Here is a 72089-nt window from a genome sequence, read left to right as displayed (position 1 = left end):
CAAAATAGCCAAGATAGAGATGGAATCAACCTAAGAGTCCATCAACTGATGAATGGATAAAGAAAATGTGTGTAAATGCCTGTTACCCCCTGCTCCCTGTGTGGATTCTTTTTTTTTTTAATTATACTTTAAGTTTTAGGGTACATGTGCACAACGTGCAGGTTTGTTACATATGTATACATGTGCCATGTTGGTGTGCTGCACCCATTAACTCTTCATTTAACATTAGGTATATCTCCTAATGCTATCCCTCCACCCTCCCCCCACCCCACAACAGGCCCTGGTGTATGATGTTCCCCTTCCCGTGTCCATGTGTTTTCATTGTTCAATTGCCACCTATGAGTGAGAACATGCAGTGTTTGGTTTTTTGTCCTTGCGATAGTTTGCTGAGAATGATGGTTTCCAGCTTCATCCATGTCCCTACAAAGGACATGAACTCACCATTTTTTATGGCTGCATAGGATTCTTTTGTGCAGCAAAGGCAGCTGTGCTGTTTCCTGGAACATTACCCTGGTGGTCAGGGAACTGCCCTTTAACCCCCAGTGTGGCTGCTGCTTGCACCTGCACATGGGGAGCCAGAGTGTGGACTTACCTGACCAAGCCCCCACCAGCTTTGTGCTTCAACCTGCACTGGTGGCATAACAGAATGGACAGAGACAGGATCATATGGGTGTTCCATGGCCCTGTCCAATGCCTGAGGCATAAGAATGCCTCCCTTGGGCAACTTAACGCAAGCACAAATTCCACTGCTACCACCACATTTCATGCTTTTTTACAAGCATCACCTTCTGGCTGGAGGCCAACTGGAAAAGCCTATTACAACATCTGCAGACACAATAACACAGCACTCAGGAAGGAAAAAAAAAAAAAAAAACTTTTGTGCAACCTCAGCTATCACCATTGCCCTAGCAACAGCCTGGAGTGTGGCAGACCCACTGGGCCACTAGACATGGAGGAGCAGCAGGATTCACAGTAGTCTGTCCTTCGGAGACTGCTACTCCTAGGGGAAGGCAGAGTATACCACATTAATGGGTAACCCTGTGGTGGTTGGTGGGGTGGGGAACAAAAAACAAAAACAGACTGCAGGTCTTGAGTCCCTGAAGTCTCTACCCGTGGGAAGTTTCATTCAGCAGAGGTGCAGGTGCAGTACTGGGCTCAGTGAGGAAAGTCACCAGCACTACCCCAACAGTCAGGCACCCCCGGTGCTCATGAAGGGTCTTGGAGAAGTAAACTTCTCCTCATCCACCACTGCAGACACAACTGGGCCTGCTCCCACAGGAACTTAGCATGGGTGCATTTGTAGACAGCCTTTCTTGAATACTTTCAGGTGGCACTCCGCAGGAGGAGTGCCCTCTAGGTTCAGGCTTGCAGAAGAGCTAGAGTCACAATCACTCTCCACGTGGAATGACAGCGTTCATCCAGATGGAAACAGGCTCCTGTCTGATCTGAATAGCCAGAATACTGGGTCAGGAGTGTGACTGGGAGGCAGATTGCTTTCCAGCTGGCCTGGAAGGAGAGCTGTGTTGGCTGCCTCTTTTCCCCCTGAAAAGACTTCACTCAGTACATTTCACTGAGAGCTTCCCCAGCTGTCTCTGTCAAGCCTGGGAGCTCTGCCTACTATTTGGGCGTTGCATTTGGCCACAGCAGGATTTTTACCTGTGGGCACCTCCTAATGGTCTGAATCCTGAAATGTTCCACCCAATGAAGAAAATAATGGAGAAATTTTTTAAGTGGGAATGAGATTAAAGTTCATGAGACTTCTGCCATTCCAGCCTCACAGGAGACAGGTAATCTGCTCAAACAGCCATCACATCACTACTACAACCAGCATCTGAGAAAACCATTGTTCAAAGATTCTCTATAAGCAAGGGACTTATACAAATTTTCACCACTAAAAGCATCCAGAGCCAAAACTAGGTGACAATAAACTATAAACATTAAAGTCACATCCTCAAGGTGAGAAAAAAATATGAACAAAAACAATTGAATCAAAAAATACAAAAGTAATTAGAAGAAACAGTCTACACAAATGAGGAGGAACTAGAAAAATAATTATGTCTATATGAAAAAACTAGGTCCTATTTTTTTGTTTTGTTTTGTTTTTGTTTTTTGAGATGGAGTTTGGTTCTTGTTGCCCAGGCTGGAGTGCAATGGTGCGGTCTTGGTTCACTGCAACCTCTGCCTCCTGGTTTCAAGTGATTCTCCTGCCTCAGCCTCCCAAGTAGCTGGGATTACAGGCATGCGCCACCATGCCCAGATAATTTTTTTTTATTATTTTTATTAGAGACAAGGTTTCACCATGTTGGCCAGGGTGGTCTCAAACTCCTGACCTCAGGTGATCCACCTGCCACGGCCTCCCAAAGTGCTGAGATTACAGGCATGAGCCACTGCGCCCAGCCAAAACTGGGTCCTATTATACCCCCAAAAGATCACAGTAACAAGCAGTGGATCCAAACCTAGATAAAATCAATGAAGTAACACATAAAGAATTCAAACGGTTGATTAGGAAGCTACTCAAGGAGATACAAGAGAAGGGTGAAAAATCAACATAAAGTACCCTAAAGCTTAAAGTGTAATAAAAAATAAAAATTCACCTTAAAAAAATAAAAAAAAGAAATAAAATCAGGATATAAATGAAAGGTTTTTTAACTTTTAGAAGATATACATATTTTAATAAAAGATATTTTAAATATTTTAATATTTTAAAAATAGATATTTTAAATAAAAACACAATGGAAATGAAAGACACACTTAGAGAACTAAAAACTCCAGTGGAATATTGTAATGATAGACTAGACCAAGTAGAAGAAAGAATTTCAGAGCTTGAAAACAAGGATTTCAAATTATCCCTATCAGACAAAAATTTTTAAAAAGACTTAAATAACAAAGTCTCCAAGAAATATGGGATTATGTAAAACGGCCAAACCTAAGAAAGATAGGTGTTCCTAAAGAAGTAGAAAAAAAAATTGAAAAACCTATTTGAGGGAATAATTGAAGAAAACTCTCCAGCCTTGCTAAAGATTTATGCATCCAAATACAAGAAGCTCAAAGAACTCCTGGAGACTCCATTGTAAAGAGAACATCACCAAGGCATATATTCATCAGGCTATATAAGGTCAACATGAAGGAAGGAATTCTAAGAGCACTGAGACAAAAGCACCAGGTAACCTATAAAGGAAAACCTATCAGATTAACGACAGACTTCTTAGTAGAAACCTTACAAGCCAGAAAGGATTAGGGTCCTATCTTTAGTCTCTTTAATCAGAATAACTTTCAGCCAAGAATTTTGTAACCAGCAAAACTAAGTTTCACAAATGAAAGAAAAATAAAGTCTTTCTTAGAAAAGCAAATGCTGAAAAAAGTTGTTAATATTTGACCAGGCATACAAGACATGCTAAAAGAAATACTAAACTTTGAAACAAAACATGCACCAGAATAGAAACTCCTGAAAGCATAAAATGTATAAGGGCTTATAAAAAAATAATGCGATGAAGAAAACAAAATCACTAGGTACAGTCAACATGAAGACTGGAAGATTGCCTCACATCTCAACACTAACATTGAGTGTAAATTGTCTAAATGCTCCACTTAAAAGCTACAGATTTGCAGAATCACACATATCTGCTGTCTTCAGGAGATACAATTATCTCATAAATATTCTTATAGACTCAAAATAAAGGGATGAAGAAAGATATTTAATGCACATGGAAACCAAAAATAAGCAGGATTAGCAATTCTCAGATCAAAAATATTTGAAAGCTACTACAGTAAATAAAAAGAAGACAAATAATTTCATTATGTAATGATAAAAGGATCAATTAAACAAGAAGATATAACAATCATAATGTATAAGCACCTAACACTGAAGCTCTCATATTCATAAAGCAATTACTGCTAGACCTAGGAAAAGAGCTAGCAACACAACGATAGTGGGAAACTTCAACATTCCGTTGACAGCATTAAACAGATCATTAAGGTAGAAACAAACAAACAAACAAACAAAAAACACTGGACTTAAACTGCACTCTAGAACAAATGGACCTAACAGAAATTTACAGAATATTCTACCCAAGAACTTCAGAATACACATTCTTCTCATCAGCACTTGGAACATTCTCCAAGATAGACCATATAGTATGCCAGCAAACAAGTCTCAATGAATTTTAAAAAATCAAAATCATATGAAATATCTTCTCAGATCAGAGCAAAATAATACTAGAAATCAATTCCAAAAGGAATTCCTAAAACTATATAAATTCATGGAAATTAAACGATCTGCTGCTGAATGATTTTTGGGTCAACAAGAAAGTTAAAATGAAGAAATAAAAATTTTCAAAATGAATGACAACAGTGACAAAAGTTATCAAATTTTCTGGGTTATAACAAAAGCAGTGCTAAGACGAATGTTTATAGTTCTAAATGCCTATATGAGAATGTCTGAAAGATCAAAAATTGACAACCTAATATCACACCCCAAGGAACTACAGACACAAGAACAAGCCAAACTGAAAGTTAGCAGAAGAAAGGAAATAACAAAGATCAGAGCAAAGGTAAAAGAAATTGAAACAAATAAAGCAATACAAAAGATCAATGAAATAAAAAGTAGGTTCTTTGAAAAGATGAACAGAATTGATAGGCCACTAGCTTAATTAAGCAAGAAAAGGAGATAAGATTCCAATAAACTCAAATAGAAATACCACAGTAGACATTATAACTGACACTACAGAAATACTAAAGATCATCTGAGACTACTGTGAACACCTTGTATGCACAAAAACTAGAAAATCTAGAGAAAATTAATGCTTTCCTGTAAATACTCAACCCTGCCAGAAAGAATCAGGAAGAAATATAAATTCTGAATAGACAAATAACAAGCAGTGGGATTTAATCAATCAGAATAATCATAATAAAAGTGCCAACAAACAAAGCTCAGGACCAGATGGAATCACAGCCACATTAGACCAGATATTCAAAGAATAAGTACCAATTCTGCTGAAACTATTCCAAAAGATTGAGAATAAGGACATCCTCCCTAACTCTATGAAGCTAATATTACCCTGATGCCAAAGCCAGGAAAGGACATAATAAAAAAAGGAAACTACAGATCAATATCCCTGACGAATATAGATGAAACAAATTCTCAACAAAATACTAGCAATTCAAATTCAACAACACATAAAAAAAAATCACCATGATCAAGTAGGTTTCATTCCAGGGATGCAGGGATGATTTGACATACACAAGTTAATAAATGTGATTCATCACATAAACAGAATTGAAAACAAAAACCGTATGATCATCTCATAGATGCAGAAAAATCATTCAGTAAAATCTTGCATACCATTATAATGAAAACCTTCAACAAAATAGGCATAGACAGGACACACCTCAAAATAATAAAAACCATATATGACAAACCCACAGCAAACATCATACTGAACAGGGAAAAATTGAAAGCATTTCCCCCAGTAACTGGAACAAGACAAGTATGCTCACTTTTGCCACTTCTTTTCATCATAGTACTGGAGATTCTAGCCAGAGAAATCAGGCCAAGGGAAAGAAATAAAGGATATCCAAATTGAAAAAATGACTTCAAACTATCTGTTTGCCAATGATATAAAATTCTACCTAGAAAAACCCCACAGTCTCCTCCAGAATACTCCTAGATCTGATAAAGGATTTTAGTAGTCTCAGGTTACAAAATCAATGTACATAAATCAGCACTGCTATACACCAACAACAACCAAGGTGATAATCAAATTAAAAACCCAATCCCTTTTACTATTGTTACAAAAAAGAAAACCTAGGAATATATTTAACCAATAAGGTGACAGATCTCTACAAGGAGAACTACAAAACTTTGTTGAAAGGAATCATGGATGACTCAAATGGAAATACATCCCATGTTCATGGATTGGAAGAATAAAATAAAAAAATACGACAGTGCCCAAAGCAGACTACAGATTCAGTGCAATTCCTATCAAAATATAAATGTCATTTTTCACAAAATTAGAAAAAACAATCCTAAAATTCTTATGGAACTAAAAATGAGCCCAAATAGCCAAAGCATTTCTAAGCAAAAGGAATAAATCTAGAGGCATTACATCACCTGACTTCAAATTATAGTACAAGGCTATTGTAACCAAAACAACATGGTACTGGTATAAAAGTAGATACATAGACCAATGAAACTGAATAGAGAAACAAGGAATAAAGCCAAATACTTAAAATTAATGAATCACTGACAAGACATACCTAAACATAAACTGGGGAAAAGACATCCTTTTCAATAAATGGTGCTGGGAAATTGAATAGCCACATGTGGAAGAATGAAACTGGATCCCTATCTCTCAACATGTACAAAAATTAATTCAAGATAAAGATTTAAATCAAACACCCAAAACCATAAAATTCTAGAGAAAAACACAGGGACAACTCTTCTGGACATGGATCTAGGCAAATAATTAATGACTAAGACCCCCAAAAGCAAATGCAGCAAAAATTTAAAAATGGGACCTAATTAAACTAAAAAGCTTCTGCACAGCAAAAGATATATCATCAGAGTAAACAGACAACTTAGAGAATTGGGGAAATATTTGCAAATTATGCATCTGACAAATGACTAACATCCATAATCCACAAGGATCTCAAGGAAATCAGTAAGAAGAAAACCAAAATACTTCTATTAAAAGTGGAAGAAGACATGAATAGACATTTCTCAAAAGGAGATACACAATTGGCCGACAAACATATTTTTAAGATGCTCAAAATCCATAATCATTAGGGAATTGCAAATTAAAACTACAATGAGATGCCACCTTACCCCAGCCAGAATGGCCATTATTAAAAAGTCAAGAAACAATAGATGTTGGCACGGATTCAGTGAAAAAGGAACACTTTTCCACTTCCAGTGAGAATGTAAATTAGTACAACCTCTATGGAAACCAATATGGAGATTTCTCAAAGAACTATAATTGGATCTACCATTCAATCCAGCAATCCCAGTACTGGGTATCCAATTAAAGGAACATAAGTTACTATAGCAAAAAGACATCTGCAAGTGTGTGTTTATCACAGCAAAATTCACAACTGCAGATTGCATTCAACCTAAGTGCCAATCAACCAATAAGTGGGTAAAGAAAATGTGATATATATACACTGTGGAACACTACTCAGCCATAAAAAAACGAATGGAATAATGTCTTTTCCAGCAACTTAGATGGAAATGAGGGGCATTATTCTAAGTGAAGAAACTCAGAAATTGAAAACCAAATACTGCGTATTCTCACTTGTAAGTGGGAGCTGAGCTATGAATATGAAAAGAAATACAGAGTAGTATTGACGATAAATTTGAGACTCAGAAGGGGGAAAGGTTGTAGGTTGAGGGAGGGTTGACAAACTACCTATTGGGTAGAATGTACAATTCTCAGGTGATAGGTTCACTAAAATCCTAGACTTCACCACTATACAATTCATTCATGTGACCAAAAACCACGTGTACCGCTAAATTTATTAAAATAAAATATTTTTAAAAGAATGGAAAAAATACAATGGTGTATATACAAAATGAATTACTATTCAGCCATTAAAATAGTAGGAAATCCTGTAATTTGCAACAACATAGATGAGCATGGAGAACATTATGTTCAGTAACATAAGACAAGCTCAGAAGGTCAAATACCACATGTTCTCACTCATATGTGGAATCTAAAATAGTTAATCTCATAGAAGTAGAGAGTAGAATGGTGGTTCCCAGAAGCTGAGGTGGTTAGAAGGAAGGAGGAGTTGAGAGGGTGTTCATCAAAGGATACATAATTCGTCAGATAGGAAAAATAAGTGCAAGGGCTCCATTGTATAGCACAATGACTATAGTTAATGATGATATCATGTATTATCGAAATATGCCAAAAGAGAGGATATTAAGTGTTCTCACCACAAAAATTACAAATATGTGAGATAATGCAGTTGTTAATTAGCTAGATTTCACCATTCCACAATGTATATATACTTCAAAACATGCTGTACATAATACATATATAGAATTTTATGTCAATTTGAAAAAATTAAATAAAATATGATGCCTGCAGATTTTTCCACTGGAAAATCGGACTCCTCACCTATTTTGTATAATGTATGGTTCACATAATCTCTAAATCAATCCACACAGAATGGATATTTTAGCCTGTTGTTATAGAAAAGAAAATTCTTCAAGATTAAGTGATTTATCAATTGTCATAAAACAAATTAAGTGGCATACAACTAGCAATTCAGGACTCCCTTCATTAGCCCACACAACTTACCCCTCCACTACAGTCCCAATATGTCAATTTTGTGCCATCTCTCAGCAGCACTTATATCAACATAGTGCACTTGGGGAACAAGTCAGTTAAACACTGGCTCCATCCTCAAAAACTTGAGCATGTGTGGGGGATAGATGAGATTAATATAGCAATGAGATGAAATGAATCAGTAAGTGGTTTCTCATGATGTAGGGAAGGCATTTGGGAGGAAATAAATTTAATTCTACTTTGGAATATACAAGGAGCTTCAATAAAGTGAATTTAAAGATGGAAGTATAAATTAAATATGAACAGAAGGAAGAAGAATGATGATAAATGAAGGCTTCGCAGTGTTTCCTAGAGCTTTGACCCAGAGTTCCATCTGTACAGAAGCAAATGCCAAAAGTACAAGAAAAAATAGTCATTTTTCAATAGCCACGTGGCTATTTTTTTCATGTAAAATAAATAAAAAACTACCAAAAATCTCTCTACTGTGTACCTTGTATCAGGCACTATCCTAGTTTATTTTTTTAATTAATATATAGTAGTTGTTCTAGTTGCATTTGTTTCATTAGCTCATTTGATTCTTGTGACAGTGATATGATATCAGTGACATAATCTCTTTTGAAAACACAGGAGTCTGAGGTATAAAGAACTTACATTTTTTTGTCCAAAGTTGCACAATAAATAAGTGGCAGAACGTATATTTTAATCTAGATCTATCTGCTTTAAAAGTTCATATTTTTTTCTACTAAGATATATTGCATTCCTATTTTGTTGTTATACTGTTAAGTAATATCCCCAGCAATATTATTAGTCACGTGGTAAAATCTCACTGGCGACTAGGTAAATGGAAATTATTTTTTGAAAACTTTGCATATATGTTTGAACATGTCAAGTTTACTCAACAAAGGTCTTTGTTTTGTCTCAACAATTTTTTGGCAAATCATTTCCTATCAATACAAATGTATATTGATCTGTTAAGACCGTTTTAAATAAGTTGCTCATTTGTCCAAACATAAATTTTGCTTGGAAAATGCAAGTGTAGAGACAGCTTCAGTATGAATTATGAAGTTTGGTGTGTTCAAATAAGATTAATAGTGGCGGGACTTGGAATTAATGCCATATTTCTTTCCAGAAAAGCTTTCGTAAGTTTAGTTATGATACCATTTGAAGTCAGTTTAGTCAGTTGGGAATTTTAATTAAATTCTGGGCACCATTCTGAGGCCATTTTTTTCCAAGTGGCCATAGAAAATTGGGAATGTGTACATGAGCACTATTCATGCACATAAATCATTGCCAATGGGAAGGTTCAGAAGGTAGAATATTGGCTCAAAGTGATGTTTGTAGAAACTTCAAGCCAACTTAACCATCACATTGGTTTCCATTTCTTCTAAAATAATATTTGAAATTCTCATTTTGTGTCTGGAAAGCTACCTTATTATTTTTAACCATACCTTTCCTGTAAATTCATTATTTGGAACATTGGAACATTAGTGAGTGCTCCCTATTCCCAAAGTTTGTCAAAATTATTAACTTTCTTTAATAGTCATAATTATGTATTTTAATCTTATTTTTAAAGTATATTTCTCCCTGCATAACATCTCTCCTCTTTAAACATATTTACCAATCTCTTGGTATGGTGGACTAAGATGTAATTGGTGATGAAGCCATATAAAAAATGATGAGCCTCTAATTCAGTGTTTATTTTTGGTAGTTCTCTTCAACCTTATGACACTGCTGATGAAACTGTTTGAAAACAACTTGTTTGAGAACAACTGCTTGTTGTTCTCAAGTCAAAACTTCAAAATTTTCTATTTTAAATAAACTCAAAACTGTCCTTATAAAAACGAACTTTAAGTTTGGGGAGATGGTTGTGAAAATTAAGAATGAATATCTCACCTAGGTTTATCTGTGTGTTCCTGTAAACCTGGCTACTGGGGAGGCTGAGATGGGAGAACCCATTGAGTTCAGGAGTTCAAGACCAGCCTGTGCAATATAGCAAAACCTCCCTGCTCTCCACCCCACTCCCACCCGCTGCTTCTGAAAAATAAAAATAAATGGACGAATGAATGGCTGAATAAATAAATGAAAGAATATATCTTTCATTTTTATTAATATTCCTCCTTTCTTTTCCTAGAATCTTTATTTTGGGTAATAACAATATCATTCTTGCAATCGCTCATACTTAAAGAATAAGTCATGATTTGATCCTGTCTTCCTCAAAACCTTATGTCCAATCAGTTGCCAGCTTTTATCGTTCTGCTTCTCAAATGTTTCTCAATGGCTCCTTTATTTCCTTTCCACTGTTACCCCTCTCTTTTCATCCAAAAGTTAGAGTGACATCCTAGACTCCATTCTTTCTCTCATCCGTAAAAGTGCTGGTAGCTTTGCTTAAACATCTCTCATCATTTCTTGCCTAACAATTAGAAGATTCTACTGGCTTTTCTGCTTGACTCTACTCTTGTTCCCATATTGTTGTAACAATATGCTTTTATATTTGACTCTTTTCTAGACCATTAGCTACTTGACCGTAAGAATACTATCTTATTCCAAGCTATCTCTTCAGTAACTATTACAGTGGCTGCCATACAATTTCAGAATATTTAACATTATTTAATAAGTGTTTACTGAATGCCTACTTTATGCAAGGCTCAGGGACTGTAGGAATAAAAGACATGGCACTGTTCTCATGCCACTTAAGACCTAGTAGGGAGCCACAGATGAAGAGCATCTGGTTTGGAAACAACCCAAAGTTAAGCTGTATTAGGTGGTATAGATTTAAACATGAAAGAGGATGACACAGAGAATAACAGAGAAGTTTCTACTTTGGGTAGGAGGTCACAGAAGCATGAAGAAAAAAAAGTAGCAAGCCAGGTGATAAATGGACAAAGAGGAGACAAAGGAAATAGTGCATGCTGAGGTTCTAAGGCGGGAAGTGCTTGGTCTATTTGAGAAACCAAAAGATCAGTGAAGCTGAAACCTAGTGACATGAAATGTGGTGGGAGAGCTAGGCCAGGGCCAGGCAGACAATGCCGGACCTCAAAGGTCATGTCATACATTTTCATGCAAGGGAAGAATGAAAACGAGGGGATTAGATAAGCATTTTAAAAATCTCTGTCTTGCTGCTGTATTGAGGATCAGTTAGGTGCACTTGTAGAAAACCAAGTAAGATTTATTATTGTATCAATCAATTGCTTTTTGTCTGGAATTCTGTAATTGCCATCTATCTCTATGTTATCCTAATTCACTTTCCGCTCCAGATTTATTTTCTTGATAAAGCTTTACTTACACTTCTCTATCCCACATTTTCTAACACATGAAACTTGCAGTGCAAACTTCTGGGCATGGAGTTTAATACTTCCTACGGTTATTCTCCTTTTTTTCCTACATACATTTTGTGCTCAAACCAAACTTCTTATTTATCACTCCTCGAAGGTGCCTCTCACGTTCCCACCTCTCGATATTTAATCAGGCAATTCTGCTTGAAATGCTTTCTTCCATATTTCTCTCCATTAAGAGCTTACGCATCCTTTTGGGACAGATTCAGATACTGACACACGACAGTTCTTCTGATATCAATAACTAGAAGTACTGCCTCCCTCATCTGAATTTTGACTTACATCACATTTTTCTCCCTTTTCTATTCTGCTCTGTGTTATGTTAGATTCCTCTGTGTCTTACTCCTTTTTGAATCTTCCATAGCACCTTGAACACTGCATAAACTCAGTTAAGTATTTATTGAAATCAGCACATTTCCATACATGTAGCATCTAAGAAAATTGTATTTGTGTGCATTTAGTCTTTCAAAGCTTATTATTGTATAATTATAGCATAATTTAAAAACATGCTTTCTTTAGAGCTTGTATTTTTGGACACATATTCAGTTTGAATCTTTAAATATCTGGTTCTTAGATATAACCATGTCATGTGCACATGTTTGCTTTAGAAAGTTCTCCTATTTCAAAAAAAATAGTAAGAGCTTGTCACTTACCACTATATTTGAATATTTAATTAAATATTATAATTTTAGAAGTTAATGTGTATGACAGAATAATAAGAAGATAGTAGCTATAACAAAGAAAGAGTGAAAGTGGGGTAATTATCTTGGTGCTGGCATTAGCTCAACCAGATGTGCCAGGGAAAGGCTGAGACGTGATTAGAATTCCAAACGCTTAAAAAAAATGAAGGCCATCAATAGTAGGGGATAAGTGATCCAAAAAGAGAAACACATGTTATTTTTGTTAGTTGGTTGAATGACTCAGGAGAAACATCCTCGCATGCTACATTTTAAGATCTAAAATGCGGCTTGACACAGACATAGGTTCTACCTTATTCCTCTATAGTAAGAACTAGTTTTAGGGAATTACGGAATTGTTTTCAGTGTGGATATAGTATGCTCATGTATATAGCCTCTGTGTCCTGACACAACTAGATTCAAATCATGGTGCTTCCTCGTATTAAGTTGATGACTTTGGATGAATTGGTCTATCTCTATGTGATACTCAGTTGGAAAGTGAAAGTAACAATACTCCTTACCACCCAGGATTTTTGTGAAGAAAAAAAAAATCATGGAAAACATTTAGTATATAGTCTGGCACATAGTAAATATTGTCCATTGTTCTCTCCCTCCCTTTGCCTTTTCAGGAAGACAAATGGGGATTGTGTCCATATATATCACCAGTTGTCTATATTGACAAGATACCAATCTTTTTAACATACCCATATGAAAAAATTAATAATTATCAACAATCACTGTGTTGAGATCTATAGTAGATTACAGGGGAAGTAAAGCAACGCTGCTACAGGATTTTTACATTTATTCTGTAGATAAGCAGAAGAGAAGGCAACTTACTTGCATCACAAAAGGGATCATTTTAGGCTTTGGGGTCTAGAATAGATATTGTGTGGCAATTTTGAATTTAGAAAGACCAGTTAACAGACTGCTGCCTATTTAACACATTTTACTTCAGAGAATGGAAATAAAAGAGACAAAGAAGGGGGCTGTTAATTTTCGTATTCACCTATGCATTGCTTAACGTGTAACAAGGGACAAGTATTTCTTTTATTATTAAATCTGATAAAATAATGAGTTAGGTGCAACAGTTGCTTTAATTCAGGCAAGAAGTGATGGTGTCCTATTCTAAGCTAGTGGCAATGGGGAAGGCAATGACTTGAAAATTACATAAGAAGTAGAATTGTCAGGATTCAATGATGGAAAACTGGGAAAGGTAAGCAGGAGAGGACAAAGTCTAGGATGAGGGGCAGGCTTCTGATTGCCATGAGGAGATATGGAAAATTCAACAAGTTGCAGGGGCAACGAGGGGCAGATTTTCCAGTTATTTTTTGACACAGTGAATTAAAGTTGCATGTGCCTAATTGCAAGGTCAATATCTAGCAGGAGGATTGGTATAAAACTCTAGAGATTAGGATATAGAAGTGGACCAGAGATACACAACTGATGTTTATCACCATAGAGACAGTTACAGCAATGGAAGTTAATCATTCGGGAAAATTATACCCAATTATAGTCCAATAAGTAAGACTTGACATGCTTCCATTAGCGGCTGGGGGCTCTAAAGGCTAGGTAGGGGTTTTACTTCTGATTGATACAAACTTTGAAGATGAACTGAATAAACTTTTTAGTGTTGTATTTTCAATGGTCAAGGCTGGAAATGACCTTTGCAAGAAACTGGAGAGTTACTAAAACAAAATATATGTAAAAGGCAGGTCAACAAGGGCAATATAGAACATTGTGGAAGTGAAGCATGGGGTACTGGAAACACCAGGGAGAGAGAAGGCTGCGAAACATCTACATTAATATCAGAAAATAGAGCAGAAAAATACCGTTAAGTCTTAACTTCTGTCTCTGGTGCCACCGTCCCTGTATTTTTAGGCAGTTTAGAACATATCCCCATCTCTGTAGCTTCAAACAGTTTAGCTGTTGAGGATAGAGAGTAAGAAAGATCAATGTCACTTGACAGTGAGTATTGTCCCAAATGTTACCTCTGTCACTCTCTACTAGCTTCACTCTACTTGCTTTACCTGCGTAGCACTTATCACCATCTGATACATTATGTTTATTGGTTTATCTTTTGTCTCTCCTCACTAGAATAAGCTCCAGTGGAAGAGGGATGTTTCCTGAAATTCAGTGCTGTATCACTGGCACCTAGAACAGTACCTAGTTTATAGTAGCCTCTCAGTAAATATTATTTGAGTAAATAAATGAATAAATGCTATTTGGCATTGAAAATGGCAGAGGTCAGTAACTAGTGGTAGGATGTGGCTATGGGATAGCAGCTTCCAAATACAGCTGCCTGTATTAGTCTATTTGCACACTGCCGATAAAGACGTACCTGAGACTGGGAAGAAAAAGGGATTTTAACTGACTCACAGTTCTACATGGCTGGGGAGGCCTCAATCATGGCAGAAGGCAAGAAGGAGCAAGTCACATCTTACTTGGATGGTGGTAGGCAAAAAGAGAGCTTGTGCAGGAAAACTCCCCCTTATAAAACCAGCAGATCTCATGAGACTTATTCACTACCATGATAACAGCACTGGAAAGACTTGCCCCAACGATTCAATTACCTCCCACCAGGTCCCTCCCACAACACGTGGGAATTCAAGATGAGATTTGGGTGAGGACACAGCTAAACCATATCATTCCAACCCAGCCCCTCCCAAATCTCATGTCCTCACATTTTAAAACCAATCATGCCTTCCCAACAGTCCCCCAAAGTCTTAACTCTTTTCAGCACTAAATCAAAAGTCCACAGTCCAGTCTCATCTGAGACAAGGCAAGTCCCTTTTGCCTATGAGCCTCTAAAATCAAAAGCAAGTTAGTTACTTCCTATATACAATGGGGGTACAGGCATTGGGTAAATACACCTCTTTTAAATGGGAGAAATTGGCCAAAACAAAGGGGCTACATGCCCCCATGCAATTCCAAAATCCAGCGGAGCAGTCAAATCTTAAAGCTCCAAAATGATTTCTTTTTACTCCATGTCTCACATCCAGGTAACAGCGATGCAAAAGGTGGGTTCCCATGGCCTTGGGCAGCTCAACCCTTGTGGTTTTGCAGGGTGTAGCCCATCTTCTGGCTGCTTTCCTGGGCTGGCATTGTCTGCAGCTTTTCCAGGCATACAGTGCAAGATGTCGCTGGATCTATCATTCTGGGGTCGGGATGATGGTGACCCTCTTCTCATAGCTTCACTAGGTGGTGCCCCAGTAGGGATTCTGTGTGGGGGCTCTGGCCCCACATTTCCCTTCCACACTGCCCTAGCAGAGTTTCTCAATGAGAGCCATGCCCCTGCAGCAAACTTTTTCCTGGGCATCCAGGCGTTTCCATACATCTTCCAAAATCTAGACAGAGGTTCCCAAACCTCAATCTTGACTTCTGTGCACCTGCAGGCTCAACACCACATGGAAGCTGTCAAGGCGTGGCACTTGCACCCTCTGAAGCAACAGTCCAAGCTGCAACTTGGCCCCTTTTAGTCACGGCTAGAGCATCTGGGATATAGGACACCAAGTCCCTGGACTGCATACAGCAGAGGGACCCTGGGCCCAGCCCATGAAACCATTTTTTTCCTCCTAAACTTTGGAGCCTGTGATGGGACGGGTTGCCATGAAGAACCCTGACATGCCCCAAAGACATTTTCCCCATTTTCTTGGGAGATAACATTCAGCTTCTCGTTACTTATGCAAATTTTTGCAGCCAGCTTGAATTTCTCCTCAGAAAATGAGATTTTCTTTTCTATCACATTGTCAGGCTGAAAATTTTCCAAACTTTTATGCTCTGCTTCCTTTATAAAACGGAATGCCATTAACAGTACCCAAGTAACCTCTTGAATGCTTTGCTGCTTAGAAATTTCCTCTGCCAGATACCCTAAGTCATCTCTCTGAAGTTCAAAGTTCCACACATTTCTAGGGCAGAGGCAAAATGCTGCTAGTCTCCTTGCTAAGACATAACAAGAGTCACCTTTGCTCCATTTCCCAAAGAGTTCCTCATTTCCATTTGAGACCACCTCAGCCTGGACTTTATTGTCCATATTGCTATCAGCATTTTGGGGAAAGCCATTCAACAAGTCTCTAGGAAGTTTCAAACTTTCCCACATCTTCCTGTCCTCTTCTGAGCCTCCAAACTGTTCCGACCCCTGCCTGTTACCCAGTGCCAAAGTTGCTTCCACATTTTCAGGTATCTTTTCAGCAATGCCCCACTCTACTGGTACCTATTTACTGTATTAGTCCATTTTCACACTGCTGATAAAGTCATACCCAAAACTGAGAAGAAGAAGGAGTGTTAATGAACTTAAAGTTCCACATGCCTGGGGAGGCCTCACAATCATGGCGGAAGGCAAGGAGGAGCAAGTAACATCTTACATGGATGGCGGTAGGCAAAAAAAAAGCTAGTGAAGGGAAACTCCCCCTTATAAAACCATCAGATCTCATGAGACTTTTCACTTTCATGAGAACTGCACTGGAAAATCCTGCTCCATGATTCAATTACCTCCCACCAGATCCTTCCCACAACATGTGGGAATTCAAGATGAGATTTGAGTGGGGACACAGCCAAACCATATCACTGACCATGGAAAAATTTGCTGGGAAAGGAGAGCGCTTTTCAAGAAGAAATTGAAAAGCAACTCAGAATAGCATATCTGAAAAAGATGGCCATATAAAAATGGCCACACTTAAATCAAAAACCTATCAAATAAAAATTAGCAAAATAGTATGTAAGTCAACTATTCCAGACTTTGCCAGATTGTGACTATATACTAAGAGCTGTTAGAAACGATGATGAGATTTCAGAGTGACTAAGTGGTAGCAGGTCAAGGATCCGGTAATGTTCCAAAACAAGATTAACTTAGAACTCCTTCTTGTGAAATTTTTGAGAAAGAAGGCACACAAAGGGAAATGACAAATAGAAAACCAGTTTCAGGTTATGATTGTATGAACTGGTGCTGGATAAATTTTCTAATTTATGTTCTCTCTGGTAAACTGGGATATGGCAAAAGGCTTATGTTCATGATCTGAGAGACAGCCTCTCCGGTATACCAATTAGAATTGGTTCTGGCCCCTCAAGGGTGGCCTGCAGGGTAGGAAATCACAGGGATTGTATCCTCAAGCTCACTTAACATGTAATATTGCCTCTCTGTGTGACTAATGAAGCATAGGTAAAGTTTTTACCATTGTAAAGGGAAAAACATTCTTGGTTTTTAAATTGTATTTGTTTTCTTACCATTTAGAATGTAAGTTTCATGGAGGTAGAGGTTCCCCTTTGTTGCTTTGTTCATAGCTCTGTCCTTGGTACCTGGAAGAGTGTCTTGCACATAGCAAGTGCTCAATGAGTAGACACCAAATGAATGAGCTAATTTGCATTTTCCATTATTTCCCAATGAGAGATGGGAATAGTTGGATTTTCTTGAGAAAGTATGTAAAGTACCAAAGAAGTATTCTCCACTTTCTACTCCCCACCCCAGCCACCACCAAGTGTTGTGTATGTTGAGGGATGAAACAAATCAGGAGCTAGTTGTGAAGAGTTGCAATAGGTTGGAGGAGAGAGGTGTCTGAAGGACAAAAAAGGCAACAGGATTTTTATAATAGATGTTATGAAATAAACACTTGAACTCTATCAAATATTTGAGAGAGGGACACATAGATAAATATTAAAATTTCTGTTTGAGATGTATCTCTATGAACTGAAACATTGCTCTAAAAAAGGACTACTGAGGTCCAGCTTCTTTTCACACATGTCAAAATGGGATTACATAAAATACTAAAATGGAATGATCTCGATTTTCTAAGCTACTGAAGCAGAGTTGCTAGGCTGATTGGCTGGAATGCTGAAATGGGGTAGCCAAGTTCACCCATGGAGAAACTGAGAAAGAATAGAAAATAAACTGTGGAAAACCCAGAACTTTGCAGCTAAGGAAGTCTCTGTTTCATCCCCAGCAGTGGGACACTGGTTTAGTTTTGTTTTGTTTTGACAAGCATCTCACATATCTCTGATGGATAGCTTGAGACTTAATCAGACAGATTTTGAGAAAGCCTTACTTCAGAAGAGAGGCCAGCAGCTTGGGAGTAACAGTATTTTACTGCTATTAGGCTTGAAATACTTTTCTGATTGCCAATACTGCAGCTATGTATTTTGGAATAAATTGTGAACTTTGTAATTAAGAATGACTAACCTGTATTTGTGTTACTTTAATAACCCTGTGGACAGAAATGGCTGTCTCATCCCTTTAAATATGGCTTTTATCACCAGTGAACTGCAGAGGGTCACACAGTGGATTCCTTACAGCTTATACATAAGAGGAAACAAATGATATCAAGATCTCCTGGCTTAATTCACTGACACTGCTTTCTAGCTCAGCTTACGCTATAAAGGGATGGAGTAAAGAGAAGAAAGAGAGGGTAAGGTGGCCATCCGTTGCCTTAGAATGCCAACCCAGTTCAATTTGTCAGTCTGATAGTATGGATTGGGGTGGGGGAGGAAAGAGGACTACATCCATGTGTATGACTTTGTCACACAACGACCCAAGACACTATTAAACATCACCTTATCAGTGTCCCAAACTTTGACCCAATTCAATTAACAACTCATCTTTATGTGGAGAAGCTAGGAGAAAGCAGAGAGAAGTTCTCTCTCTTGCTCTAGGTCAAGACTTGCCTAACAGTTTCTGGTGACAAATTTCAAGAGTGTCCAAGAGTTACATTATTTAAAATCCAAATTTGGACACCATGAATCGCCACAAGATTAATTGTCATGAATTATCTCTATTAAAGTTAATCCTCTTGTTATTTTGAGGAGTCCTCTACCGCATACTTCACTTTCATCACTGTCTATCGTAAGAACTCTAATCATTGTACCGAATGCCCTCTTCCTTGTTGCTCTAAATCTTCAAGTCTTTAGGGTCCCATGTCTTTGCTAGTGGAAAACCTCTGAGGGCTCCAATTGTGGGCCTCTTTTTGACACTTAGATGATAAAACAGCTCTGCTCTTGCACTGTATCATTGAGTCTCCCTGAAAAGTTCTATCAGGTTCTGTCCAGAATCTTGACCCTTGCCCAGAATCTGACCAATTAGCTCATGAAAATCCTATTAGTCTGGGCTCAGCACAACCAACCACAGAAGCACACAGATACAGAACTGAGTAGAGAATAACTCACCATACCATGCTTTTGTTCTTCAGGCAAGGGGAGTCACTGGGGCTTTTTGAGTAGTAGTGTGGCAATCACAGTGTATTTCAAGAGTATTTCTGCTCCTGGATGGGCACGTCAACAAAGATCTTAGTTGTGTGACATTCTCAGTAATCCGAGTAGGAGGTATTCATTTAGCCCCTGCTCTAGAGGTAGGTGAACTGGAGAGAAGATAAATTCAAGAAAAAAAAAATACAGAGGAGAAGTCAAAGGACCTCAACCAGATTATATGTGGTGAGCAAAACATGAAAAGAACCACAGAGGGCTTAGTTTTTTGTCAAGAATGATGGGGAGATGACGGCCCCAAGACTACCTAGTCCCTCTCTGCCAGCTCATTTCCAACCTTATACCTTTTTTGTATCACCACTTTTAACATATGCATTCCCTATTCCAGTAAAATTAAACTCTTTTTTGCCTCTTATGCACTCCTACATTTTCTCTTTGATACACCTTTACTAATACTAAAATCTCCACTTGGGATCTCCTTCTGCCAATATTAAAATTCAAATCATATCACTTAGATCAAACTCACGTATTGTGTGTTTACAGAGGCAGAACAATGGAGTGGAGTTCAAACTTTGAAGGAAGACTGCCTAGGTTCAAGTCCTGGCTCACAATACTTTAGAACTGTGTGAACTTGGGGAAGTTACTTAACTCCTCTGTGGTTCAGTTTCCTTATCTGTAAAATAGACATAAGAAGGATACTGACCTTATTTTGTTGTTGGGAGGATTAAATGTAAAGCATTTATGTAACCCACCTGGAAGAGCTCTCAATAGTACATATTTGCTATTATTATTTAATTCAACATATACTGAAGACAGTGAGCAGGATGGGGATCCAGCAGACACTAAGGTGTGGCCTCTGCTCTTATGGGGTACAGAAGTATTATATGAGAGGTACACATATCAAGATATAATTGGAATATGCATTAAAATATGAGAGGAATATATGCAAGGTAAAATGGTGAAATAATTGAGTGGTATCCAGAAGAGAGGAATGTATACTCTGAAAAGCAGACGAAGAAGAGCATATGCAAAAGGAAAATTCTCTGGTGCTTCTACCTCGACAAAATTTCCCTAACTCCTCTTAGCTCAGATAATTTTTTCTTTCTCCTAAACAATGCAAAGACTATAAGAAACCTTTACATTTTTACCTTGTATTAGAATTATTTATTTATCTAAATGTCTCACCTGCCCCAGTTAGACTGTAAACACTTGGAGAGCAAGTGCTGTGCATTATTATTTTGTAGGCTTTCCTAAGCAAAGTCAGTGACCCTGTCTAGAGTAGGCATGTTTATACTAAGGGAACGGAAGGGGAGTATGTGAGTGGGTGGCATGAAGGGACTGTGAAACTGAGGCATAATTGCAACGGACCACAGTCGACCACTAAGCAGAAGGCCTATGGGGAGGGCCTTTGCAGACTCTACCACATAAGATGGCGCCACCATGTGGCTGATCCTCTAGTCATCCCTGTGGCAAAGGGGTGATTTGATTCTAAGCTTCCAGACTGAGAAGATGTCAGTAGATTCGGTAGAAACAAATTTCTTCTCCACGGTTCAGAAATCCTCTGAGAAACCGCTGCCCTATTTTGAGCACAGTTTCTGGCTCTGAAGGTTTGAAGAATAGAGTATCCTGGCAGACTTTGCACCATTTTCTTTGCGTTGATCTGTCAAACCCATTGAGTAAACAGTGGCTGGTGTCTTTAAGAATTTCTCTCATTTAGAGGGGCACCAGAGTGTCTATTTGAAATCAACAAATAAAAGTGGCTTGTAGTAGAGAAGGTTAGTAGACAGCTTTTATTATACTTAGGTACAGTAAACAGACTGGTTAGAACATCTTTGCTTGTGCAAGTGTGATACAAACCAGCTGTAGATAACGTGTTCCTAGCAAGTACATACTTGGGGGTTGTGGTCCTCAAAGAGATGTTTTTTATACCAGGTTATTTTTGTAAGAGAAACACATTCTTTGTTTAAAGGATCAAAACAGACTTATGCATTAAGTAGGCAGGTTACCCTTTCTTTTCCATGTATTTTTGTATCCCCAAAATAATATTTTTTCTTAATAAAAAATATGGTTACGGTTTTACTAATTCTTCCTTTTTCTTATTCTGTGTATTAAAGATTTTCAGAGAAAAAATTAAGCCCTCAGTAAAACCTGATTTAAAAGGTCATTTAAAGATAAAAAATAAAGCCCTGCTTACTGCATTATTAAATCTTTTACTGCCTAATACTGAGAACCAACAGAAACAATGTTTTGTTTGCTCAGATTCACAGAGGAAAGAGGCAGAAATTCAAATATGTGCAGATTCTTTTATTCTGAAGCTTCAGGTATGTTATGTTTTCATTTGGGGGTACATATGCTTAAAATGAGGGGCTATATAATAAAAGAAAATAATTTATACTGAGATTTTATCATTTATCATGTTTTCATCACTGATTTCTGATTTGAAACTTTCAAGTTGCAATGTGAACAAATTCTTCTTCCTCCATCCAATTCTTCCCATATTTAAGAGTATTTGTAATATATTAAAAGGTGGTTCAGTGGCTATAGCATGGACTCCAAACACAGACTGCTTCGGTTTAGAGATGAGGCATGTTATTTAATCTCTTTATGCTTAGGTTATATCTTAATCTGTAAAATGGAAGAGTTAATAAATGCACTTAACTCATAGATTTTCTGAGAGAAACAAATGCTTATGCAAAGTACTTGGACAGTGCCCGGCACATACTGAGTGTTAGTTGCAACTAACTGTTTTTCTCTGAAAGTCCTAAGCTAACCTCATGAGTGGGATATATACATCTTCATGGTAGGGAGTCAAATCTTCCATGAGGAAGCTGAGAATGAAGATTCCCTGACTCTCACTACACTAAGGTAGGATCCAGGGAAGAGGATGGTGAGTAAAAAAGAGCAAATAGAGGGAAATCAGGGAGGAAGGAAGACTTCCTATGCCCAATGAAGGTGTTTCCATTTTGAGTGATGGGGAAACTAAAGAAAAATTTTGTGTTATCCTTTAGAAAATGAGTGTGGTTATAGTCTTCTAAGAGTTAGATTGTTCTTTTTCTAGTAATAGACCACATTTGAATATTCTTCCAGATGTCTTGGAACCTAACAGAGTGGTGACAAAAAAAAGCTCTAGGTTTCATATTTGAAACAAGATGCATGGTGGTAGAAGTAGTTTGAATACTGGAATATTGGAATCTTCAGGATATTCTGATACTTTATGGGAACAATGGGAAAAGATGTTTCAGATTGAGACCATACCACAAAATCTGGGCTGTGGTTTTGCCTTATCCTCGTAGGGAGAGTTCAGCAGATGCTTGGCTATATATCTTGTCCCACTGTTACAGGAAGCTTCCTATGGAAATGTTTAAAATTGCCTACTTTTTTGCTGAGCTACTTGATATATAGGCATAATGAAGTCATATACTCACTTGGCTCCATCATAAGATTAGGTCAAGCTTGATCACTCAGTGGACACCTATGTGGAAGGTTTATTTAAATTATATGAATTATTCTCTTTGGCCAAGGTGGAATGCTTGGGTGACTTATTAAAGAAGTGTGAGAAAGTTATTATACCTTGTCAACTAAAAAGATGGCAGGGTTTTAAATAGGATGAAATCTCAGAGAATTGTCTGGAAAACGGACTACTTGAAGAGTCTCCAGACTCCTTGATGTGTTGCTCATTAATGCATGCCTGTACCTTTCAATTCTCACACTGCTATGTGCTTTGGAATACTTTATAGAATAGTCAAACATAACATTAGGGAAAAGAGCTAATGCATATGGGCTTAATACCTAGATGATAGGTTGTTAGGTGCAGGAAACCACCTATGTAACAAACCTGCACATCCTGCACATGTACCTTGGAACTTAAAAAAATAATAAAATTAATTATTAAAAAGTATGTCAATTTTTGTAAATGATAAAATACTACATTGAACATTTTGATTAATTAAAAAGTCTGTATCTTCCAAATGAATATTAAAATCTATTTATAAATAGAAGGAGATAGTCTCTGAGAGCCACAGAAGTATATGCGACATATGGGGAACAAGAAACGGATTTCCTGATAACCACAAAATGTTAGACCAGCTGAAATATTGAAGATCATCCAGTTTAGCTTTCTCCTTTCATATATGAAGAAACTGAGGCCCAGACACTTTGTGTCTTGTTCACATTTAACACAACTAATTACTCTTACTAGTAAAGACTAGAACCCATACCTTCAGATTTTCAGCTGAAATATTCTAATTTATCACAGCAGTAGTTGAGGGTATAACTGAAAAGCAGTAAGAAGTTCACCTTCCCGGGTATCGTCAATCTCAGTTAAAATTGCCTCAAGAAATATCATGCATGATTGCAGGGATCGAGTTTGGACCTGATGGTTCTCTATAAGTACCTTTATGTTAGTGCTTCACACATGGAGCTTTGCTCTGTTTGGCGTATTTTTAATCTGCCAGCCATCATTATAGTGATGACGGGGGTATATAGTAACTATATTTTTGGTCATACTCAAGAGAGTTGTGGGGAGGTGGCAAAGTTGGGCAACTGTGGAAACAGAAACGGCTGCTCTAAAACGGACTTTAGGACTTTAGTCACTGGACAAATTTAAAGATTTTTCTCTTCCAGGAGTTTCCTTGGGAACTTGTCCCAAAGGAATTAAACTCTACCATATTCCACCTTATAGGTATGGTACCCTATGATTAATATGGGATTATTACAAACACGTCCAAGAGAGTCTGATATACAGTAAATGCACAGTAAATGTTGTCTAGTAGCTGTCTATAATTTTGGTATGTGATACTTCTCTGCTATAATTTCTTCCCAGGTTATTAAACACTTTGTTCTCAAACTAATAGGAAAACCTAAATGCTTAAATGAAGTCGAGAATGTCCGCACTAAATGGTCCCTCTCAGACTCTGCAGCCTAAAACTCTCCTTTACGGAAGTGGAAATGGGGCTTGAGATAAAGAGTGACTGATTTCATGTCACCGTGTGAATTAGTTGTGTTGTCCCCTGAGCCATCTGTAATTGTGGTCATATTTCTCAACTCCATCAAAGAATGGCCAGAGGTAAAATTCAGACTTCATCTTGAAAAGAATCCATTTTGTGAAAAGATAATTAATTTTGTTTTTGAACTGTGGCTGATGGATTCTGGGAGGAGAAACATTGTCTAAAGGCCTTGAAATGAGCTCTATGAATTCAACGTCAGCTATTGGGACTCCTGGGTCAAAGACGGCAGAGGCAAATGCAAAAATGAGATAAGCTTTCAAGATAAACTTTCTCCATTGTCTATAGTTTGGTTGTGTGGCCTTTGGGAATCTTTTAGAAAATTTATATATGGTTACAATAATAAAAAACATGGGCTCTTTAAGGTGATAAAATCCAATAAAATTTGCAACCTTGAGTCAAGCTAAATAGTGAAGGGTTTTTTCCTTACTGCTGAATGAAAAATGCAGAACCAGCAAACTGTTTTCCCTGTTGGACTATTATTATTTTAGAAAATGTATTAGTGGACAGTTTTGAGAATTGCAATTAAAGAATGTAGACTGAATTAATGGCTGCTGGTAGGCAGCTGTCTCATCAGCTTTTTGCCTTGGAATTAAAGTCATCCTGAAAAAGATTTACTCAGGGATAACAATATAATCTGAAAGATGATCACACTCTATTCCTGAGGCATTAAAAATATAGATGAGATAATATGTCATCTTTCCATCCCACTCCATATTTAAGCTCCTTCTATTATTCTGCTTTTCCTATAGGCTGGAGTTCAAGATCCTTTGACCGTGATTTTTAAGGCCCGTATCAGTCTAATTGTAGCTTGTTTTTCAAGCGCTCTTTTCATTCTGACCCCAAACCTCTAAAATTCTCAAGAGTCGTACGAAATTATTTTCCTTTCCTTTAGCAAAGATGCCTTTTTCTTCCTCCGTGCAATATCTCATGCTATTTTCCTTAACTGAAATATTGTCCCATTATCTTTTCATGTACCTTCTTCAAGGGCTACATCAACTGATTTCTTCTCCATAAGAATTTCCCTAATATTAACCGTAGCTGCTATGTATTTAAAACCTACTCTACGCCAGACATTTGCTAGGTGAATTTTCTTATTTAAACCTCATTACTAATCCCATTTCACAGATAAAAGACTTGAGAATCAGAGAAGTTAAATTTCTTCTTTAAGGTCACATAGCTTGAAAATTGAGGCACCAAAATTCAAACCAAATTGTGTCTGACTCCAAAGCTCATGGTCATATACACTGCTTTATCTTCTCTCAGCAGAGTGAATGATTCTCTTCTCCGTGCATGTACAGCCATGTAATTATTACATTTTTATGTCACTTACCTGTTTGGGCTATATACATGTGTGTCTCCCTGCAAATCTATGAGCTCTTCAAAAACGAAACTTTATTTTATTCATTTCTGCAACCTCAGGATCTAAAGCTATGTCTGGCATTGACTAGATGCTCAATAAACATTCACTACTCTGAGGGCTACAGATTATTCAATATACATTATCTCTGCCAAAAGTCACTTATTATTTATGCAGGGAGACTAGATATAAACACGTGGGAAAAAATAAAGAGAGAAATCCCAGCTCTGTCATTAAATTCATGAAAAGACCTAAAGAGGATGTCAGTGTTTCTGTTTTTGCCATAACTGCATGTATTTGTGCTGGTTCTTCTGCCTTGGGATGAGACAGACCGAAGCTCATTGAAATGGCTCAGTGTTCAAGGGAGAATTGGTGAGTAGAGTCAGTTCTGAAAGCCATGGTGTTGCTGCTCCTAAGCACAGGTGCTATGGTTTGAATGTCCCCTCCAAAACTCATGTTGACATTTAATTGCCATTGTGACAGTACTAAGAAGCAGGACCATTAAGTGGTGATTAGGCTGTGAGGGCTCTGCTCTCATGAGTGGATTAATGTCATCATCTTGACACTGGGTTGTTATAAAAGAAAGTTTAGCCTTCACTTGCTCTTGCTCTTTCTTGCCCCTCTGCCTTGCCTCATGGGATAAAGCAGCATGAAGACCTTTGCCAGATAACAACACCATTGTCTTAGACTTTTCAGCCTCCAGAACCATGAGCCAAATAAAGTTATTATAAATACCCAGTCTGTGGTATTCTGTTATAACAACAGAAAAAAGACTACACCAGCAGGCAAGGCTATACAGCTAATGTGACCTCTTGGGGTTCTGCCCTGAAAAAGTAGAGCATCATCATTGAGCTCCTTCAAAGACATGTGTGAGTATCTTAAAGAAGCACGTATAAGCTGGACTGTTTAGAGGTAACAGAATGTGGTAAATATGAGCATGGACTCGGGATTCTGCTTGTCTTGGTTTGAACCCCAGTTTTGACTGTTACCAGTTTCATGATGTTACCATTTTTCCCTTTTCCCTCGGCTTCCTTAGGAGTAAAATAAGTGTAATACTAAAACCTAGTTTACAGAATTGTTCAGAAGGTTAAATAGCTTAATAGATGTAAAACACACAAAAGAGTGCCTAGCACAGGGTTATCGCTTAGTGCATATTTGCTTTTATTTCCAATTTAGTTTTTTTTTCTCCTACCTCTACTTACATGAATTGTGAATATTAAAAGAATATAATGTCAGTTTTAGCAAGGTCACTAATACTGTTTTATTACTTTTTAAATGTTAGTTTCCCTCAAATTGGCACTGGCTATCTAAAATATGAGCAAATGATACTCACTGTTATGAAATCCCCACGTGAAAAATTGACATGGATATGATAAAATTTAGAGCTAGAAAGGGCATAAGAACTCATTTAATAATTTTTTTTTTCTTTACCGATGAGGGAAAAAAGGTCCACAGGAGACAAGTGGCTTGCCCAAGGTCACAGCCCAAGGTCACACAGGAAGTTAATTGTGGAATTACCATCTCAATACTATTTTAAAGATAGCCTGCGTGGAAATGATTAGAGTTGTCAGGGCAGTAATATATGGTCATGAGAATAAAGCAGATGTTTCATTATTCCAGAGCCATCTTTTTAAAGATAAGTGTTTACATTTCACTTCAATTAAGCAATTTTCTTGGGTTACCATTTTAAAATAAACTATTATAACAATAGGGAAAGAATCTGTATAAATCAACGTAATTACTTTTGTGGGTTCTAAATATTATGACTTTATTTATGCTGTTGCTACAGAGGGTCTCAAGATTATTAAGAAAACTAGATTGGAATTGGTGATATACTTAAAGTGATATATACATAAAATTTTGGAAGATTATAGATGGAAGAATGAGAACATGTTCATGCCATTTGAAAAGTCACTTACTTGTAAAATAGTCAAGTGCTACCAAAAGTATGGGCTTGGATTTTAAATTACCCCTGAAGATACTGTTCAGAAGCTAATCATAATATTGCTAAATTCAATATTGAGACAGCTTGCAGCTTCAGTCGTTAGGGAGATGATGGGACTCCAACAGAGGCTAAATGGTGTTATTGATATGGGAAATGCAGACATGTACATAATATTACATGATGCAATTTTTTTATAGTTTGGAAATTATATACACAGATGGTTTAAAATTTAGTAAATGCAAATATTTTCTACCATTTTGTAGGTTGTCTTTCTACTTTGTTGATTGTTTCCTTTGCTGTGCAGAACCTTCTTACTTTGATATAACTTCATTTATCTATTTTTGCTTTTGTTGCCTGGGCTTTTAAGGTCTTATTTGTAAAATATTTTGCCAGATTAATTTTGAACAGTTTTTCTTATGTTTTCTTCTAATAGCTTTACAGATTAGGGTGTCACATTTATTTAGTCCATTTTGAGGTGTATATGCTGGGATAGGGGTCTAGTTTCAAGGGGCTGCATGTAGATCTTCAGTTTTCCCAGCACCATCTATTGAATAAACTGTCCTTTCCCAAATGATTATTCTTTGTACAATGGTGAAAAATCAATTGACTATAAATATCTGGATTTATTTCTTGGCTCTCTATTCGGCTCTATTGGTCTATGTGTCTGTTTTTCATGCCAGTACCATGCTGTTTTGGTTACTATAACTTTGTGGTATATTTTGATATCTGGTAGTATGACACCTACAGCTTTATTTATTATTATTATTGTTTTGCTCAGGATTCCTCTGGCTAGCCAAAATATTTTGTGGTTACATATGTACTGTACATATATATATATGTATGTATATATATATATATATATATATATATATATATATATATTTCTGTGAAGGCTGTCATGAGTATTTTGATAGAGATTGCATTCAATCTGTATATTGTTTTAGTAGCATAGTCATTCTTTTGACAGGAGATTAATAACCAGAATAAACAAGAAACTAAAACAACTGAACAGTACAAAAACAAATAATCTGATTGACAAATAATTGGAATTGACATTTCTCAAAAGCGGACATATGAATGACCAAAAAAATTGAAAAAAAGAGATTTGCATTTCTCTGATGATGAGTGATGCTGAGCTTTATTTCACATGTTTGTTGGCGGCATGTATGTCATCTTTTGAAAAGTGTCTGTTCATGTCCTCTGCTTATTTTTAATGTTTTTTTTCTTATAGAATTGTTTAAATTTCTCATAGATGCAGGATATTAGACTTTTGTCAGATGCATAGTTAGCAAAAATTTTCTCCCGTTATGTAGATTGTCTGTTTACTCTGTTAATAGTTTATTTTGCTGTACAGAAGCTCTTTAGTTTAAATACATCCTGTTTGTCAATTTGTGCTTTTGTTGCAATTGCTTTTGGCATCTACATCATGAAATCTTTGTCCACTCCTATGTCCAGGATAGCATTGCTTAGGTTGTCTTCCTTGTTTCTCATAGTACTGGGCTTTACATTAAAGTCCTTTATCCAGCCTGAGTTGATTTTTGTGTGTGGTTTAAGGAAGTTTTCCAGTTTCAATATTCTGCTTATGGTTAGCCAATTACCCCAGCACCGTTTATTGAATAGGAAGTCTTTTCAACCACAATGAGATTCTATCTCACAACAGTCAGAATGATTATTTAAAAGTCAAAAAATAACAGATGTTGGCCAGGTTGCAGAGAACATGCAATGCTTGTATACTCTTGGTGTGCTCTTAGTTCAACCATTGTGGAAAGCAGTGTGGTGATTCCTCAAAGACCTAACTACAGAACTACCATTCAACCCAGCAATCCAATTACTGGTTATTTACCCAAAGAAATAGAAATCTAGTTGTCATAAACACACATGCACACATATGTTCATTGCAGCACTACCGCAATAGCAAAGACACAGAATCAACCTAAATGCCCATTAATGGTAGATTGAATAAAGAAAATATGGTACATATACACCATGGAATAATATAAAGCCAAAAAAAGAAAGAACAAGGTTATATCCTTTGCAGGAATATGGATGAAGCTAGGAGCCATTATCTTTATCAGATTAATGCAGGAACAGAAAACCAAATTCCACATGTTCTCACTTATAAGTAGGAGCTAAATGATGAGAACACATGGACACATAGAGAGGAATGACATACACTGGGGCTTACCGGAGGGTAGAGGGTGGTAGAAGGAAGAGAACCAGAAAAAATAACTAATAGGTACTAGGCTTAATACCTGGATGATGAAATAATCTATACAACAACCCCCCATGAGAGAAGTTTACCTATATGACAAACCTGCAAATGTACCCCTAAATATAAAATAAAAGTTACAAAAAGAAATCTAATTCCCAAAAGGTTAGTATTAGGAGGTGGGGCCTTTAGGGGGTGGTGAATAGGTCATGAGGGTGGAGCCCTCATGAATGGGATTAGTGCCCAATTAAAAGGGACCCCTGAGAGCTCTCTCACCCACTTTCCACTAAATGAAGATACAACAAGAAGTCAACAGTATGCAACTCGGAAGAGAGCCTTCCCCATAACTTGATCATACTGACACCCTGACCTCAGGCTTCCAGCCTCCAGAATTGTGAGAAATAAATATCTATTGTTTATAAGTCAATAAAAGAAAATAAAATGCTCAACATTACTCTTCTTCAGGGAAATGCAAATCAAAACCACAATGAGATATCACCTCACTCCTGTTAGAATGACTCTTACCAAAAAATGAAAGATCACAAATGTTGGCAAGGATGTAGAGAAAAGAAAACTCTTATACACTGTTGGAGTGAATGTAAATTAAGATATCCATTATGGAAAACAGTATGGAGTTGGAGGGATTTTTTAAATTTGTTTTCAGATATGTGTTTTCACTCACATTCACAAGCTAGAAAAAATTTATCTTATAGTAGTAGAGAGTAGAATAGTTGTTACTAGAGACTGGAAAGGGCAGTGGGAGTGGAATATGGAGAGGTTGGTTAGATGATACAAAATTACAGATAAATAGCAGGAATAAGTTTCAGTGTCCTATAGCACTATATAATAGCTATAGTTAAAAGTAATTTAATTTATATTTTCAAATAGCTAGAAGAGAGGATTTTTCATTTGTCCAGTACAAGAAACGATAAATGTTTGAGGTGACCGATATGTTTATTACCCTAAATTGATCACCATAAATTATATGTTTTAAGACCTCACTGTTTTCAACAATATGTACAATTATTACATGCCAATTTAAAATCATTTTAAAAATTAAAAATATGCTAACAAATTGTGAAGAAAATGAAATATATGAAGAATCTCCTCATGCAGTGGCAAACATCAGTAATATGTTTGGTGTACGTTTCAACAAATACATTTTAGTACCGCTCATGAATTAGGCAGGTAGTGTTCTAGGAACTGGGCATACAGCAATGAACAAAAAAAAAAAATCCTTACATTCAGGTGGTAGGAGACAGACAAAACAGATAGATAAGAGAAAATCAGATTATTTCAAGAGTTCTGAATAAAATAAAACAGCAACAGAGTAGAGCAGTAACACCTTAAAATCACTTGGAAGGCATGTTAAAAAATATTACTGTCAACTAACCTAATAAAATTCTTTATTATACTTGTTTTTTTAATTCTTTTTTTTATTTTTAATTTTTATAGGTATACAACAGGGATATATATTTGAGGGGTACATCAGATGGTTTGATACAGGCATCCAATGTGAAATAATGGCATCATAGAATACGGTGTAACCATCCTCTCAAGCATTTATCCTTTGTGTTACAAACAATTCAATTACATACTTTTAGTTATTTTAAAATATATAATAAAGTTATTATTGACTATAGTCACCGTATTTTGTGATCAAATGGTAGGTCTTATTCATTCTTTCTATTATTTAACCTCTTAACCATTAACCATTCCCACATCCCTTCCAGCCCTGCACTACCCTTGCCAACCTCTGGTAGCCATCCCTCCTCTAATATCTATCTCCATAAGTTCAATTGTTTTGATTTTTAGATGCCACAAATAAGTGAGAAAATCTGATGTTTGTCTTTCTATTCCTGGCTTATTTCACTTAACATAATGATCTCCAGTTCTATTCATGTTGTTGCAAATGACAGAATTTCTTTTTTTCTTTTTTTTTTTTTTTTTTTTTTTGAGACGGAGTCTCGCTCTGTCACCCAGGCTGGAGTACAGTGGCGCAGCCTCGGCTCACTGCAAGCTCCGCCTCCCGGGTTCAAGCAGTTCTCCTGCCTCAGCCTCCCAAGTAGCTGGGATTACAGGCATGTGCCACCACACCCCAGCTGATTTTTGTATTTTTAGTAGAGGTGGGGTTGCACCATGTTGGCTAGGCTGGTCTTGAACTCCTGACCTCAAGTAATCCACCTGCCTCGGCCTCCCAAAGTGCTGGGATGATGTGTGTGAGCCACTTCACCCAGCCAGAATTTCATTTTTTTATGGCTTAATAGTACTCCATGGTGTATATGTACCACACTTTCTTTATTCATGCATCTGTTTATGAACACAGGTTGCTTTCAAACCTTAGCTATTGTGAACAGTGCTGCAATAAACATAGGGATGGAGATATCTCTTCAATATATTGATTTCGTTTCTTTTGGGTATATACCCAGGAGTGGGAATGCTGAGTCGTGTGATAGCTCTATTTTTAGTTCTTTGAAGAACTTCCAAATTGATCTCCATAGTTGTACAAATTTACATTCCTACCAACATTGTACAAGGGTTCCCTATTAACCACATCCTTGCCAGCATTTGTTATTGCCTGCATATTGGCTTATTTTTAGAAATAAGCCAATTTAACTGAGATGAGATGATATCTCATTGTATTTTTTATTTTCATTTCTCTGATGATCAAGGATGTTGAGCGTCTTTTCATATGCCTGTTCATCATTTGTATGTCTTCTTTTGAAAAATGTCTCTATAAGTCATTTGCTCATTTTAAAAATCAGATTATTATATTGTTTTCCTATAGAGTAGTTTCAGCTCCTGATATATACTTGTTACTAATTCCTTGTCAAACTGGTAGTTTGCAAATGTTTTCACCCATTCTGTGGGATGTCTTTTCACTTTGTTGACTGTTTCCTTTGCTCTCCATAAGCTTTTATGCTTGATGTGATTCCATTTGTCTATGTTTGCTTTGTATTTTGATAGAGATTGCATTGAATCTGTAGATTGCTTTCGGTCGTATGCACATTTTAACAATATTGATTCTGCCACTCGATGAATTGGAGTAATTTTCCATTTTTTTGTGTCCTCTTCAATTTCTTTCCTCAGTGTTTTATGGTTTTCATTATAGAGATCATTCACTTATTTGATTAAGTTTATTCTTTTGTGAGTAAATTTAATTTTTTATGTGGCTATTTAAATGGGATCACTTTTTATTTCTTTTTCAGATTATTCACTGTTAGCATATAGAAATGCTACTGATTTTTGTATGTTGATTTTGTATTCTGAAAACTTTACTTAAGTTGTTTATCAGTTCTAACAGTTTTCTTGTGGATTCTTTAGGTTTATCTAAATATAAGATTCTATCATCTGCAAACAAGGATAATTTGATTTCTTCCTTTCCAGTTTGGATGCCCTTTATTTCTTTATCTTGTCTGATTGCTCTAACTAGGACTTCCGGTACTATGTTGAATAACAGTGTTGAAAGTGGGCATTCGTGTCATGTTCCAGATCCTAGAGGAAAGACTTTCAGTTTTTCCTCATTCTGTATGATACTAGCTGTGTGTTTGTGTGATATAAATAGAGCTATTCCTGCTCATTTGGGTTTCCACTGGTATGAAATATCTTTTCCCATTCCTTTATTTTAGTCTATGTGTGTCTTTAGAGGTGAAGTGTATTTCTTGTAGGCAGTAGTTCAATGGGTCTTGTTTCATTCATTCAGGCAGTCTTTATCTTTTAATTGAAAAGTTTAGTGGATTTACATTCAATGCTATTTTTGATAAGTAAGGACTTCCTCCTGCCATTTTGTTATTTGTTTTAGGCTTGTTTTGTGGTGGTCTCTTCTTTCCTTCCTTTCTTCCATTAGTGAAGGTGATTTTCTCTGTTGACATAATTTATTTTCTTGATTTTCATTTTTTGTGTATCCATGTATGATTTTGGTTTGAGGTTCCTATGAGGCTTGCAAATACCATCTTCTACCCTTATAAGAATTTAGGGCTGGCTGCAGTGGCTCACGCCTGCAATCCCAGCACTTTGGGAGGCTGAGGCAGGTGGATCATGAGCATGAGGGTTCGAGACCAGCCTGGCCAACATGATGAAACCCCGTCTCTAGTAAGCATACAAAAATTAGCCGGGTGTGGTGGTGCATGCCTGTAATCCCAGCTACTCAGGAGGCTGAGGCAGGAGAATTGCTTGAACCCGGGAGGCGGAGGTTGCAGTGAGCCGATATCACGCCACTGCATACTCCAGCCTGGATGACAGAGCAAGACTCCGTCTCAAAAAAAAAAAAAAAAAGAATTTAACACTATTTTCATAAAGTCTTATTTATGAAAATATTATTTTACCCTTATAAAAATTTAACACTATTTTCATAAACAGCCAAGGAAAAACCAAACTAACAAAAATTCTGTACCTTAACTTTGTGCTTCTGCTTTTTAACATTTTGGTTTTTTTCTATTTATATCTAATTGTACTGTCTATGTCTTAAAAAGTTGTTGGTAGTTATTTTTTTTGGTTTATTGTTTAGTCTTTCTAATTAGGATAAACATAGTTTACACACCACAGTTACAGTCTTATAATAATCTCTGTTTCTCTGTGTACTAACTAGTACCAGTGAGTTTTGTACCTTCAGGTCCTTACTTACTGCTCATTAACATCCTTTTTCCTGATTGAAGTACTCCCTTTAGCATTTCTTGTAAGGCAGATCTAGTGTTCATGAAAGCTCTCAGCTTTTGCTTGTTTGGAAAAGTGTTTATTTCTTCTTCATGTTTGAAGGATATTTTTTCCAGATATACTATTCTAGCGTAACTTTTTTTTTTTTTCCTTCAGCGTTTTAAATATGTCATGCAACTCTCTTCTGGCCTATCAGGTTTCCAACGAAAAGCCTGCTGCCAGACGTGTTGGAGCTCCATTACATGTTATTTGTTTCTTTTCTCTTCCTGCTTTTAGGATCTTTTATTTACCCTTGTTCTTTGGGAGTTTCATTATTAAATGCCTTGAGGTAGTCTTCTTCAGGTTAAATACGTGTGGCGTTCTATAACCTTCTTATATTTAAATATTGCTTTCTTTCTGTAGGTTTTGGCGGGTCTCTGTTATTATTCCTTTGGATAAAATTCATACTCCTATCTCTACACCTCCTATTTAAGGGCAATAAGTCTTAAATTTGCACCTTTGAGGCTTGTTTTCAAAATCCTGTAAGCATGTTTTATTGTTTTTCTTCCTTCTTCTTTTGTCTCCTCAGAATGTGTATTTTCAATTAGGTTTTCTTCAATCTCACTAATTCTTCTTTCTGCTTGATCTATTTTGCTATTAAAAGACTGATGCATTTTTCGGTACACCAATTTCAATTTTCAGTTCCAGAATTTCTGTTTGATTTTTTTAAAATTAATTCAACTCTTTGTAAAATTGATTCTATAGTATCCTGAATTCCATCCCTGTGTTATCCTGAATTTTTTTGAGTTTCCTCAAAGCAGCTTTTTTTTTTTTGAATTATCTCTCTGAAAGGTTACATACCTCTGTTTATCCAGCATTTGTCCCTGTTGCTTTATTTAGTTCATTTTGTGAGGTCACATTTCCCCAGATGGTCTAGTAGCTTGTGGATCTTTGTCTTTGTCTCAGCATTGAGGAATTATGTATTTATTATGGTCTTCGCTATCTGGGCTTGTTTGTACCTATCCTTCTTGGGACTGCTTTCCAGGTATTCAAAGAGACTTTGGTATTATGACCTAAGCCATATTTACATTAGGAGACACCACAATCCCAGTAACAACGTGGCTTTTGCAGACTTTTAGAGGTAGTGTTTTGATGGTCTTGGGTAAAATATGGAAGGATTCTCCGGATTACCAAGCAGAGACTCTTGTTCCCTTCCCTTACTTTCTCCCAAAGAAACGGAGTCTCTCTCTCTTTTCTCAACCACCTAAAACTGAGGGCAGAGTGACACTAGCACCCCTGTGGCCACCACCAGTATGACTGTGCTGAGCCAAACCTGAAGCCAGCATAGCACTGGGTTTCACCCAAGGCCTGCTGTAACCACTTCTTCGCTGCTGCCTATGTTTGCTTAATTTCCTGGGGCTCTGCAATCAGCAGCTGGCACAGCCAGCAAGGCCTGTGTCCTTCCCTTCAGGGCCGTGAGTTCCTGCAGGCCCCAGGTGGGTTCAGAGCTGCTGTTAGGGACTCCAGGACATAGAGTCAAAAACCTTAGAAGTCTACCTAGTATTCTATTGTACTGCAGCTAAGCTGGCACTCAGACCACAAGGCATGTATTCTTTCCCACTCTTTCCTACTCTTTCCAAAGGCAGAGGAGGCTCACCCCATAGCCACCACCACCACCACAGGCCATGAGGAGTTCTTCCAGACTGTCACTGAAGTTCCTTTAATGTCCAAGGGCTCTTCAGTAAGTTTGTGGTGAATTCTGCCCGGCCTAGGACTTATCCTTCAGGGAAATGGGCTCTAGTCTAGCTCAGGGAAGATCCAAAGATCTTGCCCATGAATCAAATCCTGAATCAGGGACCCCAGGTGTCCACTTGGTTCACTACACACGTTGGCCCTGCTGATACCTATGGTGCAACACAAAGTCCCCTTAAATTTTTCCTCTGCTTTTCTCAAGCTTAAGAAGTTTCAGTTCTTAGTCACAACAGTTGGTGATTTGCTGAATCTTACATGAAGCCAGCAGTTCTCAGAGGCTCACCCAAGGCACTCCACATAGTACCTAGGTATTGCTGCTGGTTTTTCAGAACCCAAAAGCTCTTCAGTTAGCAGCTGATGAATGCGGCCCTGTCTGGGTCCTTCCCTTCAAGGCATGGGTCTCCCTTCTGGCTCAGGGTTTGTCTAGAAATGTCTTTTGGGAGCTAGGGCCTGGAAGAGGTGCCACGTGACTCTGACCAGCATCCTATCCTGCTGTGGCTGAGCTGGTATCCAAGATGCAAGACACAGTCCTCCCCACTCTTCCCTCTCTTCTCCTCAAGTGGAAGGAAGGATCTCTTTTGGAGCCACAAGCTGTGCATTTTGGGCTCAGGGGAGGTGTGATAGCATCCCTCCCTTAGCCACACCAGTTGGTATCTTAGTGGATTACATGCCCCCCCCCCAACCCCAGGCCACTGACTCCTGGCCCAGTTCAGCACTAGAACTCACCTAATTTTAACATCCTTATGGTCTAGACTACTTGTCAAGTTTACTTAGAGAACTTACCCAGAATACTTTGGCCGTTGGTGGTGAGGTTTGCTAGTACACAAGTTTGGACCACAGGGATTGGCAATTCCACTCTGGCTAGAGCTGGTTTCACTGCTACCCTCCATGGGTGGACATCAGCTGAGTTTTCTCTGGTTTTCCTTTGTGCTCTTAACAAAACAGCACCAAGTTCAATGCCTTACAATTGCTGTGTTCCTCCCTCCACACCCAGAGATGCTCTCTGCACCAAGTTGCCAGTGCTGAGGGGTGGAGAAAGAGTAGCATTGGTGATTCAAGATTATTTTTCCCATCTTTTCAGTGCCTCTTTCAGTGAAATGTAGTTAAAACCAGGTACTAAGAGGGCTCACCTGATTTTTGGTTCTTATTAAGGTGTTTTTTTTTTCTCTATAGATAGTTGCTAAATGTGTGTCCTTGCAGAGGGGACAATTGGCAGAGCCTTCTATTCTGCCAACTTGCTCTGCCTCCACTATAATTTCTAATTCAGCAAATTTAGGATGAGGCCTTAATATTTTGCAATTCTAACAAGTGGCCAGACGTTGCCCATGCTATGGATCCATGAATTATTTTGAGAATCACTGGAATAGCGGACTAATTGTAATGGGGTGGCTATTAAAAAAATGATCCAGGAAGTATAATGAGGAGATAAAAAGAAACATGAAAAGATGAGGGAAAAGCCAGACAATAACAAAGAGGAAGGAGAGGTTTTGAGTAGAGGAGAAAAAAGTAAAAACATGTGAAGATTGGAGTGGGCTTGTGTGTTATTAGAGGGACAGAAGGAAGAAAAGAAGTTCAATATGACTGAAGAATAGCACATGCATGAATGAGCCGTTCAGTCTGTTTCAGGGCCATCTGTTCTTTTAAATGAGCTTTTCAAATTTCTTACCAAAAACCATATTTTAATATCTCTTTAGATAAATCCCTAGTTGTTGTTGTAACTATATGAGTGAGAAGTATGTGGAACCTATAGAAACTAATATTTGTTTTAATAGTTTTTCAATTAATTTCTGATTATGATAATAAATTCTGTAAATAAAAATTTATCCTCTTTTGCAATAATTATATTTATTTTAACCATTTTATATGTTAATGCCTTGCCTATATTTTCAAAGTGGTGCTTTTCTTCTTCCTGTTTTAATTTTTCACCATTAAATATAATGCCAAAATCCAGGAAGAAAATGTTATTTTATACATATTTTCCTAATAACCAAGCTTAATGAACGTGGAAAAGATGTTCAACCTCATGAATGAAGTAATGTAAGTTAAAACTATAAGCACAGTGTCTTACCTATAGTGACAAAGTTATAGGAAATATATATGTATATATAAAGGGGAAGATATGGGATAGATGTACATATAAAGGGGAATTTATTAAGGAGTTTTGACTCACACGATCACAACGTGAGGTCCCACAATAGACCACCTGCAAGCTGAGGAGAAATGAAGCCTGTCCAAGTCCTAAAACCTCAAAAGTAGGGAAGCCGACAGTGCAGCCATCAGTCTGTGGTCTCAGGTCCAAGAGTCCCAAAGCTAAAGAAATTGGAGTCCAATGTTGGAGGGCAGCAAGCATCCAGCACGGGAGAAAGATGTAGGCTGGGAGACTAAGCCAGTTTAGTCTTTCCATGTTCTTTTGCTTGCTTTAATTCTGGCCCTGCTGGCAGCTGATTAGATTGTGCCTGCCCAAATTGAAGGTGGGTCTGCCTTTCCCAGTCTGCTGACTCAAATGTTAATCTCCTTTGGCAACACACTCACAGACACACCCAGGAACAATACTTTGCATTCTTCAATCCAATCAAGTTGATGCTTAATATTAACCATCACGGACTGATATACCCAATTGCTGGCATAATTGTTGGAGCACAAATACTCATATTCTGCTATATTTTAAACATTTTTAAAGTGTAATTTTGATTTTCTCTTTAACTAAATATGTATTCACTAGAGAGTTTTGTATTTCCCAAACATGGTAAATAACTTCTGTTTTAAATGTGCTATTTTTATTTTTATTGTATTATGGTCATAGAGTTTGGCCTACCCATTTTTACACTTTTCAAGTTTACTGAGTTATTTTGTTGGGGACCTACTAAGTGATTTAGCATCTTATTGTACCATAAATGCTTTCATAAAAAAGCATATTTATATTTATACAAATAAATACTTATATCATTTATATTCTAAAAAATAGGTCAAACATGTTTGCACTCTACTCCTCCATGTTAATTATGTTATTCAGATCTTCTTTATCAGTGGTTTGCAAATTATGACCTACAAGAAAAATCTGGATAGCCACCTGTGTTGTAAGTATTTATAGGGATTCAGCCATGCCCATCCATTTACACATTATCTTATGAATGGTTTCATACTATAACAGTGGAGTTGCATAGCATACTGCAAAGCGTAAAATATTTACTATTGCCCCCTTTACCAAAAAAGTTCAATGGCTCCAGTTCTACTTTTGTTTGATTATTTATTTGTGACAGTAGGAATATTTTTTAAAAGCTCCAGTTATTATATTTTTGTCAATTTCCACTTACTATAAAATAGATCTTGATTTTATATATTTGCCACAAAAAGTCAAAGCAATCTCTATAAAATAACCGTCTTTGACACATTTAGTACATTTTGCCTTGGAATATTCTTGCAAATAATGTTGTTAGCCCTGCCTTTGGCATATGTTTGCTTGGTAAAATTTTGCTTGCTATCTTATTTTTAATTTCCACTGCATTAGGAGCAGGCATGGAGTGTACAAGAAAGATTCCGAGTGGCTTGTAAAGTGGATTCCAAGAACAAGGAATACAAGAGGCCACACTTAGGACCTTTAGCTCAGGCTTCCAACTCTCTGATCACTGTATATGAGATGTGGGTGGAAGTTTCTTTCCCTCTTCCCTGTGCAGTCGTGTTTTTGAAAGTTAGGCATGGGTTTGCTTCCAATTATTTCAATTGGGACCATCTGTTCTAAGGGTAATTCTTTCTGGAGGATTAACGTATTACTCATTGATATCCTTACTTTCCAAAGCTGTTTTAACTTTGCAGATTTTTGTTTTTTATCTTGAATTTAGTATTTTCAGGTAGTATGGGTAAAGAGATTAAACTATGTACCACCTGTTGACTACATCGCAACTCACAATCGCACATGAATTTTTAGAAATACCTTAATGTTGAATAATTTTGATTAAATCACTTAACTTTTAAGCTGATATTAAATTTACATGGCTCTGGATGTAACATTCATGCATTTTTAAAATACGTATTGAGCTCCTGCTATGCCCCAGGTACTGTGCTAGGTGCTGGGTTTATCACTCTGAAAATGCCAGATTCCTATTTATCTCAGAGTTTAATGTGAAAGAAGAGAAACTGGCAACTTCAATAGTATGATTTCCAGGATATGAAGATGGTTGTAATACTCAGTTATTTGATCCAGACCTTAAAAATAAATTATATTTTCTATTTAAATATTAAATAGATATATATAATTGCTATTAATAGACAGGATAGTCTTCATAAAATAGTACCGTAAAAACTGGATATCTACACACAAAAATTAACCTAGACACTGACATGAATTATTTCCAAAATTAACTCAAAATAGATCATAAACCTAAATATAAAATGTCATACTATAAAACTTCTAGAAGTTAAGCCAGGTGCGGTGGCTCATGCCTGTAATCCCAGCACTCTGGGAGGCCGAGGTGGGTGGATCACCTGAGGTCAGGAGTTCGTGACCAGCCTGGCCAACATGGTGAAACCCCATCTCTACTAAAAATACAAAATTAGCCAGGTGTGGTGGCATGCACCTATAATCCCAGCTACTCGGGAGGCTAAGGCAGGAGAATCGCCTGAACCCGGAAGGCTGAGGTTGCAGTGAGCCAAGATCGCACCATTGCACTCCAGCCTGGGCGGCAAGAGCAAAACTCCATGTCAAAAAAAAAAAAAAACAAAAAAACAAAAAAACAAAACAAAAAAAAAACCAGACAAATAAAACCCCACAACAAACAAACAACAACAACAAAAAACTTCTAGAAGTTAACATAGGAGAAAATATAGGTGACTTTAGGTTTGGGAATAATTTATTAGATAGAACACCAAAAGCACCACTCGTGAAAGAAAAAAATTATAAGTTGGACTTCATTAAAATTAAAAACCAAAAAACATCTCAACTCTTACTCCAGACTTTTCCTCCTCAGCCAACACATTAACATTTAAAGCCATGACATTGTGGGTCACAATCCAGCCAACAATTCAGCTTGACTAGTGTCACCATCTTTGATCTGCAGGATTTGTGTAATTATTTAATAAAATATTCATGTTTTCTTACTTTATTAAATATAGAAATAAAAATGAAACTATTGATAAGTAATAAGCCTAGATCTCATTATTTAATAAAATTAATAAAAGAAAATCATGAGGTCTGCTGAAAACTGTGATTCTTTGTTTTAGTTAGATGCTCATTGAGTTAACTGAGGAAAAAAAAACTCATAACATGGAGAAAATCAATGTCAATATGTTACATATAAATGAACACAAAATGGATCATAGATTTATAGGTGAAATGCAAAACTATAACATTTCTAGAAAAAAATAATGTGGAAAAATCTACCTAATCTTGGGTTGGACTATGAGTTTTTAGTTGTAACACCAAAAGACTGAATGAAAGAAGAGATAGATAAGTTGAATTTTATTAAAACAAAAAAACTTCTGTGTAAAAAACAGTTAAGATAGTGGAAAAATGTCATTGGATAATGGAAAAAAACATTGAACATTTGCAAAACGCACATCTGATAATGGACTTGTACACAAAATATACAAAGAATTCATAAAAGTCTACAAGAAGAAAGCAAGCAACCCAACTTAAAATAGGGTAAAATATCTGAACAGACACCTCATCAAAGAAGATAGACAGAAAATAAGTATATGAAAATATGCTCAACATAATTTCCATTAAAAGTGTAAATTAAAACAACAAGATACCTCTATACAATTATGAGAATGGCTAAACTTAACCGACAATATAAATTGCTGTAGCGTTTTTGCAGCATTAAGATCTCTCGTTCATTGCTCACATGAATGCAAAACGATATAATGACTTTGGAAGACTTTTGCAAATTCTTACGAGGCTGAACATTGTTTTTCCATACCATGCAGCAATTGTACTCCTAAGTATTTACCTAAATGAGTCAAGGTACCGCTGTCTACATATAAAGAACTATTTTTTTAAGTTGTTACTTTTAGTTCTAGAAATATTAGAGGTCGATTGCAATAATTTCTTGAAGACAGAAAATTCCAAAGATGTAAATAAAAATTATCTGTTTTCTTATAGCCCAGAGATAACCATTATACAATTATACAATGAACGTTACACATTATACAATTTTTTGGTTTAACTTTTTATATTTTGTTTCTCCATAAGTATGCATGTATATAATTTAAAAACAAAATTGGGATTACAGTGTACATACTCTTATATTTTACCTTTTCACTTATATTGAGAACATTTATGAACATTTTCAAATATCATAAATAGTTTTATAGTACCATTTTTAATTGGCTGAAAATATTGGTGCATGGATATAGTTGATTGCCCATTTATTATTATATATTCAGATTGCTTACTGTTTTTAAAAAGTTAATAAGATTTGTATTTGGAAAAGCATACTTGTTAACAATACAATGTCTTATCTTTGAGGATCCATGGTTTGTATATTCTTCTGAGAAACTAATTTTTAAGTTTTGAATACTGGGAATATTGTGCGTAATAACATCCCCTCTTCACATTGGCTGATGTGAATCTTAGACCCACCTAGTTTATGGATTTCTTAAGTTGTGTCTCTGGGCTTCGACTTGCTTTCCTTTACAGTTAATTTTGTCTCAGTTTTTTTTTATGTGAATTTCATAGTGTCATATTGTGTGCACACTTTTAAATTTCCTTAATTAGCTTGAGAACATAGTAGGGAACAAATACATAAAAATAAATAAATTACAACCTTTATAATGGTAAGTGCAGATATCATCAGACATGAGGGCCTAATTAGTAATACAATTTTCTTCACAAGGCTTCCCACAGACTGTACTTTATTTGGTATAACTTGACTGGACAATTCTTGACATTACTTTCTGGTCACCTTATTATCTTTGTATTCTTCAAGTTTTCAGAGAGGCTGAGTGACATTAATATTTTGTTCTACTAGGCTTTTCTAGAAAAAGTGGCAAGCAGTTGAGAATGTGTTCTAGAAGTGTAAATAGCCAACATGTTCATTTATCTTTCTTTTGGCTGACTGTAGGTAATAAAATATTGAATACTATACAAATTTAAGCAGAGAAAAATGTTAACTGCCCAAATGTTTGTAGTTACTAATGAAATTGCCTGTGTAATGGTGTCTATCAAGAGAGTGATTCTGTAAAGGACAATTAGTCTCACCAGAAAGCACTTACTGAAATTTATTTTTAGTGAAATGAACCCGAAAATATCACAGGAATTGTATTTCACAATTAAACTTGATTGGAAGCTGCTGATCTGAACAATAGACAAATGATAGGTGTGGACTTAGTACTGATTAAATGCTCACTGTTTGTCACTTTCTGGTAACAAAATTTCTACAGGATAAGAAGCACCATATTTATCAAATTTAACAAATACACAAAGCAAATTAATTAACTTGAACATCTTATGTACCATATGCACATCAACTGTGAGACTTTTCTGCATATATATTTCTCGTTTACAAACATTGCTTCACACAGACTTTCTTTATCAAAGAACTAGGGATTAAGACTACTTCATTCCTCCAACACTAAGCATTTACTTCTTCAACAATAAAACAGAAATTTAAAAGATCAACTTTGTTCATTTCTCCAAGTGTTTATGAAAGCAACTGTTTGAATTTAGTTTATGAATGTGAGAAGACAGCATATTATAAGATATGCAGAAAAACATAAACATACAGAACTGAATATAACACCAATAAATAAATAAATAATATCAGGGGGTTTTTTTGTGCTGAGAGAAAATATGTTGTTTAATGGATAAGTACACGGACTGCGCATTAATGCTTCGGCTTCACCACTTATTCTCTGAGAGATCTTGGCCAATTATTGAATATCTCTGAGTCCCAGGGTTTTGTAATCATTAAAAGGAGTGTAGAAAGGCTTGTGTGTCAGAGGAGTATCATAAGGATTAAATGACTTGGGTGAGGTTTCTGCTTCTATGCAGAAATAATACCTGAAACATTTGAATGTGTGAGAAAATAAACAACATGCAATGTTATAATGTGTGTGTAGTGTATATTCTCAGAAAGTTTCTTAAAAAGAAAAATGAGATCCAGTCATTTGTAGCAACAGGGATGGAAGGAACTGCAGATCGTTATGTTAAGTGAAATAAGCCAGGCACAGAAAGACAAATAACACATGTCTCTGACTTATTTTAGGATCTAAAAATCAAAACAATTGAATTCATGGACATAGAGAGTAGAAGGACAGTTATTAGAGGCCTCATATGGTAGTGGGGGAGTGGCTTCAGAGGAGGTGGATGTGGTTAATGGGTACTAAAAAATAGAAAGAATGAATAAGACCTACTATTTGATAGCATAACGGTGACTATAGTCAATAATAACTTGTTTGTTTTAAAATAACCCAAATAATGTAAATAGATTGTTTGTCAAAGAATAAATGCTTGAGGTATGTATACCCCATTCTCCACCATGTGCTTATTTCACATTGCATTCTTGTATGAAAATATCTCATGTATCACATAAACATACACACCTGCCTTGTACCCACATAGCTTAAACATTAAAAAATTAAAAAACAAAAACATCAAACAAAATATATCTGTGTATACATATGTGTGTGTATATATAGATATATGTGTGTCTATATGTATGTAAGACTGCTAATTATAACTTTATTGATGTACACAGAGTTGATTTAATCATACTCGTCATTTCAAGGCACAGGATCATGCAAAGCCCCTCTCTTATTCTATTTTATTTTTTTTCTTTGTCTCTGATTCCCACACTCATTTCTTTCTTTCTGATAAATACTCATTTCCGATTAAGTCTTCATTTGTATGTTTTAAGTGCTATATAAGTAGTATTGTACCGTGGATATTTTGGGGTTTTCCAGCTTTGTTGAGGCATAATTGCCAAATAAAAGCCATATATATTTAAGGTGTATGATGTGATTTTTTGACATACATATACTGTGAAACGGTTATAACAATCTTGCTAATTAACATATCTACCATCTCACACAGTTACGCTTGTGTGTGTGCAATGAGAATACTTAAGATCTGTTTTCTTTGCAAATTTCATGCATACATTATTATTAACTATAGTCACTATAGTCATCCTATGCGTTAGGTCTCCAGAACTTATTTTACTTATAGCTGAAAATTTGTGTCCTTTGACCAATATCTCCTTATTTGTCACCAACCAACTCCTGGTATCTAGGGTTCTACTCTCTGTGTCTACGTATTTCAGTTTTTAAAATTCCACATATCACTGAGATCAGGCATGCAGTGTTTGTCTTTCTGTGCCTGGCTTATTTCACTTAGCATAACAGCCTCCAGGTATATGCATGTTCTTACAAATACAAGATTTTCTTGTTTTTGAAATCTGGATAATATTCCATCGTATGTATACATCAACACACATGCACACTCCACATTTTCTCCATCCATTCCTTGATAGATACTTAGCTTATTTCCACATCCTGTCTGTTGTGAATAATGTTGTAATGACATGGGAGTGCACATTAGTCTTGAGGCACTGAATTCAATTATTTGGATATATACCCAGAAGTGACATGACTAGTTGATATGGTAGTCCTAGTTTTATTTTCTGGAACTTTTACACAGTTTTCTATAATGCCTGTACTAATGTACATTCCCATCAACAGAGTACAAGGATTATCTTTTCTCCACACCCTCACCAATACTTGTTATCTTTTGTCTTTTTGATTGTAGCCATTCTAACAGATGTGAAATGTTATTGTGGTTTTGCATTTCCCTGAGGCTTAGTAATATTGAACACTTTTTCATATACATATTGGCAATTTGTATGTCTTTTTTGAGAAATGTTGATCCAGGTCCTTCGCTCATTTTAAATTGAGTTGTTTGCTTTTTTGCCATGGAGTTAATGAGTTACTTAAATATTTTGGTATTTAACCCCTTAGTGGATATGTGGTTTGCAAGTATTCTTTTCCCATTCCATAGATTGTCTTTTTATTTTACTAACTGTTTCCTTTGCCTTGCAAAAGTTTTTCAGGTTGTTTAAGTTCCACATGTTTATTTTTGCTTTGTTGCCTAGGCTTTTGGCTTCATATAAAAAAAATCATTGCCAAGACCAATGTCATAGGCCTTTCCCTTATATTTCTTTCCAGGGATTTTATACTTTCAATTTTTACATTTAACTCTTTAATATATTTTGGGTTGATTTGTGTGTATTGTTTATGATAAGGATCCAATTTCATTTCATATTTTCTGCATGCAGTTATGCAGTTTTACCAGCACCATTTATTGAAAAGACCATCGTTTCCTTAAGCATTGTTGATCAGTCTTCATTTTTATCATTATTCTTATCTGTGTGTCTTTTTATTCTGGTAGTATTAAAGGTTTGCTTTTTGTCTTTGCGTTTTAGAAGTTTCACCATGATGTGCCCTCATATGCTTTTCAGTGCACTTTTCCTGCTTTGAGGATAATGAGCTTCTTAGATCTATTCATGATCTAGATAACTTGATTTTATTATCTTCTCATTTCACATAGTAAACTTTTCCATTTTTATTTCCATTTGATACTTTTTTAGAGTTTTCATTTGCCTGCCGTGATTCACAATCTATTAACTCATTGCTACGTCTTCTTTAATGTCACTAAAACTTGTTTGTAACTGCTACTTAAAACACAAACACACATACATATAAATATAGGCCAATTTTAACATGTGTAGCATATCGATATCTATTTGTTTAGGCTACTTATTGTCAAATTCCCTACTTCATATATCTAGTAATTTTTATCGTAAACTGTATATCGTGGTTGATGTTTTGCCACACCTCACATTTCCATCCGAAAGCTTTTTTTAACAAAGAAAAAAGGTGTATGCAACAGCACTAATTATAATTTTCTTGATATACAGAGAGCTGATTGAATAACACTCCTCAATTCAAGACAAAGTATTATGTAAGGCCATCTCTTATTTTACTTGCGTGTTGTAGGGCATCTAGATCATGGCACTTTCTTTAAAAAGTGTTGATATTTAATCTGGCAGGCAGTTATATTACTTTCAGAGCCTTTTGGTCCTGTCACATTGGTGATTTCCCTAATCTATTTCTGTTTTCAACTTAGTCCTACATCACGGACCATACTTTGGTTTATTATTCCAAAATAGTAGTCTTTTAATGGTCTCAACTGAATTCCAGAGGTATTCAATGAGGTCTTACACCTCTACTTGGGTCAGAACTACATCTCCCAGCCTTGCCAAACATCTGTTTCAGCTGGTAGGCACACAGCAGACAATATTTCTTAGGCTTTGTGGAGTTCTCATCCAGTACAGGTCTAGTCCGTATGTTAGTCAAGGACTCATGATAAATTCCCACCCAGACATAAGGAATCCACTTTCTGAATGTCTTACTGTTTTCTAGTACTTTGCCTCAAAAAAAATTCCAGGTGCTTCAGCAGACCAGAACTCTTATCTCTGTCTCTTGGTACATTTGAGCTACTATAAGAAAATACCATAAGCTGGGTAGATATAAACAACAACAACTTACTTCTCACAGTTCTGGAGGCTGGGAAGTCCACATTGAAGGGATACTCAGAGGGTCTACTTCCTGGTTTATAGACAGTGCCTTCTTGCTGTGTCTTCACATGGTAGAAAGGGTGAAGGAGCTCTCTGATGTCTCTTTTTATAAGGACACTAATTCCATTCATAAGGGCCCCACCCTCATGACCAAATCACCTCCCCAAAGCCATTCCTCCTAATACCATCAAATTAGGGGTTAGTTTCAATATCTGAATTGCGGGGAGATACAAATATTCAGATCATAGCAGCCTCCTAAGGTCATTTTTTCCCATTACTTCACTTTGGATCTACCTCCTGGTGTTGTAGAAAGAAAGTTCTCCCAGAAAGAAATCCAGAAATGTAAAGGGGTGGGGTTGGGCCATTTTGTATCTTTTCCTTCTCTTGATAATTATAGTACTGCCTGATATGCAATGCTTGAAAACCAGTGCCTCATTTATTTTGTCACTTTTAAAACCGTTTTGGCAAAATAGCAATTTTAGTAACACTTATTCTGTCATGGCTAGTAGTGGAAGTTTAACTTAAAGTTTTTTTTTTTTTTTTAATGGAGCATCTTTTATCAACATTTAAATTTTTAATGGTTGCTTGTCTAATCATAATTTTAAAAATTGTTTCTTCTGCCACTTTTAAGATGGTATATCTTTTCAGAAATTCACTTGTATCTTTTGGTTTATAAATGTATTGACATAAAGTTGTTCATAATGCTATTATTATCTTAGCATTTTTAAAAATCTTGGTTTTGTTTGTAGGTATTTATGTTTGTTTTTCTTTTTCCATTCCTTCTGCCATTTATATGTGTATGTCTTGCATCTTTTCTGCTTATACTTGTCAGTGATTTTTCTGTCTTACTAATGTCTCCAAATACCCCAGCTTTTATTGTAATAATATTATTTAATGTTATAGATTCACTTTATTATTTATCTTTGGATTTACATAACTAAAGTACTTTACTTACTTTCTTTACTTACTTAAATTTCACTCATTTGTTTCTTTCTTAAAAAATAAATACATTTATATCTATAAAGTTTTCTCTGACTACTACTTTATCCATATCCCAGACATTTTAACGTTAGTGATGACTATTCAATATAAGTATTTCATTCCACTCTGGTTTCTTCTCAAATGGGGCCCACATCACAACCTTGGGAAATGCTGTGCAACTTTTGCTCCATCCTAGTCGAGTCAGCTGATTCTAATTAGGCAACATTTTTCTGGCTCTACCACCAAAGAAGTTAGCTCATCCACAGCCCTCTAGATTGCCAAGAACAACAACTGTATCCCTGTTCGTGGTGGACCTCAGCAATAGGACACACATATCAAGCTTACCAACTCTCCTGAGGCTTGAGGAAAATAATATATTTCTCCCAAGGTGAGGATGGAGACTCCCAGTAGGGCAAGAGATCTCTCCAAAGAAATATCTTCATCGTTAGAAGCTGGTATCTGTATGCACAGAATCTTCTTCTCCTTCATTAACTGTGGATGAAAAATCTGTGCTTATTGCTAAGGCCAACATTTGCACTTGTAAAGAAAATTTCATTTTTCTTGTCTACTTCCGGCCATAACTTCCAACAATTATTCTCTTTACAACCTGCATCATCAATATTCTATTTTTGATCATATAATTTATATCAACAACTTAGTGACATGCTGATATGGCTTAGCTGTGTCCCCACCCAAATCTCATCTTGAATTGCAGTTCCCATAATCCCCACATGTTGTGGAAGACCATGTGGAGATAATTGAATCATGGGGGCAGTTTCCGTCATGGCATTCTTGTGATAGTGAGTAAGTTCTCATAAGATCTGATAGTTTTATAAAGGTCTTCCCCTTTCACTTGGCTATCATTCTTCTTTCTCCTGCCACTATGTGAAGAAGTAAATGTTTGCTTCCCCTTCCACCATGATTGTATGTTTCCTAAGGCCTTCCTAGCAATGCTGAACTGTGAATCAATTACATCTATTTTCTTTATAAATTATCCAGTCTCAGATATTTCTTCACAGCAGCATGAAAACGGACTAACACAGTAAATTGGCACCAGGTAGTGGGATGCTGCTATAAAGGTACCTGAAAATGTGGAAGCGACTTTGGAACCGGGTAACAGGCAGAGGTTGGAACAGTTTGGAGGGGTCAGAAAAAGACAGAAAAATGTGGGATAGTTTGAAACTTTGTAGAGATTGGAGGGCTCAGAAGACAGAAAGATGTGGGAAAGTTTGGAATTTCCTAGAGACTTGTGAAAGGTTTTGACCAAAATGCTGATAGTGATATGGACAATGAGGTCCAGGCCGAGGTGGTCTCAGATGGAGATGAGGAACTTTTTGGGAACTGGAATAAAGGTGACTCTTGCTATATATTAGCAAAGAGACTGGTGGCATTTTGCCCTTTCCCTAGAGATCTGTGGAACTTTAAACGTGAGATAGATAATTTAGGGTATCTGGTGAAAGGAATTTCTAAGCAGCAAAGAGTTCAAGAGGAAGCAGAGCATAAAAGTTTGGAAAATTTGCAGCTGACAATGCAATAGCAAAGAAAAATCAATTTTCTGGAGAGAAATTCAAACAGGCTGCAGAAATTTGCATGAGTAATGAGGAGCCAAATGTTAACCATCAAGACAATGGGGAAAATGTCTCCGGGGCATGTCAAAGACATTTACAGCAACCCCTCCCATTACAGGCCTGGAGTCCTAGGAGGAAAAATGGTTTTGTGGGCTCGGCCGAGGGACCCCCTGATATGCGTGGCCTAGGGACTTGGTGCCCTACATCCCAGCTGCCCTGGCAATGGCTAAAAAAAGCCAAGGAACAGCTCGGGACATGACTTCAGAGGGTGCGAGCCCCGAGCCTTGGCAGCTTCCAGGTGGTGTTGGGCCTGTGGGTGCACAGAAGTCAAGAATTGAGGTTTGGGAATCTCCACCTAGATTTCAGAGGATGTATGGAAACACATGGATGTCTAGGCAGAAGTCTGCTGCAGAGGCAGAGGCCCCATGGAGAACCTCTGCTAGGGCAGTGTGGAAGGGAAATGTGGGATTGGAGCCCCTACACAGAGTCCCTACTGGGGCACTGCCTAGTGGAGCTGTGAGAAGAGAGCCACCATCCTCCAGACCCCAGAATGGTAGATCCACCAACACCTTGCACAGTGCACCTAGAAAAGCTGCAGACACTCAATGCCAGTTGTGAAAGCAGCCAGGGGTGAATTGTACCCTGCAATGCCACAAGGGTGGAGCTTCCCAAAGCCATGGGATCCCAACTCCTGCATCAGTACAACCTGGATGTGACACATGGAGTCAAAGGAGATCATTTTAGAACTTTAAGGTTTAATGACTGCCCTGTTGGATTTAGGACTTGCATGGGGCCTATAGGCCCTTTATTTTGGCTAATTTATCCCATTTGGGAATGGTGTGTTTACCCAATGCCTGTATCCCCATTGTATCTAGGAAGTAGCTAACTTGCTTTAGATTTTACAGGCTTCTAGGTGGAAGGGACTTGCCTTGCCTCAGATGAGACTTTGGACTTGGACTTTTGAGTTAATGATAAAATGAGTTAAGATGTTGGGGGTCTGTTGGAAGGGCATTATTGTGTTTTGAATTGTGAGGACAGGAGATTTTGGAGGGGCCAGGGGCAGAATGATATGGTTTAGCCATGTCCCCACCCAAATCTTATCTTCATAATACATCAAGACCATAATGAAATTGTAGTTCCCATTATCCCCATGTGTCATAGGAGGGACCAGGTGGAGGTAATTGAATCATGGTTTCCACCATGCTGTTCTCATAAAAGTGAGTAAGTTCTCACAAGATCTAATGGTTTTATAAGAGGCTTCCCCCTTTGCTTTGCTCTTATTCTTCTCTCTCCTGCCACCATCTGAAAAAGGAAGTGTTTGTTTCCCCTTTTCCCATGATTGTAAGTTTCCTGAGGCCTCCCCAGCCATGCTGAACTGTAAGTCAATTAAACCTCTTTTAAAAATAAATTAAACAGTCTTGGATATTTCTTCATAGCAGTGTGAAAATGGACTAAAACACATGCCATTTCTTTTTTCTCCATTCCTTGATAGTAAAACTCCTACGCACTATATCTCCAGTTTCATTTGTCTATGTTTTATTAAACACAAGTAAGCCATGTTTGCGTTTTTTTTTTTTTTTTTTTTTTTTTTTTTTTTTTTGCTGGAGTCTCGCTCTGTCGCCCAGGCTGGAGTGCAGTGGCACGATCTCAGCTCACTGCAAGCTCTGCCTCCCGGGTTCATGCCATTCTTCTGCCTCAGCCTCCTGAGTAGCTGGGACTACAGGCACCTGCCACCACGCCCGGCTAATTTTTTGTATTTTTAGTAGAGATGGGGTTTCACCGCGTTAGCCAGGATGGTCTCGATCTCCTGACCTCGTGATCCGCCTGCCTCGGCCTCCCAAAGTGCTGGGATTACAGGCGTGAGCCACCGCGCCCAGCCGCCATGTTTTGATTCCAGTGTTACACCGAAACTGTTATTGTCAAGATCATCATGTGCCTCACACAGTGTTTAAGCCAATATTTAATTCTCATACTTATTCTTACTTTATACATAAACAGTTTTTGATACAGTTATTAGTTTCCACTTTTGTCATTTGGTTGTTGGTATATCACACTCTCCTGGCTTTCTGACTACTGTGCTGGCTACTACTTCTCAGTCTCCTTTGCTGGTTTCTTTTTATATCTCTGACCTCTTATATTAAAGATCTCTAATGCTAACTCTTCAGGACCCTTACATCCAGCTTTTCCTGTTTTCAATCTCCACACTCCCTTGGTTGTTTCATTCATTTTCTTGGCTAGTAATTCTTCAATACACTGACTCCTCAATTTATATTGCCAGCTATGATTTCTCTGTTGAACTCCAAATTCTTGTATCAACTGTCTATTCAACAACTTTTTTTGATTTCCCAATAGATATTGTAAACTTAATGAATCTCTATTGGAACTTGCTCTCCATAAGCTCCTCTTTCTACACTATTCCCCAACTGAGGAAATCACATCTCCATGTTTCCAGACCCTCAGGCAAAAAACTTTGATATCTCTTACTCATATCTCAGATTCAATTAGTAAGCCAATATAGTTGCCTCTATTTTCAAATGATTTCCAGGATATGTCCCCTTCCTACTATCCACATAGCTACCACCCTAGTCAAAGCTACTTTCATTGTTTTCTACCAGATTGTTAAAATAGCCTTATATAAAGTCTTCCTAATTCTATCATTTTTTCTTTTCAGTATATTTTCACTCAGAAGCTAGAATGGTTATGTTGAAATATAAGTCAGTTCATGTCTGTTCTTTGCCTAGAACCCTGCAATGGCTTTTCCTATGACCCAGAGTCTTTACCACAGTCTACAAAGCTTTATGTAATCTGTCCCCTTTGCTGTTATCGCTATGACTTTACCTCCTGCTATTTTAACTCTTAGTCACTTTGATCCAGTCACATTGGCATTCTTGTTATTTCCACAAATGTAAAATATGCTTCAGAGCCTTTGCACTTTCCCTTCCCTCTATATGGAATAAAATTTTCCCTGTCTAGAAAGGTCAGTACCTCACTTCTTTCAAATTCTTATTCACACATGACACCGCTGTGATATCCCTTGGCTATTTTAACTAAAATCAATATCACGACTCACCTGTAATTTTTTGTTTTATTTTTCTCATTAGGACTATTTGTCACATGACATGCTATAAATTTCACTTATTTATACAGTATATTAGGTGGCTTTGTGCTCTGGAGTGTACTTTCTATTAAAGCAATTTATTTTCTCTTTGTTTTACGACTTTGTATCCAGTGTCTAGCAGTATCTGGCACATACTAGACCCCGAAGAAATAGAATGACTGATTTCTCAGAATTGAAGCCAGATTTAAATGCTGCCCTGGTCATAACCTGGTAAAGAGTGCTGATATTCTTGTTTCTCTGGTTCTCAGTGACAGTAGGGCAGGGAATGATTCACTTGTGGCAGTGTGGAGAAGTAGGAAATAACATAATTTATTAATTTATTTAAAAATGTTCTCCAGTGACATTCCCAGTCTGGAGCACCTGGCTTTTACCTGCTCTATGTTTCTATTTCCTCCCACTCTGGAATCCAATTACCTCTGGCTTTCCAGGTTTTTCTCACTATTTTTAGATAGTTTTTCAGTCCCTCTAACCCACTTTTGCCTCTGAGGCAATCTGAGGGTTGAGTTTTTGACAGGAAGTTAACAGCCTTGTCAGAAACTGAAGCTAGATGCATGTTTCAACAATATATGTATTTTTCCCTAAATAAGCTTTTTTTTATTTAGGTAAAAATATTAAAAAGCACATACACAGTTCCTCTATTATTAACCCATTATATTAGTATGGTACAATTGTCACAACTCAAGAACTCAATATAATTTATAATCAATAAATTATAATTAATTAATGTCCATGATTTATTCAGATGTAGTCACTTTTTTTAAGTCATATTCTTTTTCTCTTCCAGGATCCCAACCAGGATAGATACCACATTGCATTTAGTTGACATGTCTCCTTAGGCCACTCTTGATTATGAAAATTTCTCAGACTGTCCTTGTTTTTGATGACCTTAACTGAAAATAAGGAGTACTGGTTATGTATTTTGCAAGATGTCTCTCTATTGAGATTTGCCGGATATCTTTCTCACAGACTGGGGCTATGAGATCTAGACAGGAAGGCCATAGATAATAGAGTGCAATTCTCATCATATCAAGGGCCCAGGCTATCAACAAGACTTATGACTGTTGATGTTAAGCTTGGTAGTCGAGCTGAGATGGTGTTAGGTTTCTCCACCATAAAGTTATTCTTTTATTACCCTTTTCCATACTCCACTTTTTGGAAAAAAGTCACTGCGCATAGCCTGTACCTAAGGAGTGGGTAGTTATGCTTCCCTCTTTGAGGACTGAATATCTACATAAATTATTTGGAATTCATTACAAGGCATGTGTCTCTCTACTCCTTAACTTATTGATTCAGTCATTTATTTACATAAGTATGATATTATGGATATTTATTTTATACTTTGGGGTTATGATTTAGTATTGCTTCATTTTTTTTTTTTGCTCCAGTTGTTCAGTTTGGGGCACTGGAAATTTCTTCAGTTGACTCCCATCTTTTTCCATTGACATACTTCTGTTGTGAGCTTTCTTTTTAAGTAACTTCTTTCTGGCATTACAAGATACTCTAGGTTCATCTTATATATTTCCTGCTTCAGTTTTGAATTAGCCATTTCTACAAAAGGTCCTGGTTCCTTTTATGGGACAGGGACATTAGATTTAGAAACGAGATGTGCACATTGCCGCTGGGCTGTTGCTTCTAGACACTGTCAGCTAACAGTACAAGGAAATATAACTACGTATATTGCTTCTTGTGTATATACATATCTGTAAATCCTTCCATTTGTAGCTATTTGTATCTATAATAGGCTAAACATGAGTTCGTAGTGATGTCTCTAATTCTAGTTCATTTACACATAGATTACTATAGCCTGCTTCTCTTCCTTATCTTTAATTCCAACAGTTAGAAACCTGGCTTCCAATCATCCACTATGCATTTAATAAATTGTTTAATGCATACATAGTGCTATAAGAATTGTTAACTCATAACCTATTAGGAAACAATTTTGTTGGCTAAAACACAGTGTTTCTATAGTTTCCCTTCAGTTCTTTTTGTCTTATAGCCTCCATTCTTTTTCAGAGTTGCTTAGTCAGCGAATGTAGTTGCCTCTATTTTCAAATTTCACCTTTTCCTCTCACCCTCATTTTGAGGATGTTTCAGACATTATATAAATATAATACAGTTAGGTTCTCTTGTCAGAGTCTGCATGGGATCCTCCAATCTCTTAAATAATCTTTGAAAATTTGCATACATTATGGTTCACTACGTGCTGTTACGTTTTAAGAATTTTTACAAATGCAGTATTTTGTAACCACCTTTACTGCATCACACAAAAATAATTTTACTTCCATTAAAAATAATTTCTTGTGCTTCACCTACTCAAGCTCCTCACCCTGAACCCTTGACAACCATGATCTGTTTACCCTGTCAGTATTCTTAACTTTTTTACAATATTATATAGTTGGAATCGTACAGTATGTAGCTCTTCTAGACTGGCCTATTTCACACAGAACAGTGGATACAATATTCACCCATTTGTTTGCCGGACTTGATAGGTCATTCGTTTTTTGCTGAATAATATTTAATTGTATGGTTATACTACAGTTTGTTTATCCATACACCTATTGAAGAACACCTTTGTTGATTTCAGTTATACTGATTACAAATAAAGCTGCTATAAACATTGAGTGCAGGTTTTTCTGTGGACATACATTTTTAATTCATTTGGGTAAACATTAAGGAGTGCAAATGATGTATTGTATGATAAGGCTACATTTAGCTTTTAAAAATGTGTCAAATTGTCTTCCAAAGTATCAGTCCCAGTTTGAATTTCCCTAATCAATAAATAGGAGCTGTTGCTGCTCCCCACACTCTACAGGAATTGTTATTACCATTTTTATTGTTTTACAAAATTTAGTCATTATCTTAGGTAAGTACTGGTATTGCATGTTGTTTTAATTTGCATTTCTTTAATGAAAACTGATGTTGAGCATATTTTTAGATGCTTATTTGCTATCTATGTATCTTCTTTGGTGAGATCTCTATTAAGACTTTTTGTCCTTTTAAAAATTAGCCTTGTTATTGCAGAGTTTTAAGAATGTTTTGCTCTTTTTTACTTAATGTATGATGTTTTAATTTTATTTTTAATTGACAAATTATAATTGTACATAAGCATGAAGTACAATGTAATGCTTTAAGTATATATTTGGAATGATTAAATCAAGCTAATTAACATATCTGTCATTTCACATATTTATCAGTTTTTGTGGTAAAAACATTTGAAATTTACTCTCAGCAATTTTGAAATAATATACAACACATTATTATTAACTATTATCACCTTACTGTGAAATAGACCTTAAGAACTTATTCCTTCTGCCTAACTGAAACTTTGTACCCTTTGACTAACATATTCCAATCCTCGCTACCCCAACTCCAGAGTCTGGTAACCACTAAGCGACTATGATTTTGTGAGTTTGTCTTTTTTTGGATTCCACATATAAATAAAATTAAGCAGGATTTGTAAATGTTTTGGCCTTACTTATTTCACTTAGCACAATGACTTCCAGATTCATTCACGTTGTCATAAATGAAAGGATTTCTTTCTTGATAAAGGCTGAATAATACCAGTTTTTGTTTCTATATGTATAAACATATATATATATAAATGTCATATACGTATGACATTTTCATTGTTATTCATCCATTGATAGGCATGCCAATGGAGAAAAATGACGAGACAGAAGGAGAGTCTCAATTATTTTAGGAGATTTCTTTGCCAAAGTTAAGGACTTGTGTCTGAGAGACAGGTCTATGCCTTTCTACAAAGATGATTTTGAGGGCTCCGAAGTTAAAGGGGAAAGGGCGGATATTGAGAAGTACACAATTTTCATGTAAGAGGCGGGTAGGGAAAAATAGTCATTAATGCCTTTGGTTCAGTGAATCTGTATTTTTTTTACACGAGATGACATAGACAAATGGGGCACAGGAAGAATGCAGGGAATCCACGTTTTACATAAGATAACACAGACAAAATGGGGCAGGGGAAAAATCAGATATGCCTTTGTGTCTGATGGGACATGGGTGACTGCACCTATAAAGGTAAGTTATCCATTTACATTGCCATGGTGAAATTTTAACAGAAACACCTTAAAAGATCTTGCAGCTCACTAGGAATTTTCTTATGGGCAAAAATAGGGGTGACATGTAGCTTTCCATCTTGTAGCCATCTTTTTTAAAAACCAAAAGGGGAAGGCAGGTTTGTGTGTCCCAGTTCCCAGCTTGACTTCTTCCCTTTGGCTTAATGAGTTTGGGGTCCCGAGATTTAATTTCCTTTCACAGGCACTAAGGTTAATTCTCTGTCTTGAGTATTGTAAATAATGCTACAATGAACATGGAAGTACAGATATCTCTTCTACACATTCATTTCAAATCCTTTGAATATATACACAGAAATAAGTTTGCTGGGTCACCTGGTGGCTCTATTTTTAGTTTTTTAAGAGATCTCCATACTGTTTTTCCTAATATTTGTATTAATGTATATTTACAATAACAGTATACAAGTGTTACCTTTTCTCTACATCCTCACCACCAAAACTTGTTAACTTTCATCTTTTATTATAAAAACAATTTTAATAGGCATGATGTAATGATCTCATTATGGTTTTAGTTTGCAGTTTTTCATATATCTGGTGGCCATTTGTATGCTTTCTTTTCTTTTTTTTTTTTGATGGAGTTTCACTCTGTCGCCCAGGCTGGAGCACAGTGGCATGATCTGGGCTCACTGCAACCTCCGTCTCCCTGGTTCAAGCATTCTCCTGCCTCCAGAGTAGCTGGGACTACAGATGCCCACCACCACGCCTGGCTATTTTTTTTTTTTTTGTATTTTTAGTAGAGAGGGGGTTTTTCCCTGTTGGCCAGGCTGGTCTGGATCTCAGGTGATCCGCCTGCCTGGGCCTCCCAAAGTGCTGGGATTACAGGCGTGAACCACCACGCCCAGCCTGTATGTCTTTTTTTTAAAGAAATGTCTATTTGGTTCCTTTGTTCATATTTTAATCAGGCTATTAATTTTCTTGCTACTACTTTTAGTTCCCTTTGTAGTTTGTATATTAACCTTTTATCAGACGTATGGTTTGCAAATATTTTTCCCAATCCATATGTTGTCTCTTCACTCTGTAAATTAGTTCCCCTGTTGTGCAGAAGCTCTTCAGCTTTGAGGTATATTTATCCTATACATAATTTGTTGAGAGTTCTTTTTTAACCATGAATGAATATTAAATTTTATAACATGCTCTTTCTGCATTTATTGAGATGCAGATTATATTTCATTTTGTTATACTGCTGTATTATATTTATTGATTTATATATGTTCAACCATCCCTGCATCCCTTTGATAAATCTCAATCATAGTAATGAACTTTTTAATGTACTGTTGAATTTGGTAGCTAGGTATTTTGTTGAGAATTTTTGGATCTATTAACATCACAAAAATTGGCCTATAATTTTCTTTTTTGTAGTGTTGTTTTCTGGCTTTAGTCTTGGGGTATTTCGGGCCTTGTAACATGAATTTCAAACTGTTTACTCCTCTTCAATTTTCTGGAAGTGTTTGAGAAAGATGAATATTCATTCTTTTTTAAAACTTTTGTAGAATTAAGCAGTGAAACTATCAGGTCCTGGGCTTTTCTTTGATGAGACATTTTATTACCGATTCAATCTCCTTGCTTCTTATTGGCTTATTCACATTTTCTATTTCATCGTGATTCAGTCTGGGTAGGCTGTATGTGTACAGGAATTTGTCCATTTCATCTCGGTTACACAATTTTTTGGTGTATAATCATTCATAGTAATTACAATATTTTGTATTTCTGTAGTATCAATTGTAATGTTTTCTCTTTTAGTTCTGATTTTATTTACTTGCATCTTCTTCTTTCATAGTCTAGCTAAAGATTTATCAGTTATGTGTATCTTTTCAAAAAAAGAACTCTGTTCCATTGATCTTTTCTGTTGTTTTTCTGGTCTCTATTTTCTTTATTTCTGCTCTGACCTTTAGTGTTTTCTTCCTTCTACTAACTTTTGCTTAGTTTGTTTTACCTTTTCTAGTTCCTCGAGATGTAACGTTAGTTTTTTTGGGATCTTTCTTCTTTTCTGACATAGGCATTTATTGCTATAAGCATCCCTCTCAGGAATACTTCTCCTGCATCACTTAAATTTTGGTATGTTCTTTTCCCCTTTTCATTTTTCTCAATGTGTTCTTTTAATTTGTTTTAATTTCATCTTTGACTCATTTATTGTACAGGAGTGTATTAATTTCCATATATATGTGAATTTTCCAAAATGCCTTCGGTTATTGATTTCTAGCTTCATAACATTGTGGTCAGAAAAAATATTTCATATGACTTTAGTCTTCTTAAATTTGTTAAGACATGTTGTGTGGCCTAACACATGATCTATCCCAGAGACTGTTTCATGTTTTCTTGAGAAGAGTGTGTATTCCAGTGCTGTGGGAAGGGCTGTTCTGTATGTCTGCTTTGTTCATTTACTCAATAGTTCAAGTTCGATGTTTCCATATTGATTTTCTGTCTTGATGATCTGGCCATTGTTTAAAGTTGGGTATCAATATCTTCTATTATTACTATATTGCAGCCTATCTCTCCCTTCAGATGTACTAATATTTGGTTTACATATTTAAGTGCTCTGATATTGGGTGTATATATATTTACAATCAGTTTATCTTCTTGATTAATTGACCCCTTCATCATTATTTAATTACCTTCTTTTCACTTTGTATAGCTTTTGACTTAATGTCCATTTTGTCTTATATAGGTATAGCTAACTCTGTTCTCTTGATTTCCATTTGCATGAAATATCTTTTCTATCATTTTTTAAATGTATACGTGTCTTCACTGTGAAGTGCGTCTCTCATGAGTAGCATACAATTAAGTAGTGTTTTATTCATTTAAACACTATGGATTTTGTTTAGAGAATGAATTCATTGATAGGTATGGACTTACTTCTGTTATTTTGTTAACATTTTCTGGTTGTTATGTAGATCATTTGTTCCTTTCTTCCTCTCTTGCTGTCTTTCTTTGTAGTTGAGTGATTTTCTTTGGTAGTATGCTTTGATTCCTAATTTTATTCTTCTGTATATCTCCTTTTTTTTTTTTTTTTTTTTTTTGCTTTCTGGTTACCATGAGAATTCCATAAAACATTTTGGAGTTGTAATAGGCTATTTTAAGCTAATAGCAACTTAATTTCCATTTCCTAAATAAATTATATCATTGTATGTCCACCCCCTACACATGTTCTTTTAAATGTCATAACTTATATCGTTCTATATTGTGAGTATTCCTTAATGTTATTGTAGTTATTATTTTAAGCAGAGGAGGTTTTGTAAGAGGGTGGAATAGATGGCTCCACTGATAATCCATCCTGTAAGGAACCCAATTTAACAACTGTCTACACAATAAATAAGCACCTTCATAAGAATTAAAACTCAGGTGAGCACTTAAAATATCTGGTTTTCACTTCATATTGCTGAAAGAGGTGGTACTGAAGAGGTAGGCACAACAGTCTTGAATCACTGACGCCACACCACTCTTCCTTCAGCCTCAACAGAGGCTGTGGAGAGCATTACTGTGTGCTGGCAGAGAGAGAGTGCAGCAATTTTGAGGCACTGAATTCATTGCTGTCCTATTACAGCAAAGGAAAACCAGACCAAACCTAGCAGACATCAGCCCAAAGAGAGAGAGTTTAAATCGACCCTAACCAGAGGGAAATTGTCAATCCCAGTGGCCAGAACTTGAGTTCATGCAAGACTCACTACCAAGGTCTAAAATACCCTGAGGTTCTAAAAATATGAAACACAGTCTAGGACACAAGAACCACAATGTTTACAGGAGAACTAGTGCTGAATAGGGCCAAGAGACTTGAGGGAAACACAACCTATTGAGACACTAGCCACGGTGGCTAAAGGGGTGCTGACATTACCCCTACCCCTACCCAAGGCTACAAAGCTTGTGGTTCCAAAAGAAACCCCTTCACCTTATGCGTGAAGGGGAGGAGAGGGAAGAGTGGGGACATCGTGGTCTTGCATTTTGGATAGCAGCTCGGGTAATGGAGGATAGGGCAACAGTTAAAGTCAAAAGGCACACTTTCCAGGACCTAGGCCCTGGAGGACATTTTTTGACACACCCTGGGTCAGAAATTAACTTGCTTCTTTGATAGAAAAACAAAAACAGATGTGGCAGGATTTATCACCTGCTAACTGAAGAGCCCTCGGGCCCTGCATAACGAGCAGCAATACGTGCATAATATATAGAGGGCCTTGGGTGGGCCTCTTAGACTTGCTGACTTCAGTTTCCAGCTCGGCAACATAGGGATAGAACATTAAGCAGGCTCTTGGAGTCTCTGATTCCAGAATTTGGCACTTTGTTGGCATTTATGGACCTGCTTGGGGCCACAGTGGAGCCCACAGTCCTGAAGGGACCAACAAGATGTTAACTGTACAAACTTCAAAAACCCCAGTGATACTGGGCTTTGGGTTCCCCTAAGGTGAATACAGCTTACAGCACATCACCCATGTCCTTTCAAATATGTGGAAAGCCTTCCCAAGAAAGACAAGTAGAAAAAAGCCCAGAGAGTAACAACTACAATAAATACCTAACTCTTCAATGTCCAGACACAGATGAACATCTACAACTATCAAGACGTTTCAGGAGAACGTGAGCTTACCAAATTAACTAAAGAAGGCATCAGGGACAGTATCAGTCAGGGTTCTCTAGAGGGACAGAACTAATAAGATAGATGTATATATGAAGGGGAGTTTACTAAGGAGTATTGACTCACACGATCCCAAGTTGAAGTCCCACAACGGGTCTTCTACAAGCTGAGGAGCAAGGAAGCCAGTCTGAGTCCAGAAATCTCAAAAGTAGGGAAGCTGACAATACAGACTTCAATCTGTGTCTAAAAGCCCAAGAGCCTATGGCAAACCACTGGTGTAATTCCAAAAGTCCAAAAGCATTTGGAGTTCAATGTTCAAGGGCAGAAAGCATCCAGCATTGAAGAAAGATAAAGTCTGGAAGGCTCAGCAAGTCTGCTCGTTCCAACTTCTTCTGCCTGCTTTTATCCTAGCCATGTGGACAGCTGATAAGATGATGTCCACCCAGATTGAGGGTGGATCTGCCTCTCCCAGTCCACTGACTCAAATGTTAATTTCCTTTGGCAATACCCTAACAGACACACTCAGGAACAATACTTTGCATAATTCAATCCAATCAAGTTGACAATATTAACCATCACAGGGAGCAATCCTGAAGAAACAGAGATGTGACCATTTAGACAGATAACACAAAGTAAGAGTTTAGAGGTACCTCAAATCCTCAAAATCAAGGATAAAGAAAAGTTTCTAAAAGTAGTAAAATAAGATAAACAAATAACATACAATGGAACGCCAATATATCTGGCAACAGACATCCAGTGCAAATCTTACAGGGAGGACAGAGTGGTGATATGGTTTGGCTGTGTCCCTACACAAATCTCATTTAGAATCGTAGTTCCCATAATTCCCACATGTTGTGCGAGGGAGATAATTGAATAACGGGGGTGGTTTTCTCCATACTGTTCTCATTGTAGTTAATATGTCTCACAAGATCGATGGTTTTATAAGGGGGAACCCCTTTCTCTTGCTTCTCATTCTCTCTTCATTGCCACCATGTAAGACATGCCTTTCAGGCCGGGCGCAGTGGCTCACGCCTGTAATCCCAGCACTTTGGGAGGCCGAGGCAGGCGGATCACGAGGTCAGGAGATCGAGACCATCCTGGCTAACACAGTGAAACCTGTCTCTACTCAAAATACAAAAACTTAGCCGGGCGTGGTGGCGGGTGCCTGTAGTCCCAGCTACTCGGGAGGCTGAGGCAGGAGAATGGTGTGAACCCGGGAGGCAGAGCTTGCAGTGAGCCGAGATCGCGCCACTGCACTCCAGCCTGGGTGACAGAGCAAGACTCCATCTCAAAAAAAAAAAAAAAAAAAAAAAAAAAAAAAAAGACATGCTTTTCACCTTACACCATGATTGTGAGGCCTTCCCTAGCCACGTGGAACTGTGAGTCTACTAAACATCTTTTTCTTTATAAATTATCCAGTCTCAGGTATGCCTTTATCAGCAGCATGAAAATGGAATACTACAGGTGACATGACACATTTAAAGTGCTGAAGAAAAAACAAACAAACAAAAACAACTTTTATCTTACAATAGTAAGAAAAAGAAACGAAGACACTCCAAGACAAACCAAAGCTGAGGGATTTTATCAACACTAGACCTCTCCTACAAGATATGTTAAGGGAGTACTCTAATCAGAAAAACAGGGCCTTAACGAGTAATAAGTAATCATCTGAATGTGCAAAACTCACTGGTATACTAAGTACACAGAAAAATACAGAATATTATAACATTGTAATGCTGGCGCATAAACGACTCTTATCCTAAGTAGAAAAATTAAATGATTAACCAATCAAAAATAATAGCTACACTAACTTTTGAAGACATATACAATACAGTAAATACATTAATAGATATGACAAAAAATTAAAATCCAGGGACATGAGTTTAAGGCAAAGAATTTTTTTTGTCTTTTTATTTATTTATTTATTTTTTATTATACTTTAAGTTTTAGGGTACATGTGCACAACGTGCAGGTTAGTTACATATGTATACATGTTCCATGTTGGTGTGCTGCACCCATTAACTTGTCATTTAACATTAGGTATATCTCCTAATGCTATCCCTCCCCCCTCCCCCCACCCCACAACAGGCCCAGGTGTGTGATGTTCCCCTTCCTGTGTCCATGTGTTCTCATTGTTCAATTCCTACCTATGAGTGAGAACATGTGGTGTTTGATTTTTTGTCCTAAGTCAAAGAATTTTTATTATCATTTTGCTTGTTTGTTCATTTATGCAAACTGTTTTAAGTAGTTATCAGTTTAAAATAATTGGTTATAAGATACTATCTAGAAGTCTCATGGTAACGTGAAATCAAAAAATATATAATGGATACACAAAAATTAAAAAGCAAGGAACTAAATTATAACACCAGAGACAATCATTTTCATTAAAGGAAGTCAAGGAGGAAAGAAAGAAGGAAGAGAAGAACACAAAACAACCAGAAAACAAATAACAAAATGGCAGGAGTAAATTCTTGCTTATAAATAATAACATTCAATGTAAATGGACTAAATTTTCAAATCAAAAGAAATCAACTGGCTGTTGGCTAAATGTATGAAAAAATAAGACCCATTGTTCTGTTGCCTTCAAGAAACAAAATTCACTTTTAAAGACACACTTAGACTGAAAATAAAGGAATGGAAAAAGTACATTCCATGCCAATGGAAACAACAAAAGGGCAGGAGTAGGGATACTGATATCAGACAAAATGGATTTCAAGACAAAAACTATAAAAAGAGAACAGAAAGGTCACTGTATAGTGATAAAAGATCAATTCAACAAAAGAATATGATAATTGTAAATATATATGCACCCAGCACTGGAGCAACCAGGTATATAAAGCAAATATTATTAGAGCTAGAGAGAGAGTTAGGCCCTAATACAATAATAACTGGATATTCATTACCCCACTTTCAGCATTGGACAGATCATTCAGACAGAAAAGAAAAACTTAAGACTTAAGCTTCACTATAGGTAAAATAGATATAACAGATACTTATAGAACATTTCATCCAATGGCTGAAGAATACACATTCTTCTCCCTAGCACATGGCTACTTCTCAAGAAGAGATTATATGTTAGGTTACACAGCAAGTCTTAAAACACTAAAAAAAAAAAAAAAAGAGCTTTTCTTTACTGGGAGGTAAAAAATGAAATAATAGGAAGCATTTTCTCTGACCACAATAAAATGAAACTACAAATGAACAACATGAGGATTTTGGAAACTATAAAAATACATGGAAATTAAACGATATGCTCCTGAATGACCAGTGGGTTAAAAAAGAAATTAAGGAGGAAATCAATAAATTTTTTGAAACAGGTGAAAGTGGAAACACAACATACCAAAACCTATGGGAATCAGCAAAAGCAGTACTAAGAGGAATGTTTATAGCTTATGAGGGTTTAAATAAAAAAAAAAAAAGAAAAACATCAAAATAAACAATCTACGCATCTTAAAGTAGCAGAAGAAAATAATTAATAAAACCAGAAGCAGAAATAAATGAAATTAAAATGAAGAAAACAGTACAAAATATCAATAAAACAAAAAGTTTTCTTTTTTGAAAAGTTATACAAAATTGCCAAATGTTTAGTCAGACTAAGAGAAAAAGAGATAATATCCAAGTGAATAAAATCAGAGATAGAAAAGGAGACATGACAAATGAAACTGCAGAAATTCAAACAATTATTAGCGGCTAGTATGCATAACTATATGCCCCAAAATAGAAAAATCCAGAAAGAATAGGCAAATACCTAGATACATATGAACTACCAAGATTAAACCAGGAGGAAATTCAAAACTGGAACAGACCAATAATAAGTAATGACATCAAAGATGTAAAAAAACCTCCCAGTAAAGAAAAGCTCAAGACCTACTGACTTTACTGCTGAATTTTACCAAATATTTAAAGAAAAACTAAAACTAACCCTATTCAAACTATTCTAAAAAATAGAGGAGGAGAGAAGAATTCAAAACTCATTCTATGAGGCAAGTATGACTGTGATACAAAGAACAGACAAAGACACATCAAATAAAAAAAGAAAACTACAGGCTAGTATCTCTAGTGAATATTGATGCAAAAATCCTCAACAAAATACTAGCAAACTGAGTTAAACAACACATTAAAAAGAGCATTCATCATGTTCAAGTGGAATTTATCCCTGAGATGCAAGGATGGCTCAACATAGGCAATTCATTCAATGTTATAGATCACAACAACAAAATGAAGAACAAAAATCATATGATCATTTGAACTCATGCTGTAAAAGCATTTGATAAAATTCAACATTCCTTCATGAGAAAACCCTCATAAAACTGAGTATAGAAGGAACATACCTCAACATAATAAAAGCATTATATGACAGACCCACTTCATACTCAATGGAGAAAACTAAAAGCCTTTCCTCTAAGGCCTGTAACACAAGAAGAATTCCCACTCTCACCACTGTCTTTCAAAATAGTACTGAAAGTCCTAAACTAGAGTAATTGGACAGGAGAACAAAATAAAGTGCATTTAAATTGATATGAAATAATTCAAATTATCCATTTTTTGCAAATGATATAATCTTATATTTGGAAAAGCTTAAAGACTCTACAAAAAACTACTAGAAATGTAAACAAGTTCAGTAAAGTTGCAGGATACAAAATCAGCATACACAACTCAGTCTCAGTAGAATTTCTATATATCAACAGTGAACAGTGTGAAAAAGAAATAAAACAGTAATCCCATTTACAATAGACACACTTACAATAAGTATTTGTTTAAGTCAATACCTAGTAGTTAACCAAATAGGTGAAAGATCTCCATATAGAGAAATATAAAACAATAATAAAAGAAAGTGACGAGTACACCAAGAAATGGAAAGATATTTTATGGTCACGGACTGGAAGAATCAATATTGTTAAAATGTACTTACTACCCAAAGCAATTCACAGATTCAATGTTATCCCTATCAAAATACCAAGATAATTCTTCACAGATATAGAAAAAAAATTCCCAAAATTTATATGAAACCACAAAAGACTCAGAATAGCCAAAACTATCCTAATCAAAAGGAACAACATTGAGGAAATCACATTACCTGACTTAAAGTTATACTACATAGCTACAGTTACCAGAACAGCCTGGTACTGGCAATACAACAGACACACAGACACATGAAACAGAATGGAGAACACAGAAACAAATTCACACCTTTACAGTAAACACATTTTTGATAAAGGTGCCAAGAACATACACTGGGGAAAAGACAATCTCTTCAATAAATTGCGCTTGGAAAACTGGATATCCATATGCAGAAGAATGAAACTGGACTCCTATCTCTTGCAAAATACAAAAATCACATCAAAATGGATTAAAGACTTAACTTTAAGGCCTCAAACTATGAAACTTCTGCAAGAAAAGATGCAATGTCCTCTCCAGGACGTTGGTCTGGGCAAAAGAGTAATACTCTACAAGCACAGGCAACCAAAGCAAACATGGACAAACAGGGTCACATCAAGTTAAAAATCTTCTGTACAGCAAAGGATACAATCAACAAAGTGAAGGGACAACCCACAGAATGGGAGAAAATTAGAAAACTACATGTATTAGTCCATTTTCATACTGCTATGAAGAAAATACCCAAGCCTGGGTAATTTATTAAAAAAAAAAAAAGGTTTAATGCACTCACAGTTCCACATCATTGGGGAGGCATCACAATCATGGCAGAAGGTGAAGGAAGAGCAAAGGCATGTCTTACATGGTGGCAGGCAAGAGAGAGTGTGCATGGAAACTACCCTTTATAAAACCATCAGATCTTTTGAGACTTATTCACTACCATGAGAACAGCATGGGAAAAAATCTGCCCCCATGATTCTATTACCTCCCACCAGGTCCCTCCCATGACACATGGGGATTATGGGAGCTAAAATTCAAGATGAGATTTGGGTGGTGACACAGCCAAACGATCTCACTACCTATCTGACAATGTATTAATAACCAGAATATATAAGGAAAAAAATCTATAGGAAATAATCTAATAATCTGATCAAAAACTGGACAAATAATGTGAACAGACATTTCTCCAAAGAAGACATACACATGGTAAACAGGCATATAAATAGGTGCTTAATATCATTGATCATCAGTGAAATGCAAATCAAAACTACAATGAGATATCATCTCACTCCAGTTAAAATGGTTTAATTTTAACAGGCAATAACAAATGCTATTGAGGATGTGGAGAAAAGAGAACCCTTGTAATCTGTTGATGGGAATGTAAGTTCGTACATCCACCGTGGAGAACAGTTTGGAGGTTCCTCAAAAAACTAAAAACAGAGCTACCCTATGACCCAGCAATCCCATTGCTGTGTATATCCCCAAAATAAATGAAAATATTACATTGAGTAGATATCTGCACCCCCGTATTTGTTACAGCACTCTTCATAATAGCCAAGATTTGGAAGCAACTTGAGTGTCCATCAACAGCTGAATGGGTAAAGAAAATATGGTATTTGTACACAATGGAGTGCTATTCCACCATAAAAAGAATGTGATTCTGTCATTTCTAACAACATAGATTGAACTGGAAATCATTATGTTAAGTGAAATAAGCCAGGAACAGGAAGGAAAACATTGCATGTTCTCACTTATTTGTAGGATCTAAAAATCAAAACAATTGAACTAATGGACATAGAGGGTTGAAGGATGGTTACCACACACTGGGCAGGGTAGTGAGTGGCTGAGCAGGGAGGTGGGGATGGTTAATGGTTCCAAAAATCACTGTTAGAATAAATAATATCTACTCTTTGATAGCACAACATGGTGATAATACTCAATAATATGTGTACATTTCGAAATAGCTAAAAGCATATTTTTATTTTTAACACCTGGAAACATTAAATGCTTAGGTGATGGATACCCCATTTTTCATGATGTGATCATATGCATTGCATGCCCTTATCAAAACATTTTATGTACCTCATAAGTGTATACACCTACTATATACCCACAAAAATTAAAAATAAAAAACATAAAAAATAAAAAAAGAATTTTTATATTATTTTGATAGCTTTGCCTTTTAACTTTCTTTAAAAAATATAAGTTATTTACACACCAATATTATAGTATTAGTGTATTCTGCATTTTACTATGTAGCAGTGAGTTTTATACTTTCATATGTCTTTGTATTACTAATTAGCATTTTTTTCTTCCAGCTTGTTGAACTCCCTCATCATTTCTTGTAAGGCAGGTCTAGTGGTGATAACCTCCTTCACCTTTTATTTGTCTGTGAATGTTTTTATCTCTTTAATTTCTGAAGGACCATTTGCCTGTAAATTACATTTTGTTGGCAGGTTTATTTTTGTATTTTTGTAGTTCTTTTTTTACTTCAGCACTTTGAAGATATCAGCCTACTTTCTGCTGTCCTGTAATCTTTTTTTTTTTTTTTCTGAGAAATTTACTGACAGCCTTATTGTAATTCCCTTATGTGTAATCTGTTTCTTTTCTCTTGATTCTGTAAGAATCCTCTTTATCTTTTATTTTGGGCAGCTTGATTATAATATATCTTGGTGCAGTCTTCTTTACATTTAATCTGATTGAAAGTCTTTACCTTCCTGTACAAGAATGTTTATATCTTTGTCCAGATTTAGGACATTTTTAGCTATTATGTTTTTAAATAAGCTTGTTTCCTCTTTTTCATCTACCTTTGAACCCCTATAATACAAATATTAGCTCTTAATGATATCCAATAAATTCCACAGTTTTTGTCCAGTCCTTTTCATTCTTTTCCATTTTTTCTCCTTTGACACTCTTATTTTAAATAACTTATCATTTAGTTCACAGATTATATTTTCTGCTTGATCATGTCTGTTGTTGATAGTTTCCATTGCATCTTTAATTCATGTAGCTTTCAGCTCCACATTTCTGGGGTGTGTGTGTGTGTATTTCAATCCTGCTAAATTTGACATTTTGTCTGTTTGTAGTTTTCCTAATTTAACTGAATTATCTATCTATATTTTCTTGAAGTTTTCTGAGCCTCCTTAAATCAATTATTCTGAATTTGGTCAAATACTCTCTATCTCCTTTCCTTTTGGGTCTGTTACTGGAAAATTATGTTGCTTTTCTAGTGTCAACATTTTTCTTGATGTTTTTGTGTTTTTTGTTGTCTTATGTTTGCATATTTGGTGGAGCAATCACCTCTTTCATACCTTACAGTCTGGTTTCAGGGGGAAATAACTTTACCTATTAGGAGGTGTGACAGTGCCGGCTGGGTGGTATGGAATAGTTCTGGCACTGGTAAGGGAACAGCTATGTAGTCTCCATGCAGATATGTCAAATGAGGTCAGTGTTGATGGTTACAGGGATCCTCAGCAACAAACACTGTGGATGTCTACAGTGGAAATGAGGGTTGTTAGAGTCTTTGTTAGTGATGACTGCTATGTACCTCCTGATCTTTTTCTTTTTCCACCTGGGAAGTTGTGGATGTGGGGATTCCTCTTTTAGTCTTGGCATTGATTCTGGCTTACTGTCCTGCTAACAGTGGTGATGGCACAGATGGCTGATAAGTGGCATCCATGAGGTGGGCATAGAGTAAAAGCCTGAAGCATAAGCCCATGTGGAGGCATTATGGCTCTCGGGTGCAGGGTTATAATGGCATAAGAGCCTAGGACACATGTACACCTTCTACTGCATTACTAATAGTGTGCCACACGTGAGTGCTTAGGAAGCAGCCTGGGACCAAAAGATGAAGCACAGGCATGCTCAGAGCTATGATGTCTCTGGGGTTGGGGCAGGGTGTAGCTGTCTACGGTGGCTGAGCTGGTGCCCAGAGTGCACACATGTGCAGAGAGTCCTTGTCTACTGGGCCCAGGGTGAGAACTAGCTTACTATGGCAATGGCTTTAATGTCTGAAGTGTCAGCAGGTGCGGTACAATCACAAATCCGTGGTCTAGAGTGTAGACAGTTGCAGGGAGGCTGTGGCTCGGGTATTAGAGGCATGCATGGGTTTAGGAGAGGTAGTAGTTTTGGTTCTGAAGCAGTACAACTGCAACTTCTTCTTGGGGTAGGGTGTGCAGTCACATCTCCCTCTCTAGCATTCCCCAGAGGGACTAGTTTTTGGTTACATCAGTGGCAAAAGATGCTGGTGTTCTCTGTGGAGCAGACTACTGGAGACCACAGTGGTTCTCCACCACGTGGCTTATACCAATAGCCTCTACCTTTCTTTATTGTTCCTAACCTTCTCCTGACATCTTAGGTATGCTGATCTCCCTAGTTATCTTTCTGTGTTTATGTTTCTTCAGTTTGTTTTTATTTGATATACTTTGCCTCTATAGATTCAGAAATGAATCCTTGAATCTTTCCAGCACTATTTGGTTTTAGGATAGCTGTCTGTATTTTTTGTTTGTTTGTTTTTGTGGAAAGATGAAGGCTGGTATCCCCTAGTCTGCCATCTTGGTTGCATTATTCCCCGGTATCTTAAGAGGTTTTTAAAATATATTTTAGATATAAGTTTATTATAAAACATATGTTTTGCAAATATTTCCTTCCAGTTTGTTGACTTGTCTTTTAATTTTCTTAATAGTATCTTCTACACGGAATGATTTTTTACATGTTAATAAAATTCAACTCACCTAACTTTTCTTTCATAAATCATGCTTTTGGTTTGTACCTAAAAATTTGTCACCCAACCCAGCATCACATAGAGTTTCTCCCATGATTTTGTCTAGAATCTTTATAGTTTGGAATGTCATATTTATATATGATTTATACTTTTAGTTCTTTTAATTTTCATATAAAGCATTTTTTTCTCAGATTAATATAATAAGCAAGTATAACTGCAGAA

This window comes from Homo sapiens, chromosome X (genome assembly GCF_000001405.40).
Source record: "Homo sapiens chromosome X, GRCh38.p14 Primary Assembly".
NCBI classification, from domain to species: domain Eukaryota; kingdom Metazoa; phylum Chordata; class Mammalia; order Primates; family Hominidae; genus Homo; species Homo sapiens.
The sequence above is the reverse complement of the archived record's forward strand: the minus strand, read 5'-3'. Positions refer to the sequence as shown.